Source organism: Castanea sativa, chromosome 1 (assembly GCF_040712315.1).
Source record: "Castanea sativa cultivar Marrone di Chiusa Pesio chromosome 1, ASM4071231v1".
NCBI lineage: Eukaryota > Viridiplantae > Streptophyta > Magnoliopsida > Fagales > Fagaceae > Castanea > Castanea sativa.
The window spans coordinates 31,690,501-31,762,589 of NC_134013.1; the positions used below are offsets into that span (position 1 = coordinate 31,690,501).

Sequence of the window (72,089 nt, forward strand, 5' to 3'; positions counted from 1 at the left end):
CCCCAGAGATGGGAAGCTTCAAATCTGTAGGCATATATGCTCTCTGTGGAGTACAAATCTTCTTCACATGGTTTTATGTGCATCGGCTTTACTCATATTTCCTACTTTTTTTTGGTAGAAGCAGAATTGCCTTACAAATTAAGGAATAAGATAAATTGCTAATTGTTTCCAAAATTTTAATTTATTTAAAATATAAAATTCATACTAACCATTATTCTAAGTTCTAACAAAAAAAAAAAAAAGTTATAGAATACTGTAGTGCAAAAGCAAGATATTTAATTTATTAAATTTCATATTCAGTATCGTATTATTAGGATTAGTGCCCTTAAATCCTATTGTATGATGCTATGTATGTTATTATGTATGACATTATATAGACTTAATGTTGTGATTAATAAAATTGTTTTATTATTATCTAAAATAATGGTAACATGAATTTTGGGACATTATCATATAGTCCATGAGATGCATAGTATGTGATTTATGTGAAAAGTCACCGAAAATATAAATCATAAGTTCTTTGTAAACTCAGAATTGTAGTTTGTAGTCGGTGATGAAATTGGGCATTTTATCTGCGAAGACTATAACATATCAACTAAGATGATTTGTCTTGATCATGAAAATAGAGATTTCTAATTGTTATGTTGATATATTTTAAGAGTTAAGACATATTGAACTGAACCGCTGTGAGTTTTATTATTCTCCTAACGACTGTCAAATGAATAATAAATTCATGACTTATATTTGCATGAACTCTTTAATCTTGAGAGAATAATAGACATGATTATGAAGTGTAGGTTACTTTGATATATCAGGAGTGAGATCTAAAGTTATGGTCAAAACCTCAGTATGTGGTCAAAACCCCAGTATGTTGGGCAACCACATTTAGTGTTGATGGAACATATATTCTCAAAATGGAATTCATAATCTCTTAACGGAGATACAAAATATTCCCTTGAGATAAGTTTAATGAGTTTGGTTATTCAGAGAGTTAGGCCTAACTACTTTAGTAAGGAGTTACTAAAGTATATATTTATGGAATTGGATTTCATAAATATATGATAAATACCTTAAAGAATTAAACCGGGTACTCAAGAAATTAAGATGTAGTAATTTACAAAGTGGCAGTTTACTTTCATGATTTGTATTATTATGAATATTTTATGAAGGGGTTACATGTACAATAAAGTCTTGGGATATAATTTATAAATAAGACCTAGAGTGCAACTATATTTATATAGTGGTATTAAATATAGTTAATGGTAACTCTGGACTTGTCAAGAGTTGATAGAAAAGCCTAAAGCCCATTGTAGCTAGTGTCTTATTGGTCCCTTTTAGTCCCACTCCAAGCCACACACTTAAACCCAATTGGAAAGGCCCAAAAGGCCAGCCCAATTAGATAATCAATTAGATACAAAGGGAGAAACATACTGAATTTTTCTGTAAGGGAATCGTAAGAACACTATTGTGAAGTAGTGTAAGAAGTGTTAGACACTTTGACATTTCTTCCTTAGAAAACTGATTGAGAGACCATACTTTTTGGGCATTAGTAGAATTGGAGTGAAGATTAAAAGTGTTCCCAAGTGCTTCTGATCTTCGGTTTTGAAATTCATCGCTCCAAAGTATACTCTCTTGTTCTTAAATTTTGAAACTTATGTGGTGCATGTTAACATTTATGAATGAAGTAGATTCGTTATTTTTTCGCTGCGTATATTTTGTATACGATACAAACATGTTATTTTCCATCACGTACTACATATGCATGATTGTAGTTATGCATTAATTAACTAATGCATATGCGGGCGTGCCATTCTAATTGCATCAACATTTTTTTGTTTGTTGAGATAGTTACAATATGCTGCTAATCTCGTATTTCAACTCTTTTTCTTTAAACCTTCAAATACTTTGTGTATAGGAATTAATGTATCAATTAAGCTACAATACTCTTGATTATTACATCAACATACTTAATGCATGTGTTTGATTCAACATATAAAGTGAGTCATTAGCAAATATGACAAAATTATTATCATATTTAACTTTATTTTTGCTCATGTCAATATATAAAATAATTATGAGTTTTATAGTTCAACTAGTATCTCTTAATATTTTCAATAGAAACGTTCATAATTTAAATTTCTATGCGTTGTAACATATTATCATACACATAAAAATTTGACCACATTAAAATTTTAACATGATGAAGTTAAAAAAAAAAAAGTACTTAAAAACTGTGAATGTATAATGTCATATTAATAGATTGCTTCATCATTTAAGATTTGAATCATTTTCAAGGTTTTAGTAAAAAATTGAACTTAGAACATGCTTTTTTTTAAATACAATAAGTTTAAGACACAACAAAGTTAACAACATTTTTAACAACAATTCAGAAGATAGATTGTAATTTTTTTTGAGTAAATAGTAATACTTTATTAGAACATATAAACACGAAAGTAATATATATAGTTTTTTAAACAGACTTATAATACGTTACATAACTAGAGTACCACTACAAAAGGGTAATCTTTATAGCAGTAGCTTGGAGATAGATTGTGATTGATATATAATAAATATAAGAGGAAAGATTTTTCCACAATATTTTCATAATAAATTTTAGAGAGGTGCTACGTCCACAACATTTTTATAACAAATCATAGGTGGTTAGTTGTTATTGGTTCAAATTTGAACCTAATACTAAGATTACTTTTTTTGCCTCAACAATAATAACTAATAACAACTTGCAACTTAGAATTTGTTGTAAAAATATTGTGAAAAATGTTGTGGACATATCATTTCTCTAAATTTTAAGTAGCAAGTTATTATTGGTTTTAGTATGTGCTTACTATTGAAATTACTTTTATATCCACCGATAACAATTAATAACAACTTAACACTTAAAATTTTTTGTGAAAATATTGTAGACATAATATTTTTTTATTGTCCTACAAATAATGTTAATAATAGTTCTAATAAGTTAGTAAAAACTAATGCATGTGATGAGGTTTTTTTTTTTAGTGGTCTTATTTTGTAGAAAAAAACTGTATTTAATTATTTTTTATATATATAATTTTTATTTTAAAAATATAATTTATAAGTGAATAAATCAATTTAAAAATTAATAGGAAAGTGGTCCTATTTTTTAGGCAATATTTTAGTGGGAGTTATAGTTGTATTTTTACCGGATTATTCTTTAATTTTGTCTCTACTCAAATATAGGACTGTAGGAGCATTTTTGAACTAAAAAAAAATGAGGAATCCAAATAGGTGAAACCCCTTAAATAGTAATATAGATGATACTACACTAATGGATATTGCTTGTGTTCCGAGTTCTTTTTTTTTTTTTTTGCCCTTACACACTACAATTTGAACACATATCTAGATAGTATTGCAAAAAGACTAGAAGAGAAATTATAAAATCTTTTGGTAGACCATATCACTTGTCCACCACTCTACTAAAAACTCCCACTTGTTTAAAATTGCTAAGTAGATAATTAGTTTCTGTTTTAAAAAAATTTATATTTTAACAATTTTAAACATATAAAAATCATTTAGTAGAATGGTAAAACACGTCACTTCCCTCCCATAAATACCTTATAATTTCTCGAAGGTTTACTGCCCCACACTAATTACATCAATAAATTGTGGAATTAACCGTCTCAACATTATCACGTTACATGCACATATGCAGAGAGATATCGTATGATTAAATGCAAGTTGGTGCGTCTGCGCCGTCCAAAGTCAGCAGGAACGGCGTGGATAATTATGCTACTGACCAGTGTACTCTACTGCTCTGTCTCTCTCGTCCCCTTCGCAGCATTTCGGCTGCGTGCGTCATTTACAAATTCACCCCCCCACTGGTTCCCTCTTACCTCTAGGTTAAAAGTTAATAGGTTAATCCAATAATAATCCGCAAACTGTCAAAACCGAAACATAAACCCTTCAAATTAGTGACACGTAACAACAATTTATACAATTACTCTCTTTGTGAGAATTGTTGTTGTCTTTAAAAACTCAAAAACGGAGGGATAGGCCTCAAAAAGCGGGAACAAACTCCCCCACCACCATTCCCACAATTTACTATCCTCACCCATTAATTACCACCATTTAATTTGTCTCTTTCTCTCAATTCTCAATCTCTCGCTGCACTACTACTTTTCTTTCTCACACTACTTTTCTTTATATATGATATTGATGGCACCGCTTTTCGCTTTCATTACCACTTTCCTTTCCTAGGATCCATTTCTTTCGCTCCCTATAAATACTACAAAAATCTCATTCACACACAAACAGAGAGAGAAAGAAAGGACGTGGTTATTCCTTATTGTCAAAATTCCGTTAGATCTGCTATTGTTGTCCGAAAATATATTTAAGAACCAGTAAAAACAAACTTCAAGTTTTTCTCCAGTATTTTTTTTTTATTTTTTTTATATCAAATTCTTGTACGTAATTTGTTTCAAAGTGATTGATAATTTATGTAGCGGTTAATCAAACAAAATTCAACCTATTGTAGATCCTTTTTCCTTGTTCCATTTCCTAGTGAAAGTACTTTTTCTCTCTCTGTGTGTTTTCCATTTCACTGTAAAGCGGTTAATAGATCCTTTTTTCTTTATTCATTGTTCTATTTCCTAGTGAAAAAAAAAAAAAAAAAAATACTTGTCTCTGTTTTTACGTTTTCCATCTCTACGTGTTTTTCTATTTCACTGTAAAGCGGTAATCAAAAGCAGAAACTCTCAGTATTTTTTATTTTATTTTTTAGAGTCTGTTTGGTTACAAGTTTCTGGTTTTCCTGGAGAGAAAATTGCGGTGTGGAATTGAAAATGGAGCAGAAAAGCATACTGATATCGGCGTTGAGTGTAGGGGTGGGAGTGGGAGTGGGAGTGGGGCTGGGTTTGGCTTCGGGATCACAAACCGTTACCAACTGGACCGGAAACGGTTCTGCCTCTAACGCCGTTACTCTTGACCAGATGGAGAAGGAGTTGCTCAGGCAAATTGTTGACGGCAGAGAAAGCACCGTCACCTTCGACCAGTTTCCCTACTATCTCAGGTCACTTTACCATTTCTCCCTTCTTCTTTTGTCCCGTTCCACTTCCATATATATAATTTCTTTTTTTCTTCTCTAATTTTAATTTATGTTCTCAAAATAAAAATGATAAAATAAAACTTAATTTTTTTTTATAAAAAAAATGAATTAATTTATATTTATTTTAGCCGATGTGGGAACAGGGAAGACAATTAATTTATGCACGCTACTCAGAATTTATTTAATCTATTTAAACGACAAAATTACAAAATATAACGGAGCTGAAGGCTGACATTTAAGTTAATTTGATTTAAAAAATGTAATTAGAAAAAAGAATAAAAAGAAAATTTTACATTAATTGTGCATATATATAATTTGCGATCATTGATTTCGTTAATAAAAATAGAAATGATTCAATTGAGATTTACAGTTTAATATAAAACCACTAATAAACTCTAAATATGTAATTTATTTTTAACGCTAAGAAAATCTTTATAAAGATAAATAAATAATATAATAAACGTTAAGAAAATTATGCTGTATAAATAAATATAATAAAATATTGTGGATATTTTATCCTGCTTGTTTTGTTTGCACTCTCAGACCTCGAGAATGGAAGTTTGTTTTTCAGTGAAATTTAAATTATAGAGGATGGTTTTGTTTCTTTGAATATTCTAATTCTATACAATTTTTAAAAAAATATATATAATTGTTGATACGATATTGATATTGTTGGGCTTTCAGTGATTATAGATAAAATGATTTACTGGGCCTGTTTGGATTGTGTGGGTATGCTTGTAAACACCAAATTTTGTTCGCTTTTAATAAATCTGAAGGAGATTCTGATCCTTTCACGTGTATTGTTGTTTATTGATCTTCGAGTTGAATTTCTTGGTTTTCAATGCCTGCCTCTTATTCTAATATATTATTATTATTATATTATTATATGGGGGTAGTGTACCTTCCCGATATAGCAGTCTACTAGCTGCCAAATTTGTGTGGTGGCTATGAATTATTCTATTTTTAGAAACCATTAATATATTTCTGTTCCATATACGACACTTTAGTTAAAGAAAAGGGTCTGGTTCAATGAATGCCTAGGAAGTCAAGTTAACTTTTATTCTAAAGAAGAAGGGTTAATGGCTTAATTTGAATGGGAGAGCAATGTTAGGGATAAAAGTGGCAAATTATAGACTAAAATACATTGTTTTCAATAAAGATTTGATCCTTTTATGCGTCTGTTTGGCACAATTAATTTTGTCAATTAATTTTATTATTTAACTTATTTTTGTTATTATTTATAGTCTCATTACACTTTTTGATGAAATTTATGTGTTTCACTATATTTTTTTAGTTAACTTTTAACTTTATTTACAATAAAAAGTTTTCAGTTTCAACAAAATAAGCACATCTCAAATAGACCCTCCGTATCAAAATTTTTATTTTGACCCTTTATGTTTGGTTCTCTTTTCCCTAGTACTAGGGATTGTCTTCATTTTGTTTGTAGCATGATGGCTATACCGTGTGCATGAACAAAAATTGTTCTCAAGTCAATTTTTATAATGCTTTATTTACGTAGATTTTACCAGTTAAGTGGAATTAATGACAAATATTAGATGCATCAAAGTAATTTTCTTTGTTTTGATTTACATATTCAAAAATGGCCCCTAAATCGATCACTAAGTTCACTATAACCATATGGTCTTGTATGGTTATATTGAATGTCAATGTTACAAGTTTTAGTTAGTGCTTTAACTGAAGAAGCTTCACAGTGTTGTCTGTGCACTTACCGTTAAGACTATTGTCCTTTAACTGTATTACGCAATTTCTGATGTGCTTGTTTGGCTGGTTGCAATGACAGTGAGCAGACACGGGTATTGCTAACAAGTGCTGCCTATGTCCATTTGAAGCATGCTGATGTTTCCAAGTACACACGAAATCTTGCTCCTGCAAGTCGAGCTATTTTGCTCTCAGGACCTGCAGGTTGGTGGTTATCTGGGCTATAATGTATACCTGATCTGGCATGGATATAGCATGCGATTGCACTCAAATTTTTCAGACAAGTAATAATCACAATAATTTTTGTTTTGAAGAACTTTACCAACAAATGCTTGCCAAGGCTTTAGCCCATTTCTTTGAAGCGAAGTTACTACTGTTAGATGTAACTGACTTTTCACTGAAGGTGAGCATCTGATGTTTCGTGGTTTTCTATGAAATCCTCTTTTGGGTACTAATAATTTGAATGGTTGGGTTTGAACAGATTCAGAGCAAATACGGTAGTGCCAGAGATTCTGTAAGATTTTCCTAATCTATCATGAGCTATTCTTGTGTGGTGTTACTGGTGTATGGATTGTCTTGCTTACGTTCCCAATGCTGTCATGATACTGCGGCATTGAAGTGTCTGACAGCTTTTTTCTGATATGATGAGTTACCTATTGAACTTCCTTCTTTTTTATTTCCTTAAATTTGTGAATTTGTTTTGTAGTATTTCAAAAGGTCCAATTCAGCATCAACACTGGAGCGGTTGTCTGGCTTACTTGGATCATTTTCAATTCTTCAACAGAGGGAGGAACCCAAAGGTATAATGGAAAGATGGCTGTTTTTCATGTTAGTGAACCACATTGATTAGTGGTGACTGCTTATATCATTTGATTTACACATTATGTACTTCAAAGTTTGTTTTACAACCACTGTTGCAGAATCTGGTAAGTCTAGTTTCCAAGTTATAGGAATTTGTTTAGAGTATTTAGGTAGTATAACATGTATATTGATAGGGTCCGGTTAATGAGTCATCTATTTTTTGAAACATTTTATGGGTAATTGAAAAAGTTATAAATTTTTTCAATTTTCGATAAATTTTTTTTCAAAAATGATATACTATTGTGTGCCCCTATGACACACGTTAGTAAAATCCATATTGATATTATCATGCTTGACTAAATTAATATTTTGGTTTCATTTTTTATATGCACATAGCTATTATTCTCATCTGATGCTGTCTCTGACCAAGTTTAGTTTCAGGTGCAATACGGAGGCAAAGCAGTGGAGTGGATATTGGTTCAAGGTATTTTACTGTACATATTCATAATTGAAGACAAGGGAAAGTAGTAGTTTTCCTCTTTCCTCATTTCTATGTTGTCCTATAATCGCAGGCCAACAGAAGGCTCTTCACTTCCTTCTAAGCTTCGCAGGAATGCCTCTGCTTCTGCTAATATCAGTAGCCTCGTTTCGCAAAGCACTTCAACAAATCCAGGTTTTGCCACAATATATATTCCTGATCACTATGTTGTTCTACAAGAATGTACAGGGAATAATGTTGTGTCTCATTTATGATATATAATGTTGTGCTATTGATGCAGTGCATTAACACAAAAGTCATGCTTTGTGATGCATATGTTTACTCCTACAATTTTCAATGTTTAACAAGAAGTTCAAGTTCTTGTCATGCACATTATTGTCAGTATTGTGTTTCTTTAACAACTTTGTGCATCTATTCACCAAGGATCTATGAAGTTAAAGTTGACTGCAATCGTTTTCATGCATTGAAGCTTTAGGAACCTTTTTTGAGGGTGATTCAATTTGGTATGTTTGTGTTACATATGCTTTAGATGGCTTACATGCTATTGAAGTTTCAGCTAACTGATGAAAGGTTGACTCGCTGTATGGTCAATGATATGTTATGAGGGATCAGATGTTAATTAATATGGATTTAAGTGCATATTCCCTTTATGATGTCTTTTCCCAGTCAATCATGCTCATGTGTCAGATTAATTATGAATTTTTGCATTGATCAAATTCAAACGGTTAGGTGTTGAATATATTTGTTGAACGCTTTTAATTTATTTTTATGCTTTCTGCTGCATTTGATTTTTTTTTTTTTTTGGTGTCCTTTAATTTATTAGGTCCTCTCAAGCGCACAAGTAGCTGGTCCTTTGATGAGAGGCTTCTTATACAGTCTCTTTATAAGGTACTGTCTTTTTGTCATGAATTTCAGCGGCAATTCTTTTGTTACCTCCTAGTCCTACAGCTACCATGTATTTGCCCATGAAAATTTGGCTAGGCTTTTGTAGGTTTGCATTTCACTAATAACTTCATTAAGATATTGATAGGTGGGAATCCATGTTGAATTCTTTTGCAGGTTTTGTCTTATGTGTCAAAAACCTTTCCCATTGTGTTGTATCTTAGGGATGTTGATAAGCTCTTGTTTAGATCGCAAAGGATATATAACTTGTTCCAGAAAATGTTGAAGAAACTGTCTGGATCAGTGCTGGTTCTTGGTTCACGAGGTATAGATCCTGATAATGACTATAGAGATGTGGATGAGAGGCTTACTGCTATATTCCCTTATAATATCGAGATCAGGCCTCCAGAAGAGGAATCCCATCTTGTCAACTGGAAGTCTCAACTGGAGGAGGATATGAGGATGATCCAGGTTCAGGACAACAAAAACCATATCATGGAAGTACTTTCGTCAAATGATCTTGATTGTGATGATCTGGATTCAATCTGCATGGGTGACGCAATGGTTCTCAGTAACTACATTGAAGAGATTGTGGTGTCAGCAATTTCTTATCATTTAATGAATAACAGGGATCCTGAATACAGAAATGGAAAACTTGTTATATCATCTAATAGGTAAGATTAACATTTTTAGGAATCTCCCATCACTCACTATTCAGGTTCATTTACTTACAGTGTTTGTCGTGGAACAGTTTGTCCCATGGATTGAGTATATTCCAGGAAGGAAATTCCAGTGGCAAAGATACATTAAAGTTGGAAGCGCGAGCTGAAACATCTGTGGTCTGTTAGACTTATGTTTATACATTAAGTTGAAAACAACAGACGTGCTAAAGTACCAGTGTGAATTTTTTGTGCTACTTTTCTATTGATTGCAGAATGCAGGAGGGGAAGGGGCTGTTGGCATGAAGCCAGAAACAAAAGCTGAAAGCACAGGGGATAATAAAAGTGAAACAGAGACATCAGTTTCAACGCCAAAGGCAGATAGTGATAATTCAGTTCCAGCTTCAAAAGCTCAGGTAAGCCCTTTTTTTAAATATTTTTTTCCCCTTTTTGTAGAAAACCTAAAGGTCCTAAACACCTGCACTAGTGTACGCGTGATAAAGTATCTTTATTTGAACAATATTGCAAATCCCCAAATACTTGTAATAAAAACTAGGGAAATGTTAACCAGTTAACGTTTCCTTTTTTGTGTTTCAATTAAAAAGAGAAAATAAAATTGTCAAAAAAATTGCTAAAAGAGATAATAAAAAAAATTTCCAAAAACTGAAAAATTGTCAAAAGTTAAAGAAAGTACACACAAAATTACCCAAAATGTGTTGTTAATGGGCACCTTTCAGTGCCCGTTAACACAACCCTAAAAACTATAGGTATTTTGAGGTTAAGTCTCATGTTATCATAGTAACATTGCAAGTCTCCAATTTCTCTACTGTAATTTTTTCATTCTTTTTTATTATTATTTATTTTTAAATGTTTCTGAATTTCACTTTATAACAGGAACCTGACAATGAATTTGAGAAACGCATTAGACCAGAGGTTATTCCAGCAAATGAGATCAGTGTAACATTTGCTGATATTGGTGCTTTAGATGAGATCAAGGAGAACCTTCAGGAACTGGTAATGCTCCCTCTTCGAAGACCTGACCTCTTCAAGGGAGGCCTTCTGAAGCCCTGCAGGGGAATATTGCTATTTGGCCCCCCTGGCACTGGAAAGACAATGATGGCCAAGGCCATTGCCAAGGAGGCTGGAGCAAACTTCATAAATGTATCCATGTCTACCATCACTTCTAAATGGTTTGGTGAAGATGAGAAGAATGTTCGAGCTTTATTCACACTGGCAGCTAAGGTCTCTCCAACTATTATATTTGTGGATGAGGTTGATAGCATGCTTGGGCAGCGGACCAGAGTTGGGGAGCATGAAGCCATGCGGAAGATAAAAAATGAGTTCATGACTCACTGGGATGGGCTCTTGACAAAACCGGGTGAGCGCATCCTTGTTCTTGCTGCAACCAATAGGCCATTTGACCTTGATGAAGCGATTATTAGGCGCTTTGAAAGGAGGTATTTCTTTCTGTTCTGCCATTAGACTTGCTGCTTGACATTGGAATGTCTCCTTTTTTGCATTGCCATTCTAAATATTCTGTAGGAATGAAATTTGTCTTTTTCCATGTTTAATCTAATAGACTTCAGTGTTACAGCTCTGTGAGAATGCCATTACTCTGAAGATTGCAGTGTTAAATATAGTATTATGTTTGTAGCATTATGTTATTCTGTTGTTGGCATGAAAGCTAACTGTAAAATCTCCGTATCAGGTTTCCTAAAGAAACTCAAAGTAGTACTATTAGTCTCTTATTCATAGCTTCAACTTATAGTTTTGTATTCCCTACTGCAATCTCTTAGAAAATCATCTGCTTATGGTGATGCCTACTTTGATGAACAGAATTATGGTGGGGTTGCCATCCGTGGAGAACAGGGAAATGATCTTTAGAACACTCTTGTCAAAGGAAAAGGTAGAAGGACTAGACTTTAAGGAGCTAGCAACTATGACAGAAGGATATTCAGGAAGTGATCTCAAGGTTGGCATCTGATACATACTTTTGATTCTGTGATGTGTAATTGGGTTTGGGTGTTATTTGATTTGGTATAATTGTTTAAATACAGAACCTCTGCACTACAGCAGCGTATCGACCAGTTAGAGAGCTTATACAGCAAGAGAGACAAAAAGATTTAGTACGTGTATTATCTATTTTAAGCTGTCACCTGAATACTTCATGGAGCAACTCTAATTTATGTTCTACTTGTAAAAAATTTCTTTGCAGGAGAGAAAGCAGAGAGCTACAGAAGGGAAAGAAGTCCAATCTGTAGTAGGGCAGAATTTAGGAGGTGCTTCCGACACAAAAGAAGGTCAGGAGGAAAGAGTAATTATCCTCAGGCCATTGAATATGGAAGACTTCAGGCTGGCAAAGAGTCAGGTAAATAGCTCTCTTTTTCTCTCTAACATCTGGGTTACTTTGAGGTGTCATTGGTTTTGGAATTTTTGGGATATATAGTGGTCCTGGACTAACAAGGAACAGGATTTAGTTTCGTTAAATATATATATATATATATATATATATATATCCTAGCAACTGAAGTTTTTGTATTATACAAATGCTTGGTCCTTTCCATTCACTATTTGGAATGTAGGTTGCTGCAAGCTTTGCATCTGAGGGATCTATAATGAGTGAGTTAAAGCAGTGGAACGAATTGTATGGAGAAGGGGGTTCAAGGAAGAAGCAGCAGTTAACTTACTTCTTATAATGGAGCTGGTCAGAAGATTGTTGTAAGAATAATACCACGCACATGAATATTTATGAAATGCTGATGGATAAGCCTCAACCTTAGACCACAATGTTCTTCTTCTCCTTGGTAACAAGGAGATAACAATCAACAAAAAGATTGGGAAGAAAACAAATTGGAAGAGAAGTTTATCCACTTGACTAGGCCTTTATCTCTAGTAATTGAAAATATGGAACCATCCCATCATGTAATATTATTACCTTAGTTTTACTTAGGATATGTGTGTATAATGCTTCAGATTGAGTTTGTTTACGTTTTGCTGCTTGATTCTAAAGAATAAGAACAAAAGCCACTTCTAATAATTCTTGTGGCTTTGCCCCCAAACAAAAACTATTCTTTGTTGTTTAAGCAGTATTGTTAGGAAATACTTACGCTTTAGAGAATCTTTATGAAATTGTTTGAGCATTATTTAGCATCTTTAGACAAACTTGGAAAAATCCCATGTCACCTGCTTAAATTCCCATATGTTAAAGCATTAATATTGTTTGTACAATACACTTTGTAACATCCAACTAATACGAGAAAAATTCTCTTACATTATCAAAAAAAAACTTTAATAATTAATGATAGAGGATCACATATAGCAAAAAAACAGACCTACTTCTATTTGGTTTATTTCTGGAATATTGTATGGAAAAATAGCAAAAGTTAGTTCCGAAGGGAACTTTTGTCTTAAAATGGCCTACAAATGCTGCTTCGCAGACTTCGCATCTTTTTGAACTGGTAGCTTCTTTCACCAGGAGCGGAGCAACATATCATTGGCCCCCCTCCCCCAAAAAAAAAATTAAAATTTCTACTATAGCATACATGGCAAAATGATATGAGCAGTAGGCACACTCAAAAATTATAACCACATCCCCATTTGTTCCTCAAAGTTGTACTAGTCTAACAACTTAAAAAAACTTGTCCTCAAATAAATTAATACTTGGCCTCTTCAATTGTCCAAACATTTGTAATTAATCTAATGGTCAATAATATTCTCCAAATAGCATGCATGCCAACCCATTAACTATTTCAAAACATAACTTTACTTTTTTCCCCCTTCATTCTCATGTTAAAGGAAATTACAGCAGGTGCTTTTCCTTGTTTTCCTCTATAGTTAAGGAAACTACACCAATACAAACTTTGATGTTAAGTTATCAACTTATCTCATCCCAATATTCTCAACACAGTCAACAAAACCATCAAAGTTTGTAGTGGTGTTTAAATTTTTAAGAATATGCTTTGTTTATTAAGGATGTTTTTTTTTTTTTTTTTCTAATAGTTATATGATGGTATATTATTATATTAGACTAGCATGTAACTCCATGCAAACGCATGAATGCATTTAAAATTAAACAAAAATTTTATTATAAAAATATAAATAATTAGTCAAATTATTATTATTATTTTAAATGTAACACATGCATTCATACATACGTATAGATACATTTAAAATTACACATAATTTTTATCATAAAATATAAATAATTAGTCAATTTATTTTTTTAAAGTAAATATAATTAGTCACATATTAAAATTCTTATCTAAATTTAATACTACTTATGATCATTTTTTTTTCTAATTTTTAATAAGATAGAACGTGTAGTGATTTTTATTTTTTGAGAAACATTTGATGATTTTTATTGAGTATAGGTAATTGTTTTTTTTTTAAATTTTATAATTCATTAATATTAGGTTCTTAGTATTTTGCACTCATTAACTCACTTGAAACAAAGATTAAAAAACTTAAGTAGACACATGACACATGCTTAAGTGGATAATTACGGTGTAGTCCTTACATAAATTTAGACATTTACAAGATTGGATTATAATTTCAAATTCTAATTCAACTTTCTCTAAGTTTTACCTATTAATATATATATATATATAGATGACTTATAAATTGAATTTTTTTTAGTTATATGATTATTTTTTATGGTTTATTATATTAGACTCCTCGTTTTCTACACTAAATTAACTAATTTAGCACAAAAATTTAAAAATTTAGATTAAATGAGACACGTGACGTAAAATTAAACTCTAATTGAAATTATATTTTTACACGAAATTAACTCACTTAGCACAAAATTCTAAAATTTAAATTAGATGAAAGACGTGGTGCAAAATTAGACTCTAATTGAATTTCAATTTGAAATTTAATTGAATTTTATCTTTGTTTTACCTATTATTATTATTATTATTATTATATATATATTTCTATTCCAGTTAGTATTTTGTCAGTTTTTTTAAGTTTATTTTTTGGATTTGAAATTAAGTGCCAAATAATTCATTTAAAAAAAATTAAAATATAAGAAAATTTTTAATAATATGAATAATGATGAGCTAATAATGCTTAAAATAATAGTGGAATTTTCAATAGATTTATGAATTATAATTATTGTATCAACGCTGTGACAGTCCTAAGCGAACATTCCTAGATATGCCCCTATCTTTCACATTGATTTTGTACATAAAGAACGAGACTTCAAAGATGTTTTGGAATTACTCTAATGCCAATGCGTTCACTCTCAAAAAACATATTATTTGAAGACAGACATGGACAACTTTCACTTTTTTTTTCTACCAAAAAAATATAATAAAAAAAAAGATATGGACAACTTTAACGTTGAGGTTTAATTTACCTCCAATAATTTTTAACTAAAATATATTTTTATTTTAACAAAAAACTCACATAACCCACTAATTAAATAAAAAATGTACATTAAAATTCACTACCATTTTTATTGTTCTTTAAAACAAAATGAGATATTTTTAAAAAAAAAAAAGCAATAAAAGTAAGTTAACGTTGCTTTCGTCCTGAGATGCCTTGCTTTTCCAAGCACAATTCATTCCCTGAAAATCTAGAAAATATTTCACAATTTTTTAAATCTCCCTGAATATTATTTTTTGCCCTGAAAGTCTTGACTCTTGAGTGTCTGACCCGGAATCTAGGCCACCAATCAGTAGAGGGAACACACTTTTTTTAAAATCTCCAATCCGCCAAAAACGATTTGAAATCCGGAACTTACCTTTTGACTTCGCGGCCGCGTTGTATCAATCCTTGAGGAGGCACAAGTCGATCTTCCAAAACCCTTTTTATTTTATTTTAATAAATAAATATACACAAATTTGAAGGAATGTGGCCCAAGTAGTTGCTTTCTTAGGCTGCGTTTGGTTGGATGTAAAATATTTTTCGAGTGTAAAATAATTTCAAGTGAAAATATTTTCGGGAAAAGAAAATATTTTTAGGTGTTTGGTGGCATTTTAAAAAATACTTTGGAAAATATTTTCAAGTGTTTGGTAACATTCTGAAAATGCAAATTTTTTACTGATTTCTCACATTTTCTTAGCCATTTTCTCACATTCCAAACAAATTTTATAATAGAAAATTACAATCCATCAACTTCTAAACAAACAAAAATCAAAACAACACCATGACCAAATCATTCGGTCAAACTAAGAGAGGGAGGTGAGACAGGGAGGAGGAAGAGAGAGATCAATGGGTCACCGATCTCGCCGGCGCGATCATGCCCGTCGATCTCGCCCTGCGCGATCTCGAGCCTCGATCTCGCCCGGCGTGAGCTCGACGGCAGGACTTTGGGTTGAGGACGACAATCTTGGCTTCACCGGCGTGATCTGACCGATTCGGCGATCTCCCTCTAGCTCTCTCTCTCTCTTTTCTGGTGTGGGTCATTGCTCTCTCCCTCTCCTTCTCAGTTTTCCAACGGAAAATTCTATTTGAAGGTAAAATAGAAACAGAAGTGATTTTCAGTCTAGGAAGGGGTATTTTATGGTCAATGGGAAGTGATTTTCAGTTTGACCAAATTTTCAGTTGTTGCCAAACACCCACAACTGCGTAAAATATTTTCTGGAACTCATTTACTGTCCAACCAAACGCAGCCTTAGTGTTTCCTAACTTTCCGTAGATAGCTTTTTTTTTTTTTTTAATTTAGTTATGTCTCTAATTAAAGCTCCGTTTGGATCCAGGTTGCATCTGCTGCATTTGCGTTTTTGCTTTTTTTTTTTCTTCAGCTCAGCGTCACTTGCACTATTTATGTGACATAAATAGTGCAAAAGGCAAATAAACAGTTCTAAACAGTATTGAATAGTAACTAAATTTTTTTTTTATTTTCAGTTTTCAGCAAAATAAGCGGTATCCAAACGCACACTAAGTGTGTGTTTGGCTCTAAATGAAAAAGCCAACTTTTTTTTTGAGAGAGAGTTTCAATCTTTGGCGTTCGCTCCTAATAATAACTTTTTTCATCATACTAAGACGCCAATCAGTTTTTGGTGTAGGTAGGGATTGAATCCTAAATCTCTTATTCAACTATCAAAGACTTTACCGTTGAACTAACTGGAACCCACAAAATCCAACATATTTCACTATTCAGATTATTTTTGCTACTATTCATGGCCCCACTACACTTTTTGGTAGTATTTATAGGTCTCATTGTACTGTTTCAGTTAACTTTTACCTTTATTTAAAGTACTTTTAGTAAAAAGTTTTCAGTTTCAACAAAATAAACAGATCTCAAATAGACCCTAAATAACTCAGTTAACTCTGTCTCTTTCTCTAACGCGTTTAAGTGTTAACTGTATCCCTCCTTCATCTGGTTTTGGTTGGTTTCCAAACAGGGGGTTTTTGTTCATTGTATATGATTGTCCTCTCTCTCTCTATCTCTCTCTCTCTCTCTCTCTCTCTCTCTCTCTCTCTCTCTCTCTCTCTCTCTCTCTCACAAAGTAACAACCTTTATAGCTTGTTTGGTTGGAGGGGAAGTAGAGCGGAGTAGAATAGAGGAAGGGAGAGTAAGTTAAATTAACTTGTTTGGATGTTTTTTAAGGGAGGAATGAGAGGAATTTGGAGGGTATCTAACTATTTTTAACCCCTCATTTTTAATTCCCCCAAATTGAAGAGATTTGGAGATAGAGAGAGAGTAGAGAATAGAAATATTTGACCAAATGAATTGCCAAATTTACTCTTACCATATTAACAAAATTACAAACTATGAAAAAGCTAATTATTCCCCCCTCCCTCTTACTTAATTTTAAAAACATCTAAATAAGGTAGAGGATAACCATTTTTTCTCTACTCTCCTCCTCTCTACTCTCCTCTCCCTCAAAACTTCCAAACATAGCATTAGTTGATGACACAATGCAAGTGAGCCAGCACCCTTCGACCTTTTGAAACCTTGATTTCTTCAAACATTTAAAAGTATAAGAAAGTGAGAAGCCAAAGAGGTGAGAGTTTTGGGATTTTCCTCCGGGTTTTCTAACGCATCCAAGGGAAACAAAAAACAAAAGTAAAAATAAAGAAACAAAGAAAGAGATGGTACATCATTTGCTAAGTTTGGGGTGTTCGAATTTTACACCTTGAAGTTTCAAAATTTAAATTTTAAATCCTGAAATTTGGGGGTGTTTAGATTTTACACCTAGAAGTTTCAGAATTTAGATTTTACCCCGTAGAGTGTTGGAATGGATTTTACCCCTTGAAATTCTATTCTGTTTGCATTAGCAACCTCTCCGTTCATATTTTCCGTTAAATGTCACATAAACTTGACACACGTGTTTAGTTTATCCATTTAAATAATGACACGTCATTTTTATTATGCCATGTCATTTTTAATTATTTTTTTAGGCTACAAAAATAATGTGGCATCATTTTATTGGATAAACTAAATATGTATGGCAATTTATGTGGCACTTGATGGAAAATATGGACGAAGAGGCTACTAATGCAAATGAAATAGAATTTTAGAGTATAAAATCTAAACATCTCCAAACTTTAGAGGGTAAAATCCAAATTTTGAAATTTCGGGATGTAAAATTCAAACCCTTCGAATTTTCAAGAGGTAAAATCCAAACACCTATAGACACCAGATTTTGTACCCTTTATGACGCGGGCCCCTGTTCCCCAATGATGCTAAAATTCAAAGACTCAAGGTTGGTTTAGGGCCCAATCAGATTACAAATTGACTTGGGAGATGTTAAAATGGAAAATATAACTTTTAATGAGTTAAAAATCTATTTTTGGAAGATAAAGGCCAAAAGAAACCCTAAGCCTGCGTACGCAGGCATGACCCTGCATACGCAGCCTAGAAGCCTGCGTATGCAAGCACAAATCTGTGCACACCAGTAGGGTTTTAGAAGAACCAAAAAGGCAAGTTTTTTGCATTAAAGACCGAGGTTTGGAATGAATCTCACATTTTCTGAGAGCCATTCCAAACCCCCATTTTCACAATATAAATAGCTTTACATGGTACATTTTCAAAACATACAGAAATTGAACGGGAAAACACTAAGATTCACTAGAAATAGTGAATCAAAGAGTGATTTTTTTACAAAACATTCTCAAGTCAATATTATTTGATTAGGGCTTTTTTTGGCCTTGATCTTTGAGTTTTGATATTACTAATCACTCTCTTATTGGTTTGTGATAGATTTGACAAATGGGAACGGTAAAAAATCAAGTCTAGGAGCTTTTACTTTGAGGTATTCTCTTTTAAACTCTTCTTTTTCTTTTGCTTTCAATTATGTCTTTATTTTGTTGCTTTGTTTGTTTTATGCCTCATAACATGTTTGCTTAGATTAAGTTTTGTTTTCTTTATGTTTTAAGCATGTTAGGTTGTTAGAATTTATGTTTTGAATCTTACTATGTTTGTTGTGTTCTTAGGGTTTTTGGGCAGAAACTCACGTGTGTATAATCAAGGCTACGTACGCAGGCTTGATTATGTGTACGCAGGGTTGTTCAGCAAGTTCATGTGTACGCATTAACAACCCTACGTATGCATGAACCAGCCCAAAAAACCTTATTTTGTTTTATTTTGTTTCACATGTTTAATTAAATGTTTGCCCTCACATGCTTAGATTAGGGTTTTTTTTCTTTGTTAAATGTCATGCCATTTATTCACATGTTCATGCATAATGCCATAGGTGCTAAGTTGTTGCAAGGTAAGTCATGCATTCACAATGTACATGCATTTATTTGTGATATGACATTGCTTAGGTTTGATGACATGATTGTGTTCTTAATGCTTTGGATGATAATATGATTTTGTTGGTCTTTTTTTTTTTTCCTTGATTTGATGTTCACATGCTGCTACCTTAGACGATGTGATATGATATATTGCTATGCTAGATGAATGTTAGGATGTGCCTTGATATGATATGATGATAGAATTTGTGATGAAGCATGATTAGTTGTATGATTAGGGTTTGCATTGTGATGAATGCTTTGGTGCCATGGTATGTATGCTAGATGAATGCTAGGGTATACCATGATAGATGTATGGTTAGGGATGATTGATACCATGCTGATTGTTAGATGTATGCTAGTGTGTATGAGAGTTAGATACATGCTTGTGTGTATGAGAGTTAGATACAAGTTTTGAGTATGCTTTTAATAGGGTTAAGACATAAAACACAATGATGGGAAGCCAACTTTAGGGTTGGGCGGTTTTGGGTGCTTAACACCTTCCTAAGACCGTACCTTAACTCTGAATCCATATCTCTGGTCATAAGATCTAAAGGTCCTTCTTCGAGAGGATGCTATATATATGGTTCCTAGGCTATTGCAAAAACTAGGTGGTGACTCCCATTGTGTCCATAACACCCCCGAACTTTAGTGGTGTAGTTTGTAATTTATCTTTTTTGTTTTGTTGAGAAACAAACACAAACACATTAGGAAGAGGGAAAAAAGTTTTAATACAAAGGTACACACACCACAAACTCCATATAAGGTATTGTATCTAAATTTAACTCCATATATAGTATTGTATCTATATTTTGCCCTTACGTTAACATCTTATTTCCTTGGGTTCACTATATTGATTCACCTTAAACGGATATTTGCAATATGCATCCTAAATTTCAAGACACCAACATTTAAATAAGCATAAATAAGTAAAAATTAAAATGGAACAATGAATTAGCGTTAGCTATATTTTAATGCACGTGACTTGTAATTGAAAGAGCATTAGTAATAAATTTTTTTACCTCTTTTGAACATAAAAACTCCACTTTTGATACTTTAATCTACTATTCACACCTTACGCATCAAACTTAATACTCTAACACTACTTTATTTAAATATTATTCTTTCTCTCTCCAAATTAATACTTTTTTCCACCTTCTTCGCTTTTCAATACCATATGTTAAGAACTGTTAGGACATATGTGGAACTTGTTATGAATATATGTTATTTAGAATTAGCTAATATTTTAACAAAACACACTTTACTTGTAATTGGGTAAATCTAGGATGGTTTAAGTCTTCAAGCAATATTGTGTTCAAGTCAAAAGTTAAAACCATGCAAATCTATTCAAGAAACAAGTGAAGAAGTGTTGTATTTTAAAGCTCAACAAATAGTTCGACAGGTTGTATCTATCGAGGTTTAAAAGGAGCCTTTAGCTTGATGCTCGACAGTAGCTCGATAGATAGCCTATTTATCGAGGATTACAAAAATCAGATTTCCAGATTTGTTTTTCACGCATATCCAAGCTATTTGTGTAGGGTTTCTTTTCTCATAACCCTAGATATATATATATATATATATATATATATATATATAAGCATTATTTTAATGGTCGTCTAGGGTGATGCAACTTGATGCAACTTGTGAAGAGAGATAGTGAAGAACGAGAGGAAGGACAAAAAAAGAATTGATTTGTTGTAGCAAGCCACCATTCAAAAACTAATTTGTTTTTAGTTTTGGTGAGATTGATGCACAAGTGTATTTTGGAAAAAAATCCGCTATATTTTGGCGAAACAGGCCCTTTGTTCATCTTGCAGTGAATGCTCTAATTAAAGAAACCCTCATTAATATTTGCAATATGCAATTTAGAACTACACTTGCATTTGTGTTCTTTATTGCATTAGATATTGCAAATTATTGCAAGTTATTCTCTATTACCTTACTATGGATGTTTCTAAGGCTCCATTTGTTTTAAAGTAAAATATTTTCAAATGCATGTTTATGATGCGAAGAAAATCAGTAGGCTCGATACTTTGGACTTGAAAGGACTACTTGCTATCTTGATGGCCTGAAAAAGAAAGAAAAGCGATCAAAGGTAACCGGGGTCGCTGGCTAAGAACCCTCCGATGGCAAAGTTAGTTTTCTCTCTACAATTTTGGAGTTCTAACTTTTCAGGAAACATAAAGCGTACCTTTGTTTGGTCTGAATGAGCATTTATATAGTGTCCTAAAGATAGTTATCAAACTCGTAACTTCCCCTAGATTCGAGGAGGTGTGAGGGTTCAAAGATAACTTCCACAACTACTTAGGAGTTACATACTTCTCACATAACTGTCATTGGAAGTTATACATGTAATAAGGTGTTGTAATACATACTTAGAAATTTTCCTAAGTGTGAAGGCCTCGTCCGAGGATCCTCCTATTGAGCGTACCTCACTTAGAAACAAGGTTGTTCCCCCTATGGACGACCTTTGTTCAGGACGAGGTTTGTGGCTCCCCAGGACGAAACGACGTGGTTTTGTCCCTTGACCATGCGAAGCTCGTTCAAGCTTCTTCCTTCATGGACGAGATAGTCATTGACAAGGTTCCTACAATCCTTGCTTCGCTGGCCTTGTCCTAGACGACCTCCATAGACAATGTTGGAGTTAGTACTTTATCATACCCTATCAGTTGCTCCCTTGTCCAAAGGTCGTCTAGAGCTCTTAGTCTTTGGACATGTGTTTCCATCCAAATAATCATGCGTTACTCCAGGTGTCACAATTTTGATGGTCAAATTCCTATGGTCACGGATTGTGCCACACGTCATAACTTTATTGGTTAACTGTCACGTCGGTTCGTGTTTTCGAGGAAATTGTCACGTGGCTCTTCCTGGTTGATCACATTGTTCTAGGTATCATTTTTCAATGCCTATAAATAGTAGATTTCCTCTCATACCCTCTGCCTTTTTCAAATTTTCTGGTTTGACATTCCTCGTCCATCACCTCATTTAGAAGTATTCCAGCGTCCCTAGTTTCCCTTCGTCTAGAGCCAAGTACCTTCTTCATACTCGTCTTTAGGTTTTCCTTAAATTTTCAAAATGTCTGAAGTTGCTGTTTCTTCGTCTAGTAATAGTGTTGATAAAGAGATAGACGAATACCACAACTTAACTAGTTACAGTGGCTCTAGTAGTGATAGTAGTAGTAGTGGGGGAAACACCACAAACGAGTATATTTCTGGGGTTCCCTTGGAAGTCTTTCAAGAGGATTTAAGACGAGAGTAGCGTCTGGGTCTGGGGCTGGTCCCTCCAGCGCTCCCTCGTCCACCCCTCAGGACGAGGTTGAGACCATATATAGTTGTGTTATGGGGGATCCTTCTAAGATGGACGATAAGAAGTTAGCGTCTCTTAGGAGCTGGTACCAAATTCTAAATGAGTTAAACCCTAGGTTGGCTGTTAGTGATAAGTGGTGTTGCCAACCTTGTTTTGGTATAGGAGTTTATGAGGCTTATCTTCTAGGAGGTCTTAAGTTGTCTCTTACTCACTAGATTGGGTTTAGGGTTGTGCCAATTCAACCCCAATGCATGGAGACTCATCATTTCTATGCAAATTTTGTGGAGAGAGGTTTTTGAAGGGGATTGTCCTCTTACTGTGGACGAATTCCTTTTCTACTACAAACCCTCTGAAATTAGCCAATCCTGTGGCTTTTATCAATTTACAGCCAGAAGAAGAGATTGTAGGATAATAAAGTCGTTGGTTACATTAGATAGGAATTGGAAAACGAAGTTTTTCTTCGTCTCTGGTTTTTGGGCAGGACACCCTGTTGAGGTGGGCAGGGATCCATTTGCCCCATATACAGGAGAGTTAGGGAACCTTCGTCCTGAAGGTATGCTTATTACTATTATATTGTTATTTTTATCATATATGTCGTTCTATACTTACTAAACTCCTCGTCCTTTCTGTAGGTGTTAGATGGCCGTCCTTAAATAAGTTTTATCTGGGACATGTTCAAAAAGCTCGTCTTCACCCCGAGTGGGACTTCCATTCCTTGGTTACCCTTCAATGCCTTGCTAATTGGGGACTTGGTCCTGAGCCCTCTCCTGAAGCCACAACCCACGAAATTACAGTCTGTAGACGTAAGTTTTTGCCTTGAAAGATTTCTTTGTCATTTCATTCTTTCTTTTTTTTTGAGTGATGCTAACAACTTTCTTTGTAGGAATGGCTACTATGAAAGAGAACAAGGGCAAGGAAGTTGTGGACGAGGCAAGCAAGCAAGACGTTGAAAATCAACCTCGTCCTGCTGTAGGTGATAAGAGAAGTCTGTCGAAAGGTGTTGATTTTGAGAATCTCCCCAGCCGTCGGAAGGAGAAGAGGGTGAAGCACAGGTCGTCCAGAGCTGGGGTCATCACTCCTGTCGTCCCTATTCCTCCTTTATCTCAGCCGCCGTCCGTCCAGATCTAGGACGTAGAGTCGTTTGAGCCTGCCCACACCCTATCGTCCAAAACCACTGCTTCTACCTTGTCCCAGCCTCCTCTGAAAGTTGCTTCGAACATCTTCGAGAATGAAGACTTGGCCTGGGAGAGGTTTGAGAAGGCCGTGTCTAGTGAGGACGTGGTTGCGTGCTACAACATGTCCTTGAGAGAGTTTGAACACTCAGGTGTCCATGACCTCTTCAAGGTAATTAGTACAAACTTTTCTCCGTTCTTTCTTATTTCGTCCATGTTTTCCCTGTCATATGCTTTATTTATTTGCTTTAAGCAAAAATTCGTGATCACTTGTGTAGGCTATGTCGAAGTTCATAGTTGCGTCCAGATAGGCTACGGAGCTGGACAAGACGAGGATCTTATTGGAGAGAAGGATAAACGAAGTCAGGGACGACTGTAAGGGCTGGGTTGAAATAGCAGCCAAGGCTAAGGAGGAAACTAAGGGGTTGTTGAACCTCATTGAAGAGCTGAAAGCTGATATAGTAGAGAAAGACACTTGTCTTGATCACCTCCAGAAAAAGGTTAACGAGCTAAGCAATTCTCTTGAAAATGCCAAAGAAAATGCCGTAGAGGAGTTCAAAGCCTCAAAGCAATTAACGGACCTGCTGGACGCCAACTATGCAACTGGGTTCGAAGACTTTCGCATGGAGGCAAAGGAAAAGTTTTCTGATGTTGACTTCAGCTCCATTGTGCTTGAACTAGGGGGTGCTGCTAGTTCTTTTCGTCAGACGAGTTCTGAAGATATCAATATAGAAGATGATGTCTCGACCAAGCCAGCCCAGGACAAGTCTAAGACTGGAGAGGATCCTTCAGCCAAAGCATAAAAACCTGACCAGTTGTTATTACTTTTCTTTCTTTTTTGTTTTATGAGGTCCATTGTTTTAGGGCCACTTTTAAAATTTATTTAAGTACATTTTACTTGTCCAGAGTGCTTTGGACGAGTTTATTAACAGTTGCCTTTTAGGGCTTATTTTGTAAGGTTTTTGGACGATGGTCGTCTACCCTTTTTATGCTTTGATGAATGTTTATTTTCACCCATCATTGAGTGTATGGACGAGTCTATCCTTTTTTCATTGTCAATATTATTGGTTTTTAAGTAATCTGCCCATTACAAGTGTTGAAGGGTCGTCCACGTGTTTTTCTTATGGACGACCCAATTTTGCATGGGCGTCATGCTTGCCATTTAAATTTTTCCAAGTATGACTCGTCCCAGAAATGGCAATGATGATCTTGCCAGACCTTTTCCTCGTCCGCTGGGCAATTGGCCTTCATTTTTCGTCAAGACAATTCTAAAGTCTGACTCGTCCTAGAACACTAGGGCGTCTTGATTATATGCTCGTCCATGGACCTTTATATTTTGACATATCCCCTTTTCTAGCGCTTCACTCGTCCAGAACATGAGAGCATCTTAGCTAGATGCTCGTCCGTGGACTTTGCGTCTAGGCTTATAGTTCTTTTTATCCTTTTCTTTGAACAAGTATAAGTTTTCTCGTCTATTTATTAAACGAGTATGTCTTAGCTTTTTTTTTTTTTTTTTTTTTTCTGTTTTATCCTCATTTCAAAGAAAGCTTATGAACGTTACATCCCTGCATCCAGAGATTTTCATTCGTCTTGGGCTTTTTACCCCCCTTGTGGGTATTATTATGGAATTTAGATTTGTGCATTGAATACATTGGAAATCCAAACCATATTATTATATAAACATTATCCACAAATATGGCACATGCTTGTAAGCTAGTGCCTTAGGAAAATAATTACGTATATAACCTCGTCTTTTCACAAACGTGTCAGTAGACGGTGTTTAAGAACTAGTGCACTTTTTATTATTAAAACACACCATAGTAGTAATAAGAACACAACAGTAAATATGAGTAAACACGTAGACCATAACTTATAACTTCGTCCATAGTTGTAACCTCATCCTTGGTAAACTTCGTCCAAGCTCGTTATTGATAGTACCTCCTCAGATGCTCTACGTTCCATGGATGCTCCAATTTTCGTCCATCCAGAGCTTCCAAGTAGTAAGACCCCTGCCTCCTGCAGTTAATTACCCTATAGGGTCCTTCCCACTTGGGTCCCAATTTTCCATGAGCTGGATTCCTCGTTGACAAGGAAACTCTTTTGAGAACGAGGTCCCCAACGTTGAAGCGTCTGAGTTTTACCATGCCATCATGCTGCCTAGCCATAAGATCCTTGTATTTTTCTATCCTTTGCTCCGCATCCATCCTTACCTCATCAATGAGATCGAGGTCAAGACGAAATTGTTCTTCATTTTCTTTCTCCTGATACTTCATCACTCGATGGTTAGCCATATGAACTTCTGCAGGTATGACCGCTTCACTTCCATATGCTAGCTTAAAGAGGGTTTCTCCTGTCAGGGTTCTCACAGTCGTCCTGTAGGCCCAAAAAACACTTGGCAATTCATCTGGCCATATCCCCTTTGCCCGCTTAAGCCGAGTCTTGATGATTTTCAATAGGGTTCAGTTCACTACTTCTGCTTGTCTGTTTGCCTATGAGTGAGAGGGTGAGGAATAGTGATTCTTGATTCCAAACTGTTTACAAAAGTCCCTGAAAGGTGCGTTGTCAAATTGTCGTCCGTTATCAGAAACTAGTACCCTAGGTACTCCGAACCTACATAAAATATTCTTCCAAACAAAGTTCTTAACATTTTGCTGAGTGATTTTTGCAAGAGGTTTGGCCTCCACCCACTTGGTAAAGTAGTAAATCCCTACTACCAAAAATTTCATTTTTCTGGTTCCTATGGGGAAAGGACCCAGGATATCCAGTCCCCATTATGCAAAGGGTCATGGGGCCATCATTGGGGTCTGGTACTCCGACATCTGTCTAAAGACGTTCCTATAGCGTTGACACTGGTCACACACCTTGACATAAGCCTTAACATCTGCTTGAATTTTAGGCCAGTAGTAGCCTGCACGGACGACCTTATGAACTAGCGATCTTGCTCCTGAGTGATTCCCACATGCTTCTTCATGAACCTCCCTCAACATATAGTTTGACTCGTCCGAAGCCAAGCACCTTAGGTAGGGCTGAGAAAAGCCTCGCTTGTATAGCACTTCGTTTATGAGGACGTATTTGGCAGCCCTGACCCTCAGCTTCCTAGCCTTGTCCTTGTCTTCTAAAAGCCTTTCTTCTTTAAGATAGGCTACTATTGGACTCATCCAATTTTCTCCTTCTCATATTTGCTGTATATCTAGGAGGTCTATGCTCGGCATGTATTGGATTATGTAGTACTCGTCCATAACTCCTTCTGCCGAAGTTGCTTTCGCCAAGGCGTTTGCTTCCATATTTTCCTCCCTAGGGAGTTGAATAAAAGTCACTTCCGAAAACTTTTTTGCAAGCTGCTTCACTTTGCTAAGGTAGCTCTTCATCTATCTTCCTTAGCATCACACATTCCATTCACTTGGTTGATGACTAGCTGAGATTCTCCTTTAACTATTATTGACTCCGCCCCTAGGGACTTAGCCAATTCTAGCCCTTTGAGTAGAGCTTCATATTCAGCTTCGTTGTTGGTGGTTTGATACTGCAAACGGGCTGCGTACTCTAACTTGTCACCTTCTGGGGACTTGAGTATTACTTCGATCCCTCCTGCGTATAGTGCGGATGATCCGTCCACATTGATAATCCACCTTCCATCTCCTTTGTCTTTGTTCAGCTCGTCCTAGCTGGGAGTGAACTCCGCAATGAAATCCACCAATGCCTGTGCCTTGATTGTGTTCCTTGGAAGGTATCTGACATCAAAACTCGCTAAGTTCCACCACCCACTAGATTAATCGTTCTGCAGCTTCCAACTTGTTCATTGCCTTCTTTACGGGATGATCCGTCAGGACGTTGATAATATGAGCTTGGAAATAATGCCTCAACTTCCTAGAAACCGTAATCAAGGCAAAGGCTAGCTTCTCCATCATCGGGTATCGTCCTTCCGCTCCTCTCAATGCACGGCTTGTGTAATAAACTGGTTTCTGAATCCTCCCTTCTTCTTTGACCAACGTCGAGCTTACTGCGTGCGGGGATACTGCCAAATACAAATATAGTTCTTCTCCAAGTACAGATGGACTTAGCAATGGTGCTGTCATGAGGTAAGTCTTCAGGTCTTGGAAGGCCTTCTGACACTCGTCCGTCCATTCAAATGTCTTCCTGAGAACTTTAAAGAATGGCAAACATTTGTTAATAGCTTTCGATACAAACCTGTTAAGGGCAACAACTCGTCTGGTAAAAGACTAAACTTCTTTGATATTCTTCTGTGGTTCCATATTTAATATCGCCTGAATCTTTTCTAGATTTTCCTCGATTCCTTTGTGTGAAACCATGAACCCTAAAAACTTCCCCGACGAAACTCCAAAAGCACACTTGCTTGGATTTAGTTTCATGTTGTATTGCAGAAGTGTGTCAAAGGTCTCTTGAAGGTCGTCTAGATGCTTCCACTCGTCCAAACTTTTTACTAGCATATCATCTACATAAACCTCCACATTTCACCCGATTTGAGGACGGAACATGTGGTTCACCATTCTTTGGTAGGTCGCCCTTGTGTTCTTTAAACTAAAGGGCATTACCTTGTAGCAAAATAACCCTTGGCTAGTAATGAATGAGGTCTTTTCTTGATCTGCCTCGTCCATTTTTATTTGGTTGTAGCCTGAGAAGGCGTCCATGAAGCTCAGCAACCTGTGACCTGCTGTCGAGTCCACCAGTTGGTCAATGCATGGCAATGGATAACTGTCCTTAGGGCAAGCCTTGTTTAAGTCAGTAAAGCCCACGCACATTCGCCACTTGCCGTTGGCCTTTTTTACCATGACTACGTTCACCAAATAGTCCGAATAATAAACTTCTTGGATGAACTCCGCAGTGATCAACTTCTGGACCTCTTCTTTGATGACATTGTCTCGCTTAGGAGCAAAAACCCTCTTCTTCTGACGCACTGGTTTGGAGTAGGGACATACATTCAGGCGATGAGTAATGACACTAGGATCAATACTCAGCATGTCCTCATGACTCCATGCAAAGACATCAAGGCTTTTCTTCAAAAATTGGACCAGTGTATTCTTTGCCTCCTCTTCCATGCTCATGCCGATTCTAGTGAATTTCTCGGGTCTGCTCTCGTCCAAAGGGACATCTTCTAACACCTCAGTGAGTTCTACTATAATCCTTCTCTCGTCTATGCCCATTGTATGCACATGCTCATTCGTCACTAACATGGTTAAGTAGCATTCCCTGGCAGCTAACTAATCTCCTTGCACTTGACCCACGCCATGCTCGGTTGGGAATTTGACCGTCAAGGCTTCTCTGTTGAACCGGGTAATAAAGGACCGTAAACTCTCATTCTCCCCTTGCTCAATAGTTAGTAAACTGGAAGAGGAATGCTTGTGGCGTTGTCCTCCAATGAAATTATTGATAAACAACTTACTCAACTCCTCGAACGATCCCACAGAGTTTGGGGGTATTTTGCTGAACCACACCCGCGCTGGTCTCTTAAGAGTGGTAAGGAATGCTCTGCACATAATCTCGTTCGGAACCCCCTGAAGGTGCATAGTGGTCTTTAAAGTAGCGATGTGATCACATGGGTCATGATTTCTATCATACGAATCTAAGGAAGGCATTTTGAATTTCGGGGTAGGGGTGACTATTGATGGAAGCCATAAAAGGGGAGTCCGTTCGGTGAACTAAATCATCCACGAGGTTCGCTCGCCTCATGTTCTCCTTCATTTCATCCATGACTTTTCTCATCTGGTCCATCTCCCTCTCTAGTGTGGCACTCTTCTTAAAGCAATACCCCTTATCTGATTTTTGAACTCAACATTTTCTCCTTCACCTTCTTAACTCTAGGCTCGTCCTTCCGTGTGCCCGTTATGGCGCTGCCTCTTTAGATTGATCTCCCTATTCAACTCTTGATTCTAACGGGTTAATTCCGCCATGGCAGCAGCCATGGACTGTATTTGTTGAACGGAAGGCGGTTGCATGACAGCTAACTGATGATCGCGGAGGGGATTACTAGAAGCATCCCTACTCTCCTAGTGGCCTGGGGTGGTAGCCCTTGATCTTGTTCGAATCATTCAGTCTTTTGTCTAGGAAAGGTTAATCGTTGAAAACAATCAATCAAACGAAAAGAAAACTTTTTCCCACAGACGACGCCAATTGATGATGCGAAAAAAATCAATAGGCTGGATGCTTCAGACTTGAAAGGAATACTTGCTATCTTGATGGCCTGAAAAAGAAAGAAAAGTGATCAAAGGTGACTGGGGTCGCCCGCCAAGAACCCTCCAATGGCAAAGTTAGTTTTCTCTCTATAATTTTGGAATTCTAACTTTTCAGGAAACGTAAAGCGTACCTTTATTTGGTTTGAATGAGCATTTATATAGTGTCCTAAAGACAGTTATCAAACTCGTAACTTCCCCTAGATTCAAGGAGGTGTAAGGGTTCAAAGATAACTTTCACAATTGCTTAGGAGTTACATACTTCTTACATAACGGTCACTGGAAGTTATGCATATAATAAGGAGCTGTAATACATACTCAGGAATTTTCCTAAGCGTGAGGACCTCGTCCGAGGATCCTCCTGTTGAGAGTACCTCGCTTAAAAACAAAGTCATTCCCCCTATGGACGACCTTTGTTCAGGACAAGGTTTGTGGCTCCCCAGGACGAAACGACGTGGTTTTGTCCCTTGATCATGCGAAGCTCGTTCAAGCTTCTTCCTCCATGGACGAGATAGCCATTGACGAGGTTCTTACAATCCTTGCTTCGCTGGCCTTGTCTTGGACGACCTCCATGGACGATGTTGGAGTTGGTACTTTATCATACCCTATCACATGTAAAATATTTTCTTGAAAACTTTTTCATTTTATAGTGTTCGATTGTGTAATTGAAAATAATAAGAAACAATTTTCAAGTATTTGTTTCACGCTAAAATTATTTTTTTTTTTCTTCCCAAATCTCACATCCGAGCAAATCGACAAAACCCAACCCACCACCACTCCACCAACCACCCAAACCACAATTAAATCAGAACAAACCCACCCACCACCATTCCATCGACCACTCAAATCCACATATTGGAGAGTGAAGAAGAAAAGGAAAAAAGAAACAACTTGCCAACCACCCATCACAACCCACAATCTCAGCTATCACCATGTCCCAGCCACCCAACAAAAATCCGTAAACCCCGCCTAAAAATTGAGATTGAATAGCCCACACAGCACTAAAAAAATCCAAATCAGTAAACCCATGCAACAAAAATGAAAATCCTAATCTAAGATCTAGTGGGTGAGCTAATAAAGGTAGAGATAGAGCTAGTGGAGGTGGCAAATAACCACACCAAAAAAAAAAAAAACCTCAAGAAGTTCAAGCTAGCTTGAGAATAGGTGTAGAGCTAGCCACGATGAAGGTGAGGCTGGTTATGGGTGGCATCGATGATCGCATTGGTGGCTAGTGATGAGTGGCTCGATAGTCTATTTGTTAGAGAAAAGATAGTCTATTTGTTAGAGAAAAGGGTTGATGGTGGACTAGGTTGTGGAAGGGAACAGAGAGAGCATTAAAGAGGCAGCAAGACAAAGGTATCAAGACCGAGAGAGGGCAACAAGTGTAAAATGTTTTACTAATATTTCTAGTAAAAAACATTTTACACAAACTTGCTTTGATTGGTTTAGTTTACTAAAATTATTTTACTTTTGACTAAATATTTTAGTGCAAAACAAACGCGATTAAACTGAAAGAATATTATTTTCATTGAAACAAATAAAACATAACTTCTTCTTTTTTGAAGATAAATAAAGCATAACTAATCATCCATTCCCGCAAAGAGAAGTGTTATACATCCACAACATATAAGTAATAATTGATTCTAATTTGAATCAACAACTTAAATTACTTTTTGTCCACTCATAACAACCAATAACAACTCACCACTTAGAATTCATTGTGAAAATATTATAACCAATAACAACCCACCACTTAGAATTCATTGTGAAAATATTATAGACATGATATTTCGCTTACACAAATCATCCAACGCAAAAACAACAAATGAAAACAGAGACAATCTTGTTACTGAAACAGAGAGGAGTCCAATTCGAATTACTTTAAAGGAAAAAAGGTTAGACAGCTCTGTTGGGTGCAAGTAACATATGTCATCTTAGTGAATCCAATAACATTGTTCCCTCTCAACACTACCTAATCATAACCATATTTTTTTTTTTTTTTTTTAATAATTACAACATGCTGCAACTACTCTTTCCCCCTAGACCCCCAAACACTTTGTACATGAAGAGGTGCCAATCCAGTGCCCAATAATAACCATAATTAAGACCATTGGAAACTCTGCAAATCAACCCACATTTAAATAAATACAAAACCAACACATTAAAATGCAGAATTACAACTAAATATACATGGCACTAATCAATCTGCAATATATAGAAGTAACACATTACCAGGTCCATATAAATTAGCCATATATGTAGTAAAAACAAGTACTAAAAAGAAAAGAAAAAAACCCATAATAATCCATGTTATGAGCCTGGAGACAGGAGAAAAAAAAGAAAACAGGGTTCTTGCCAATCATGGATAAAATTTCCCAGACCTTGACAATACACAGCTAACCACATACTGCCAGCTAATTAAGAAGGCAATAATGTTTGACATTTCAGTCCCTCTTCTTATCCTTCAATGGTCCTCTAGGAATCTTGCTCAAAACCTTTGCATCAAAAACTGCATATTGCTTGTTAAACTCAGCATGTGCCTTCTCAGCAAATGAGTCCACTTGGTCCTCATATTTCTCATAGAGCACTGGCAGTGTGTGTAGCAAAACAAATGCTGCAACGAAGTCAAGAGATGATGTGTTAAGAGCTAATACTTTCAAGATAAAACTAATTCATGCATATGGCAACTCATTAGCCATTACCTATGTAGAACAAGGTCAGGAAGTTGCACCAGTTCCCCACAATAGACAAAACCCACAAGCCAGCAATTGCCTAATTTATCACATCATTCAAATATAACAAGACAATATAAACCATTGATGAGAAATTATGATAGCTCAAAAATATGATTCTAGCCAAGATTGCTATATATGGAACTTAAGAGCCATATGCTTGAACAAAACAAATATAAGTGCAATTCTACAAGGAACTCTCAGGTTGTCCAAGAGATAATTAATAATGCAAACTATCAATAAGTATATGAAATTTGGGAATGAACATACAGAGAGGAACTTCTTTAGGTCTCTTCCGGATGCTATATCCCGCAGAAAAGAAAAAGCATTGTTGATCTCAATCCTCAATGCAGCGGCAACCTGAAGAACAGGCTCCTCTGGGATATGGAATTCTGGAATGTGTGGACGACTCCTAAATGAACAAATGGAATAAATGAGAACCGACTAAAAATTTAAAAAAAAAAAATGCAAAAATAGATATTATTAAACGCGCAAAGACAGCAGCCTCACTTGTTGATAAATGTGGAAGCATTGGACCACAAGAACAGAACTGCAAGAGACAGAATCAAGATGTGGCAAACGAGAGTTAACAGGTGGTATTCAAGCAATTCAAACAGAACCCACATAGCAGTTGCACTGCCCAGCACTCCCGCTGAGATCTTCTTGTTCCTCCACAAGAAAACATCAGCAGCTGCAGCATAAAAATCATCACAAGCACATACCCATTAGAAACATCGCTACGCCTTAAAATGAAATTACTAATTCTTAACTCACATAGCAGCAGTTAGAAACATATTATTATTTTATATAATAACCCACAAAAAAGTTTAAGAACCTTATTCACAACATAGAGTAATCAAAACCGTAAGATTTAATCCGAGACAAAACCAGATCTAGATCCAAAGTGATCGAAGCAAGATCTACAAAGAAAAATTATGCAATTTCTTACACCGATTTAGGAATACTTCAGATTTGGCTGTCTGAAACAGACAAATTGAGATCTGATATAACCGTTCACAGCCTAATCTGTTCCGAGATTCCACTACTACTACCACTGCACTTTCTCAGCAACCAAACAAATCTAAATCGAAAATGATATACATATATATATATATATATATATATAAAATTTAAAATAAAAATAAAAAAGATCGCATTTTAAGCAGTCTCATCCAAATTTCTTCCCCAGAAAAGAACTTTAAATCAACAAAATAAACAAACAAATACGATTCAAATTCAAGCACAATTTCGAGAAATGAACCTACGTTTGCCACCACCGAAAACCTTGTGAACCGGCTGTTCCCTCCCAAAGAGCCTGTAAATCTTGTCCTTCATCGACGATGACGATTGTGGTGGCGAGCTAATATTCATCTTTTCCTTCTCTCGCTCTCGCTCTCGCTCTCTCTCTCTCTCTTTCTCTTTCTCTCTCTCTTTCTCTCTCTCTTTCTCCTTCTTCTTCTCGTCCTCCGAATCCGAAGACGAATCGTGGCCATGGATCGTCCCCGTTATCTTCTCCAACAGCGACTCCCTCTCCTCCACCTTCACTTCCTCCTCATGGTGTTGACGATGCTCCTCCGCCATAGCTTTTTCTCTCTCTCACTCACCCAAACCCTACCGTTTCTTTTTCAAAACCCTAACTTTTTCTCGTTTCGAAACGTCTCGAAACTGAAGAGAACGAAAATATAAAGTACAAAGCTACGAAAATTCTCTCTGTGAGAATTTCTCTCTCTCTCTCTCTCTCTATCTGCGTCTTGGCTCTATAAAGTAGGAAAAGACGTTACTGATGATTTAATCTGGGCCGTCGATAGGTCCGGATCCGAACCTGGAGGCTTTGCTATATATTTTCCTATTTTTTTTCTTTTCTTTTCTATTTTTTCCTAACTGAGAAAGATAGATATGAATGGTAGTAACATTTTTATAGGACCGAGGCTAACGGCGGTTAGATTTGACGGATCCTCAGAGGAAACACGTGGCGAGAGCACAATCAGCGGTGTGTTTTCAAATCAGGGTGAGAGAGGATAAGAGGAGAAGGTCACATGTAGTACAGCGGTGTACAAATGACATAATAGAGTCTTGGATCTTTCGACACGTGGTGCAACTGGGCCCGGACGATTATGCTTTATATACTTAGAGATTAAGCAAATACTAATAAATTATAATATAAATTTATTTTTTTGATGAACTATAATATTTTTTATTGAGCAATCGAAATATTTTACCGTGTGCGTTATACAAAGTTTGAAGTTTGGATTAGTGTACGTAAACCTGTTTAATTAACAAATAATGAGACGAGTTTTGCTTTTATGAGCTAGCTAGCCTAACTAGACTCATGCACACACGAAGAGCATGTCATAAGATTAGTAATATAATATTATTATAAATTTATAATAAATACTAAAAAAATTTATCACACCGAAAATATATGACTAAGAATTACTATGGATAAAAGGGGTAAAAATAAATTTCAAATAAACTAAAAAAGAAAATGTTCAACACACAAAATTTTCATTTTTGTTTTACTCGTTGAAATAATAAATTGTGATCAATATAATATGGATCCATCATTGATACTGATTTTATGAATATTAATAATTGTGAAAAAAATTATGAATATTGTTTTGGGAAAAAAGAAAATCAAGATATTCGCTATGGCAAATTTCAGTATCTACACAAACTTTTAGTGCACCAATAGAATCTGGAGATTCTGGGCCGACATAGCTCCTATATTGCTTGGTTGAAATTTCATCTGGGCTATCATATCAGCTGATGCCTGGTACCATAATTTAAAATAGGTCCCGCTTGATCTTGATCTTGATGTTGATGTTGATAGTGAGCTATTACGGATTTACAGGTCTTACAGTAGGGAGGATCCAATCAGAGCAAGTAAAACAATATAAAAAGAATAAGCTCCTAAAGTTGGGTTAGTTACCTAAAAGAAGAAAATGAGCTGGGTCATTCCTGAAAGTCCAATATGATTAGGAAAGAGATTAAGATGGGTTGTGTATAATTAATAATTTGGACCAAAATATCAATGAGTTTTCTCTTTATTCTAACATTGGCAAAGGCGGCAATAGAGATCCTATGTACGCAGAGAAAGTCGGCAATTTAAATTGTCTCAAAACATTTTTATTGCACATTGATCTATTCCTCCTTATTGGTAGAATGCAAAAATAGTTTACTTTATCTTCACCACACAACTTTATCATGGACCTCCTAACTAGTACTTTTCTTTTACAGCTGTAAGAACCAACACTGCAACACATTGTTCATATGAGACACATGATTTTGAATAAATTATAGTGATTAGTGATCATCATGCTTGCTCAAAGAATTAGACACAGGCATCACTCTTTAACGAAATGTGCCAATCACCCAATTGTGACAGCCTAAAAGGCCTTAGGGACTTGGCCTCATCTCTATAGACTACATGCACATGGAAGCACAAAAGATGTGAACCCTATCCATACCTATTAGGTGAATTCTAATTGCATAGTCCAGAAGAGGTTTCTTCTCATGGGCCAGCAAAGACATCAAATTTCTTTTAGTTCTAAACATAAACCTCCAAAATGGGCAAGGAGGGACAACAACTTTAAGATAAAAGGCATCAAAGTTCCTAACCTCAAAAGCTTTAAATAAGTAGACCCGCAAAAAGTCATGGATATTACAATGTTTAAACTAAATTCAAAACAAGATTCAGAAACATTGACAGATTTAAATGGACCTACATCCTGCTTTGTGACAAAAGAACTCATCTAAAAGCATACGCATACATTTGCGTACAACCACAACATTTACACATTAGCCCATAGTAGGATAAAAGGGAACAACAAAAGTACAAAACAACTACTTTTAACAACCCAGAATTTGAGATCTGCAATACTTAAAGGGATAGTAAATGCAGAGCAAACTGTAAAGAACTAACTTATGCTAAATTATTCTGAAACTATCTTTTACTAAGTTACTCTCTGATTGGATGCCAGCAAATGAAATTCAAGAATAGGAAGAAACTACACTTTAAAAGAAAAGGGAAATATTGACCAACTTTTGTTCTCAGAACAAGAAAGATTGGTCCATTAATTTTGAAGTTAGTCTGCAGATTGTTAACACGATCATACGATTGGGGGACAATTTGCTCTTACAGGCAAAGTTGTATCCTCATCTTGCCCCTATGCCGCAAATCATGAGATCGGATCCCTCCATAACTTACCACCTTGCATCTCACCAGTAGATGCTTCAACTAGAAGGCAGAGTAAAGTAGTTGAGAAGGTGAAGAAAATGGATGAGAAGAAGTTAGGAGAAGTTAAGCATGATGGAAAAAATGACAGATGAAGGTCAAGGCTAAATGGAAGCACTTGAGATCATTTTCTCTATTAAATGAAATAATATATATTTTTATTGGTTGGCATGTCAGTTTTCCATTTCATCAACTCAACCACCATGACAATGCCAAGAGAGAAGGCCTCACTGATGGCATTGCCAGTGGTTTCTTAGAAGTGAAGTGCAAGGAATCAAATTTTGAAAATTTGCCTTGAGACCTTTTACAACAAATAAAGTTACATGCTGTTTTGTTTTATAGTCCTCATGTGTCACATTAACTAAAAATAGGTAGCATAAAAGTAGCATATGTTGCACAATGCTGGCTGGTGTATGTTAGGATAATCTATTGGTTCTTGGCAACTACTGGAAAAATCTTATTAGTCTAGGACCAAAACTTGAAATGGTTCAAAGGTTTAAATCAGTGCTAGAAATTGAATATGAAAAAAAGGAAAAGATAAGATGTTGATATGCAATAGCTAACAAGATCTTGTGATAACCTGTCAATGGCAACTACCATTTCAACTATGGTTCCCTTTTGTAAAGCATTTTTCTCTGGAAAGCACATGAAGTTGAAATCACGCAAAATGAGAAAGAAAACTAGCAAAGCTAATGGAGTCTCAAAATGATGGGACAACTTGTTTTGTATTTGTACCGATAAAGTGGCGATGTCCTAAAATCATTTAAAACCATCATTTCTCAAAACCTCAAGTAGGTTAGGGATATAAACTATTTTAAAATCCTATCATTCACATAACTTCTCGAGTCATTAGCATTTCAATATGCATGCTGAAGATAAAACTTCAAACAAGTTTTAAGAACAGAAATAGTTTCTTGTATATTCCATACAAGAGCACTATTTGGAAATGACATTACAGCCCTTTTTTTTGGGATAAATGAGCAATCTTATCCAACAACACCAAGTAACACCAAAAGGCTTACAGGGAACCAAAACAACAAAGAGAACCAAAAACAACCAGCCAGCAACAGAGCTAAGCTAAAACAGTTACAGGCAGTCTCCACAACCAACAGAGAGTTTCATTCATAACAGAATTCTTAAATCGCATGCAAACTAGCAAGCTAACAATCTAGATCTAATGCCAAAGGTGATAGCCTTGAGAATTTCAACCTTTGTTCTAATTTTTCCGTGGTGCACCCTCAAATCCTTGTCAAACCACACCTGGAAAAATAAAGCTGCCCAGGGTAGCCTGCAAATCGTTTTTAGGAGAATCTTCGCAGCTGATTTATAACAGCCCAACTTTCTTCTAACCAATCTTCCACTGGCCTATATGTAAGACATCTAAGAATTTCCTTCCAAAACCTTCTAGTGATAGAGCACTAAAAAATAAATGGTTCTGAGACTCAAGTCAACCCTACTCCTGCAGTAAACACAATGAAGATTGTCTTGGTAACCCCACTGAGCCAGCTTTTCTTTAGTGGTCAGTCTATTTCTCACTGCAAGCCAACTTATGAAAGCATGCTTAGGAGCAAAATGAGAACCCCCTACAAATTCCACCAGCTTTGATAAATACTAATTGTCCAAAAAAACTTAAGCTATTAAGAAATGGTGAATTTAATCAATCAACCATTATTCTAACACTCTCCCTCACATGTCATGATAAATTACCGCTTGTTCCAATTAGGATATGGTGAATTTAATCATTTAACCATTATTTTAGCACGCCTTATCCCTATTTTCTCTAATGTCTTCCCATGTCTATTTGCAATTATACTTATGAGAGTTTGTAGGTTTCCATATCACTTCAACCACTTTACCAAGATGCGCTTCACATAATCTGGATTGAATAAGGACAGAAGCCTCTGACGACTTACTTTACCACGTTGGTACGTACCTAACAAGGCTAAGACCTCACTCCTCAGCCAGGTAAAAAACAACTATCAAAGGTCTGCAGCAGCATTTATGGCTATGCAGAGAGATTGTGCCTTGATGAATAAAATGAACAAGGAATAAAGAAAAATATACTAAAAAGATCTTACCCAATGAATAAAACTCTCACTTTTGACATCCAAATGCTAATGTGTACTTTTCAATGTTTTTCATGCCTCCCTCATTCCTAAATATCCATCTTCAGCTGCATCATTGTTGCAACTCTGTGTAGTTAAATTTCAGCATTAAACAAATCCTTCTTCTTCAGTAGGAGTTGCCCTTGTGTAAGGGAACAATGCAAATTCTTGTTTTACAGTGCATTTACTTGTTTGAATTGATTTTATCATATTGTTAAATGGCCAAACCAAAGAGCTAAGAGCCTTATGGTTCAGCGACACTGCTTGGTCTCATCCTGGTTGAACCTGAGTTCAAATCCTACCTCGCAAACTTATAAGCAAAAGACAAGAGGGGGCAGAGGGTTGTTCCCAACCAAACATATCATACACAACTTTTAAGGCCCCCCAATAAATTTCTTATGGGGATTCTTTGAACCATTCACAAGGGAATAACTTGTTAACTGATCTAGTCTAATATATATCTACATACACGCCAAGTACAAATTCCATCTTGATGAAAGAAATTCATAGAATCTTCAGACTAATTGACATTTTAGTAACATAATAAAAATCTTGCCCCTTATTAATCATACAGCATGAAAGCAATTTTGAGATTTTTATATAAACCAAAAGTACAGAAAACCAAAAAAAAAAAGAAAAAAAAAAGAAAAAGGCAAGCACAGTTTCTTGTGTATTGTCTCTTAGAACAAAATGTACATAAAATCATCAAGTACGAATTTAAACAAAGGAAGACAAACAAATAAAACGTGAAATACACAGCAATCAAAAAGAGCACAAGGCAAAGAAACAACTGTGCAAAAAGAATCAAATACAAGAAACCAAATTGCTATAAAGATGAAAAGAAATTTGATGGGACTGAGTTAGAATACCTTATTGGAGCTCAAAAGAGAAGCATGGAAATAGGCCATAGAGATCCTCTTCTAAGACTTGTGCATTAACTTCACGCTTTCAACTTTCAACTTTCAACTTTCAACTTTCAACGACTACAACAACACAAGGACGAGGATCAAAGCGTCTTAGATCGTTTTATTGACAACTATAACCATGTTGAATTGTTACCCTTCCGAAGCTTTGAACTGTCTGTTTTTATTTTAATAAGGGCTCTTAAGTCATTCAACTTATGGCGGCTATTCCTGAGCTAAATGCCAGTTTGGTAAAACAGAACATTTGGTCGAATATGCTTTGGGTAGGTACTATGGGCCGAGCCATTAATATGCTATTAATATTTTGTGTACTTGAAAAAATATGGGCAAAACCTGATTTAGGACCAAAAAGAAAAGGCCTGGACCTGAGACTAAGTTATGACATAATAATAATACTAAATACTAAGTTAAGAGACATTTGGATTGGGTCTTGTGGGACACATAAGGAAACTAATACAGAAGGAGTGGGCTTTTTCTGATTTGAGACTAGATGTGATTGGGATTTGGGAGTTGGGAGTTGGGACAATCCCATTTAATTGAAGGTGATACATTGAGTAGTAATGGTTGTTGGGCCCAATTTAGGATTCAGAGGTTGGTTTGTCATTTTCTTGGGTCCCCTAAGATAGTTTACTAAATGTGTCTCATTTATGGTTTGGTTTGGTTTGTGACGATTTAATCATCATTAGAACCGGAAAAACTTCTATACCAGTCACCATAATTGTACTCAGATTCAAAAATTAAAATTATATTGCCCTCCACTTCCAAATCCAATTGTAAACCTCCCAATCGTTGAAGTTTCCGTCTATAATACATTGAAGTACTGGATACAAAACAAATCTTAAGAATGACACTAACCAATCACTTCATTTACTTGAGGGATTGGTAGAGTCCAAGACATGACTCCACAATATTTATATGGCTCACTCACTTGGTCCAAATTGTTATAGGCTAGCCAATAAGTGACAACTAGGGGGGCCAACAGAGCAACCACCTAATAAAAGGTACTAAAAAAGAATTCCATAGCCGCATTTCCGACCCAAGCATCACAAATATCATTGCATACCAAACTGAAAACAAAGAAATTGGATAAAAAGACTCTCGTTGTCAACAACAAAAAATCAAAAAGAAAGAGAAAAAGAAAATGATGGGCCAACCATTACCCTCAAAAAGTAAGAGAGTGGCATCAAATATTCCAAAGTTGTGATTGCCACATGATTTTCTTAGTAGTTTTATAAGATGAAACACAATTCTTTTATACAAGATCTATGATTCTATATGAGTGTATCGTTTCGTTGCACATTATTTTAAGTAGGGTTTGGACCAAACATGCATCCACTTTGTCTAAGCAAGACAAACAATTCCGGAGTCATAATATCTTAGCAATTATGAAGAAAAATGGTTATTTGTCACTTAGAAAATGTGGCATTATTGTTCCTTAAAAAAAAAGAGTGGCATTATTGGCACTACGTTTGGGCATTTCGACCTAGGACCGATGGTTAGCTGTGGCAGCTAACACTCAACCAATCATCTTGTACTCTTGGCTTTACTTTTGCTGCATACCTACTCCCTCTGACCTCATAATTAAACTTAGTGCAAGAATGAAGAACACCGAGTGAGAGTGAATGCATGAATACCTAAATTCCTAATATGGTCATGATAGCTACATGTTGAGTGTTGATGTCCACTTTTGACAAAAGGCCCAGTAGCGAAAGAAAGCCCAACAATATGAAAAGGATGGGAAGAGAAAATGGTAAAATAAAGATTAGCAAGCCGGAATGGTAATGGTAGGAATAATGGGAAACATGCCCACAAAAAAATAATTAGTGGTAAAAAAGAAGCAAATGAGCTGAGGAAGTCCAAAGAATGAAGTAGCAAACTCATGAGAATAATAAGAGATAAAGAAGAAGTAAATAGGCCGGGGAAACCCAAAAAATGAGTTAATAAATCCATGGGGTTGGCATAAAGGCCAATAAGCCCAAGAGGTAATAAGAGGTAAGGATGTGGTAATTGGGCCAAGGAAGTCCAAAGGATTTAGCCAAAGCCCATAGGAGTAAAAGAGATAAAGAAGAGGAAAATAGACCGAGAAAGCCTAAGGAATGAAATGGGTCAAGGAAGCCCAAAGAATGAAATGGGCTAGCATAGTAGGAATGTGGCCCCAATAGAGCCCAAAAGAGGTAAGAATGTAAAAAGTGGGCTAGCCCAGCAGGAATGTTGGCCAGTAAAGTCCAAAAGAGGGATGTAAAAAATGGACTGGCAAGAGCCTCAGCCCATAAGCCTAAGGGTATCAATGAAATAAAAAGTGATGTCACAGCATGAGCAGTGTAGTGGCATGGCAAGATCGTCAGCCAAGAAGACCACGAATATAGAAAGAAGAGGACATGGGCTAGGAGAAGGCCTACACCTAAGCAATGCTTAGTCCAAAGAGGAGATGAAAAGTAGAGAACGTAAGCCCAAAGGCCCATGTATCTTTCACACCACAAGAGTTAAAAAGTCACCAGAACGTACAACAGAATCAAACAAACGCAGAGGCAATGGCAAATGCGTGAAGACCAGAAAAGTAATAGATTCAGATGGCCCAGACACCACCTACTTGTACCCAGCCAATACAGGAGAGGTGGGCCACAAGTCAAGGGTATAAGAGGGTGTGGTCTGGCAGTAGGGAAAAAGGGGAAGCCTATTTTGGAGTTCTCACTCAAACTTCTTTGGAGAAAAATGTCCTGCTGAGAAGACATTTCATCCAAAAGAAGTAAATATGAGCTGGAACCACTAAATGCATGTCATAGAGGCAAATAAAAGAGAGGTTTAACCCTTATCTAGATGAAAGTATTTATATTAATACTTTAATAGTTGAGGGTGGAGGGACCTGAACCTTAGATGGTGCCCATTGAGCTATAAAGGGCATTTTAAATACTTTGATCACATGAAAAGAGTGTTTAAAGTAGATTGTTTTCTATGAGTGATGGAACTCATAATAACTCACTTTTATGTGCATGCAACATAAAAGTGAGTTATTAAAATTAAAAAAAAATTAAGTGTGTGAAAGGGAACTTCTCTCCACTCACATACAAAATAATAGTTGAGGTGTTCATTTTTTTTTTTTTGTGCTAGCTTCATCATTCTCCTAACTATATCAGCGATTAGCAAATGCATAACATCATTAGACAACACCCATGCTTCAAATTGGGATGAAGGTAAAATTTTCACATTAAACCCAAAAAAAAAAAAACTTTGATCATGTGCTACATTGCTTGCAATTAGGCTAGTATTGATAATACAAATAGAATGAAGCAATTATGTACGTAGTAACAATACAAAGAGATTTCTCTTAGCATATTCTTGCTAAGATAGTTTTAGGTATCTAATCAATAATTAGAGTAAATTAAATTTTTTTAAGCTAATGTAAATTAAGTTTAGATTAGATAATTAATGAATCTATAGATAAAGTCATGTGCTAGTCTCACCCACATAAATTTACTCGCATGATTTTATTTTACTGGTAAATAGAGTGACAAGAAATCAATAATGGCATCTCTGTCAGTGTTTATTTGCCCTTCATATTTGTTGTTCTAGTGACGAGAATGTATAAAGCATTAAAACACGGTCACCAATTAAAGAGATTGATTACAAAGTTACAATCAAATCAACGAGGATAAATTAAAGTACTACACAAGAATTTCTTTAAAAACTATTTGTTGTGCGCTCAAAGAATTAATAAGCACAGTATTTAGTTTGCGAGGCTTTGCAACCATTGAATGAAAGGAAGTAATGTTTATTACTATATCCTTCTTGCTTATTCAGATTCCATATTTGGTTGGTATATTGTTTTCATATCCAAACATTAATATTAACCTACTATATGTGATTTGTTGTAAAAATATAGTAAATTTGCCTCTCTATTTTTTTTGTTCTCATTTTTGTTTTCAATGCATAAAAAATTTGAGAATAAAAACAGATTATGAAAGCAAAAATAAGTTTAGTGGCATTTTCATTAAAAAAAAAACTGAAAATTGCGGGAAAAGATTATGAGCATATCGGTGAAAAAAGTAGCTTTTTTTTTTTTCATATGCAAGAATCAAGTGTCAATTAGGGTACCCACTGTTTTATGCTCTCAAATTCAAAAAATAGATTAAAAAAATGAAAACAAAATATGAATTATTGGAGAGGAACCAACAGGAATATTCCAAATAGTATTGCAATTAGTCCTCTGAACTAAAAACAACACCAACAACAGCATTAACAATATTAGTTTAACATAAAATTAAGCACAAATTTTCTATTACAAAACAAAGAAGGAACTTTAACGTAAACTTTATAGTTGCAATCCTAGACGACAGCAATTGCCACTTGAGCTGAAGTTCAGGCACCCTCTCCAACTGTAGGGCCTTTGACTAACTTTTGAAACTTGAAAGATTACTGCCCTTTGGAAAAGTTGGCGTAAATCCCTCTCAACTTTTGTACATCTCGGCGCAATGAAGCTTTATCTACATATTTATAATGATTTTTCTTAGTATCTTTTTCGTTTCACAACAGAATGAAATACATATTTTATATAATTAATATTCACATCTTTTTACATATTTTAGTGTATTTTCTCGGTACAACATCTTTCTCCAAGTAGGGCTATGGAGTAAAGGCTAGGTTAGCATATTTCTTGTGGTAGGAAAACTATACACGACCTATAAAATCCAAATTTGAGATTCCATCCCCATTATTAAGCCTTCAAGTTCCAGACATGACAAGATTTTCATGGCTTTATATATATATAAGGATGGCCAGATCTGTTCAACTCACCAAGTTCAGTTCGGATCGAGGAGGACCCTTCAACGCTTTGTGCTTTACTAATTTTGGGTTTGTGCATGCACAAGAGACAGTGTACCCACGCCAGAAAAATGAATCCCAAATGTGACTAGTGAATAGTGTTGACTATTGAGTAAGAAGTAAAGGGTATACCGTCAATAAATTTAGGGACACACCTAATTTTGCATTATGTTAAAGTGATCAATTTTAAATAGTTGACATTTTTTGCTTATTATTTTTTACATGGATTCTATCACTTTTTGTCTATTATTCATAATTGACAACTTCAAAATATTTTGACATTGAGTATGTTGGTATACAATTTTTTTTTTTTTTTTGGGTGTAGAATAGGAAATGCATTAATAGACATTACTAAAAAAACAACATATTACAACATAAAATCACTAGATTGATTGGCATTCATTCTAGCTAACCCATCAGCACATCTATTAGTTTTATGAAATCCACGACGAATGTAAACTTAGGGGGAAGTTGGAAAACCAAATATTTGCAGTCATCTATAGTAGATAGATAAAACATCAATGTTAGATTAATTAGGATTAGCTATCAAATCAATAATAGCTTTGCATTTAATTCTATCTCTATAACCATTAAATGAAGATTTTGATGCATGAAAAATCCATTATGCAACTAAAAAACTAATAGTTATACTCATTTTTCAATAAAATCCACTAATCCAGACAACAGAATCTTGATCACAGATAATGCCGCAGCCCCTAGCCAACCCCCCCGGATTGTTGGTATAAAATTACAATCTCCACTTAAAACCTTCCATTTTTTTTTTTTTTTTTTTTTTGAGAATCAATTCCTTTCAATCTAAGAGCTACGTTCATATTTATTAATAAGGCCAAAGAACACATGGACTAAGAGGTACGCACAGATGGTTAGGCCCATTAAAGATTTTGGAGTTAGTTTGTCAGTTTCCTAGCTAGGGGACCCTTTTTAAAGTACTTAGCAAAGATATAATAATATCACTCATCACAAGGAAGGTCCACATATCAGACGGTTGCAATCAATTATCATATTAACTCCAACGAGGAAAGTTGCTCTAACTTCAAAGTTATTATTATCAGTCCTTATCCCTCATGTATAAAACTTTTCTTTTGTTCATGGGGGTGAAAACAGCTTAAGATCTAACGGCTGAGAGTTCACCAAAATCGAGTTGAATACTGATAAGAGGTCAAAGCTTTACAACTAAAGTGAGACACGTCCAAAATGGGCTTGGGTCCCCCTTTTTTTCTTTTCTTTTTTTTATTATCTGATAGTAACTAGTCCTTTTCTTCAGTGAAGGTAATTAGAGTGAACCCAGAGGCCTCTACTGTAGTCTACAGTATACAGACACAGAATACACCCAAACCTCGGCTTCAAAATTTAAGAGCTTGCATGCTTTCTTTGTCTCTTTTTTTTTTTTTTTTTTTTTTTTGAAAATCAAGAGCTTGGATGCTTTTTGTGCTCTTTAAAATCTTTAATGCACGGTTTAGTCCAACTTTTTTATTTTTTACTTTTAGCCCCCCTTCCAGGAAATTTCCTAGACTCCCTGTGATGATGTGATCTCCTTGGTCCAGTTACAGCTTATAACCATAGAACTATAGTGAAATCTAAAGCTTTTTTTTGAGAAGCAAAAAAAATCAAACATGACAACAAAAATTAAAACATCAAAAGATACAATTAATATCAAATTATCAATCAACTAGCTTTTTTTTTTTGGTAAGGTCAATCAACTGCTAATATATATTTTATATTTTTATAAAATTGGAATATAAACGTACAGAGAATGTTCAAATTCGTATATAAAATTTGAATATGTATTTCATACTTATATAATTTTGTATATAGGTTCGTCTTATTTTCAGTACTTTTTTAACTGAAATCTATTTTTGTTTTAATGAAAAATTGTTACATCACCCACTAACTAAATAAAATGTGAAAATTAAAATTTATTACCACTTACCATTGTATATTTATAACAAAATGAGACCTTCAGCTATAAAGTATTAGACTTAAGCCAAACCCTATATATAAATATAATCATAATAAATATTTATTAATAATTATCTTAATTTTAAATTTTCATATTTAAACAAAAAATAAATTAAAGTTTTGAAATAATTATTAAATTAAATATTCTAATGCATTGAATGAATTATTGACTAGTATATATATATAAACAAGCTCGGTTGCGTGAGCTTGTTATCATTGAGCTAATAGAGTTTCACTGGCTCAAACAATTGGTCAGAATGAGAAAATCCAAAATCTACCGTACAAAGTGTTTTTTTTTTTTTTTTTTAGTACAGAGTGTTTGTTTGAGCTTACAATAACTACTTATGTATATTTTTCTTAAGACTCAACTATTGTTTTATTGAGCTTATTTTCATTTTCTTAGTTTATTTATTAAAAAAATAAATAGTATTTAGAGAAAAATAAAGTTGTTTTTATTTTTTTTCTTTTTTTTATAAAAAAAAAAACCTCTACAGCATAAAATAAGATGGAGGTTCTTTATTTATTTAGTTTAGCTGATTTTTATCCTATAAGAAAATGTAAAATTGTTTGAAGTCTTGCCTTTTTCAAGGTATATTGCCCAACTTATTTCCCCATCAGAATGTGGGAAACAAATGGAATAAAATTGATCTCTAAGAGATATTTCATATATTCTTTCTGAAGTTCAGTAAAGGAAATGGAATGGTTGGAAGAGAATGCTCATTCCATTTGTGGGGAGTAAAAGGGCCAAGGTGGGCACATGGGCCTTTGGACTGTAGCATGGAGGGCCGACCTGCTCCAGAATTAAATTCTACAAATTGGCCTATACGCCGAGGGTCTGAGGATATAGCCAAGGATAAGCTTCTCCTCGGACAGGCCCAAGAGAGCTCAAAGCTTCATTATGAAGGTCAAAGCACAACTCTGGAAAGACCAATGGTTAAAGGGGGAAACCCTGAACCTTCTCGATGCACCAGTGTTAAGGAAAATATCAAGAGCAAAGGCTGCCACCTCCGCATTAAAGACTCTGCATCTACCTTCCTGGCCGCATTAATGGGGAAGTGACTCCTGAACAGTAGGGCTGAGACTTCTAGTCACTGGCCAAAAGGCATCAAGGAAGGAAGTATTTAAAGGGGGTGAAGGCCAAAGAGAAAGGGGAAAGGAACTAAAAAAAGAGAATTAAGAACTGTAACCTTGAAAGAAGAAAGAGAATTAATACAAAAATAGTCATCGGCTCACGTCCGAGGAGATCTATTTGCAATTATCGTTTATTGTCTATAAGTATTTGAAACTTCTAGTCTATTATCAAATTCTCAGTACTTCTAACCTAGGTTCGAAACTCACACTCTACAAATCTCATTGTTTAAGGCTCATTGGGTCTGAGCCCGTAGTTGTCTTTGGGTCCAGGTGCAATTGTGCACTTACACCATTCTCTATCAATCTGTTCCCTTCTAAAAAATTTTTAATAAAAAACAAGAGAAGCGCTTGTTCAGTTACAACTTGTTTAGGAAGGATAAGAGGTAGAAATGAATGGAATGATAAAAAAAATTATATATATAAAATAAACCTTTTTAGGTATATTCATTCTTCATTCCCTTATTTTTCATGCCCTTTTATGTTTTACAAACGGGTCATGTTAATAAATGTCCTTAAGGCAATTATTAATAAACCATAATAGAAAAGTTTTAATACTACTTTCATAAAAAAATATAAAAAATTGTTAACAACAATTATTATTTTATCATTTTTTCAATAAAAATATTTCTAAAAATTGTTCCTACACCATTGCCCCAAAGGCATTGATTAACATTTCCCTTTACAAATTTCATGTGATTCACCTCTCTTAAAATTGTCTTGCTTTATCCATTTCAAATATATGCTCTCTCACATCTAGGTATCTCTTATTCTAATAACAACAACAGCAACAATAACATGCCCAAAGTTTATATTATATTTCAGGTTGGATCCCAAGTTTTTAATTTTGATAATTAAAGTCTCAAATTTATGATGTTGTTTAATTCTAAGTCATTTGTCTTTGTTATTCATGGCTATAACATGGTATAAAAGCATGAAGCCTGTGGGAGGGGGAGCCTGAAGAAATAGGATTGTCAAATGGATTCAACCCAAGAAGCAACTGAGTTCGACTATTCTTCAGATCAGGCCTAGCACAATCAGGATAGTCCAGTCAGTGAAACCGAGGACATAAGGTTGAAAGCTAAGGAAGGAAGTAGTGGCATGCAAGCAAGGGAATGAGGAAGCTTCCAGATAAAGCATCCATCACATACCCATTTAATGCACTATACTAACTCAGCCCGCCACATTAATGACATAATGACCCTTGAACAATGCCCCCACAGCCTACAGTTTACTCTACCACCACCAGCAAAGCAGCAATAGGACAAGTATCTAAGGAGGGATCAACAATCATCCAAGTGTAAGACTGGGATGTAATCCAAGCAACTATAAATAGGAAGGAAGATCCTCTTGGAAGGGGGATCAGAAAAACTAAGAGGGAAGAAAGAGAAAAATTGAGAGAAAGAAATTAAGAACTGTGAAATCGAGAAGTATATATCCTAACAGTTGTTGCTCCTCGACCAGCCAAGGGAAGGACTTGAATAGGAATCTCTATCTCCTTGTTATTATTCTCTACTAAAATTGTTGTCTTGGCCAATTTTTCTTACTTTAAATTACCAAACCAAAGCTACCAAGGCTTGAAGGGTTGACCTTGACAATCCACCTCTACAAATTAGTTTTATCGGGCCTCCATTCTAGCCCATTCTTATCTAGATTGGGTTGGATTGTTTGTTTCGGCCCCTACAAAGCCATTTATTAAACTTTGTGTTTTACTTAATTTTATTTATAAATCGATTTGGCAACTACTGAATAATAATGGTAGAGAGAAAAAATTTGGCTTAGAGTAAAGTGAGAAACAGATTGCCAAAAAATTACAATTGATTAGTCGGGTGAAGCACAAAATTCTTATAAACACTTTCCCCTTTTTCTCTACTCCACTATTTCCTAGAATAATATGCATAAATAAAAAATGGGGATGAATATGGGATTGAAATTGAAACAGTTTCATAACTTTACGACTTTAATTACTTAACAAAATTAAAAACCTAGAATATAATATGAAATGTGATAGAACTTTTGCCCCTTTAATAATAATATTACTAATAACAACAATAACAATAACTAGGTGCATTCTATAAATAAGGTATTAAGAGTAATATTGCTATAAAATGATTTATTTATTTTCCTTCTAAAACCTCAAACAAAGTCAATTATTTTTCATTCCTTTCAATTCATTATTTTTTAAATATTCAAATAAGATAGATTAGTTTTGTGGGAGGGAAAACCCAACTTGAAAACAAATGGTCCCATGTCCAAAAGGGCTCACTAAGGTAAGAATAAGAGATAAGGCCTAAACCAAACAAAGTGGGCCTAGAAAGAACATACCCTGAACCACATTCCTAAAGATCAAGACAAAAAGAACAAGTATGAGTCGCCACTCCCAATTTCGATAATAACTGCCTGAGGACCATCCATTCCTCAGGAAATATCCGAGGAGCATGCCATCCTTGGTAACATATTCAACACCCATCAAAATCCCCTAAATATCAGTAGGCGACCGTCTAGGTCAGGGAATAGTTAAACCTAAGGTCAGGAAGAGGAAGGCTTCTTAAGGAAGTAACCATCTCCTTCACATTAACTTTTTTCACATACCAGCAGTATTGCATTTATGGATGAATGACACACCAGAATATTGTCAAACAGCCTGCCTTCCACCCGTATTTACCTTAAAAGAATGGGGTAATGAGAGATGGAACACGTATATTCACCTAATCCACATCCTTACTATAGGAAAATTAATTAAATAAGACAAGATATGATAACTTAGGAAAACCAATGAACAAACTAGTTTCACAGTAAAAAACCTGGGGGGAGACCTTCTCGAAAAGTAATTCACTATAATAAAGAGAAGTTTCAGATTTAGTACAAAACTTTTCTCCCTAAACTCTACAATCCTCATAGATGAACTCATAGCAGAAGCCTTCAACTGCTTTAGAACTTCTAAACTCTTCAATATATGAACACCACCCTTTTGATGCACGAATCTCAGTACGTAACTAACTCCTTTGCACAAATCTCAGTTCGTGACTCATTTACCAACTTGAGAAAAAAGAATGTTGGCTGCAAAATTTTTCACTTCATCAACAATGAAGATCAAGAAATACACACCTTTGTAAGGGAGAGTTGTGTTTCATCTTGTTAGGGGGAGTGTTTACCTCATTGTTCTTGTGCACCGGTTTTGTGACCTTGTTTACATATATTGTGCTTACCTTTGATATATATATGATGTTGTTTCTTTTCTATCTTTATATACATGTTTCTTATTTATTGTATGTAATCTTTTATTTTTGTTTCATACTAAGATGCTTTAATGAATTTTGTTTAAAGTGTTTCAGAAATATAGGTTGTCAAAGTCTTTCTTGCCATGAACTCTCTTCTTGCAAACTTTTTCAAATTTTGTGTTAGGATAGATTTTATTGTATTCAACAAGTGAGTATGAGTTGAGTGATTTATAACTTCTCTCATATGTTCATTTGTTTGTTGTGGTTTTGTCACGGATTGCCAAAGAGGGAGATTGTTAGGACATATGTGAATGATGTTAGGAACATATGTCAATATAGAATTCGTTAATCCTTTGACAAAACGCACTTTACTTGTATTTTGGTAGATCTAGAGTGTTTAATACTTCAAGAAATAATGTTTCAAGTTCAAGTGTTAAAACCATGCATGTTTGTCCAAGAATCAAGTGAAGAGGTACTGATTCATTAAAGCTCAACAACTCTCGACAGATTGCTATCTATTGAGGCTCGACAGCTGCTTGACAGATACTATCTATCGAGAATTATGAAATTCAGATTTCCAAATCTGATTTTCGACCCATGCTGACATGTATGTGTAGGGTTTCTTTTTTCATAACCCTAAACATATATAAAACCTATTTTAAAGGCTGTCATATAAGAGAATACAAGAAGAACACATGCAAAAAGTGATCGATGCCCTTATTCTCTCTGAAAGAAGCTACTGCGTCTTTACGCCTTAGGGTTTTGTAACCAAGTGCTTCTTGATCTTCATTGTTGATGAAGTGAAGAATTTTGCAACCAATATTCTTCTTCCTCTATACCCTCAAGAGCCAAGTTTCTACTTTTTTCACCTTTTCCCATTAAACCTAATCCCATCTCATAGGTTTGAAGGTTTCCTACAAGCTCAGTCAAAGGAATGTGATCAATGTCATTTACTTCTTCAATGACAGTGATCTTGGCATGAAATCTTTCAGGTAAGGACTTATGGATTTTCCTAATAATTTTGGATTCTGCTATAGATTCTCCAAGGTTGAAGGCAGATTTCATAATATCCTTGAGCTTAGTATAAAACTCATCATATGTCTCATCCTTCTCCATCCTTATTTCTTCAAAACTACTAGTGAGTTTTTGAAGTTTCACAGTTTTTACTGCCTTGGTACTTTCAAAGATGGTCTTAAGAATGGTCTATGCTTCCTTGGCAACTTCTGTGGATGAATTTTTCTTAAATTCTTCATTGGTCACCTCACAAAGCATTCAAGGCCCTACTGTTGAAATTTGCCACTATGATTGTTGCTTCATCCCAAGCCACTAACGCTTCCTTTGGCTTAATCCAGCCAACTTCAACAGCTTTTCATACTTGTTCACCTAGAGCCCGCAAAAAAACTTTCATACGAACTTTCTAGTACACATAATTAGTGTCATCAAAGAAAGGAGGAATCAAAAGAGATTGTCCACGATCCATGACAACAGGGGTCAAGGATCACACTTAAGAAATTAATCCAATCAAACCGTACCCGTTTTGATACCATTTGTTGAAAAATTTAGACCCCAGTTAATAGAATTAATGAGTTTTAAACCTAAGTTGTTAATTAGATTTATTATGTATAAAACTTGTTAAAACAAACAAACATCAATATTATGCACAATGAAAAATTAAATAAGATAATATATGATGACTCAGGAAAACTAATGAAACAAACTAGTTTCACAGTAAAAAACCTAGGGAGAAACTTTCCCAAAAAGCAATTCACTATAGTAAAAATAATTTTAGATTTAGTACAAAACCTTTGTCCCTAGACTCTACAATCCCCGTAGATGAACTTAAAGTAGAAACTTTCTATCACTTTAGAACTTTAGAACTTTTTAATATATGAATGCCACCCTTTTAATGCACAAATCCCAATACGTGACTAACTCTTTTGTACGAATCTCAGTATGTGACTAACTCACCAATTTGAGGAAGAAGAATGTTGGCTGCAAAATTCTTCACTTCATCAATAATAAAGATTAAAAAGCACTTGGTTACAAAACCCTAAGGTGCAAAAATGCAGTAACTTCTTTTAGAGAGAATAAGCCATCGATCACTTTTTGCATGTATTCTCCTTGTATTATCTTATGTGATAACTTTTAAAATAAGCCTTATATATATCTAGGGTTGTGAGAAAAGAAAACCTACACATACATGTCAGCATGGTTCGAAAATCAGATCTAGAAATCTGAATTTCGTAATTCTTGATAAATAGTATTTGTCGAGCAATTGTCGAGCCTCGATAAATAGCTATCTGTCGAGAGCTGTTGAGTTTTAATGAATCAATACTTCTTCACTTGATTCTTGGACAAACTCGTTGACTTTAACACTTGAACTTGAAATCTTATTTCTTGAAGTATTGAACACATTCTAGATCTACTCAAATACAAGTAAAGTACGTTTTGTCAAATAATTAACCAATTCTATATTGACATATGTTCCTAACATCATTCACATGTTCTAACATCTTTGATTGTGAATTAATCTACATGCATGGTTAATTTTGATTTTTGATTGGTTGATGTTTGTATTTTTTACTGGTGTGACATGATATTTGTGTTGACTTAATTTGCTCAAGGCTTATAGTGTTAGTTAATATAATTGAAAATTAAATCATACAAATCTATGAATCAGATCATACTACCATTATTTTCACTTATTCGGCTCATGGTCTCCTCTCTCTTGGTTAAGCTAATCGAATTGAATCGATCTAAATCTTAATTTCATTCCATTCCATTCTATTATATTTCATTTATTTGTGATTTACTTAATTGTATTGCACTGTTACTTTAAAAGTAAATTCTCACACATATTAGAAAAAAAAATTTAACAAATAAAATGAGAAAAAAAAGAAAGTAAAACGGTAAATAAGCAATATGGCGTAGAGTAAAGAGTGAATATACTGAAATACACTGTGTATTCTTCCCTCTCTTATTACTCTGACTATCTCTGCCTCTATATCTGACGCCACGACCGGTCTCACATGACCGCGCTGCAACCACTTCTCTAAAATCGACAAAAATAAAAGCAATAACCAAACCCCCTATACCCTACTCTTCTCTCTCTCTCTCTCTCTCTCCGTGCTAAAAAGCTTACCCTCTGTTTACAATGTCACCCTAATTTCAGTACTACCAGTACTGCAAACCCACCTCCTTTTTCTCACCTTCACTTTCACTGTTCCTCTCTCTCAATCCCTTTTCAAAAAGCAGCCTCTGATAATATTCCATTTCCCATTTCTGTATACTGGCTCTCCCAACAATGGAAGCTTTCAGCTTACTCAAGTACTGGCGAGGCAGTGGTGGTGGTGTTAACGTTACCGGCGTTGGAGACTCCGGTGTCAACGCACGCACCGCCGGAACCACGACAATCGTCACCGCCGTTTCTCAAACTGACGACGAGAACGAAGACAACGACGATGACGGACCCTTCTTCGACTTGGAGTTCACTGTTCCTGACGAAGAAGAGGAGGAAAACCAAGGCAAAGAGAACGAGAACGAGAACGAGAACGAGAGCGAATTAGAAGTGCTTGAAGAAGAAGAAGATGAAGATGAAGATGATGAAGAAGAAGACGACGAGTTTGACGATGGTGGTGGGGATGAGAGAGAGTTTAAATTCACGCTCTCATCTGGGTCTGGTTCTGGGTCCAGCAATGTTGACCGCGCGGACCCAAACTTGTCCCTTTCTCCTTCTGATGATCTTTTCTTCAAGGGTAGACTCGTGCCCATTGAGCCATCTACGCTTGTCTTCAACCCCTCCGAATCCGAACCCAATTCGAAACCTCAATTCCCTGTCAAGCTTTTGAAATCAGCTACCAAGTTCCGTGTCTTCATGTTGGGTCTCAAAAAGTCTAAACCAAACCCAACTTCACCCAAACAAGACAAAAAAGAACCCGAGCAACAGCAACAGCAACAGCAACAGCAACAGCAACAACAACAACAACAACAACAACAACACCAAAAGCAAGAGCCAAAGCAGAGTACTAAGAATAAGTCTTTTACTGTGAAATTTAAGGTGGAGGAAGTTCCAATAATGTCTTTGTTTACTAGAGACAGTTCGAAAAGCGCTTCTGTTAACAAAACACAGAAACAGAACACGGAAGAGTTGGGCTCTTCTTCTTCTTCTTCTACAGTTTCTGAGGAGAAGAAGTTTTCAAAAGAGGTAATGCAAAAGTACTTAAAGAAGGTTAAGCCTCTTTACGTTCGGGTTTCTCGAAGGTACGGTGAGAAGCTGAGATTTTCTGGGCAGTTAAGCCTAGGTGGCGCCGCTGCCGGACCTAAGCCGATTTTGCAGAAAACGGCGGCTCCGGCAGCTGAGAAGAGCCAAGCGGCTGAGCCGGAGGGTTCTGAGAGTTCAGCTAACAATAATAACAACAATGTGAAGGCTCATCAGAAGCTGGGGAATATTCCAACTGGGCTAAGAGTTGTGTGTAAGCATTTGGGGAAGAGCCGGTCGGCTTCTTCGGCTGTGGCGGCGGCGCCTATTGGAACTGCGGCGGCTTCAAAGAGAAGAGATGACTCGCTGTTGCAGCAGCAAGATGGAATCCAAAGTGCCATTCTGCATTGCAAGCGTTCTTTCAATGCCTCTAGAGGTAATTTTATCAAATCCCCTCATGAAAATTTTTAAATTATTTTACAATATTCGGAGTCTAATTTTTTTATTTAAATTTTTTTTAAAAAATTAAAATTTTTTAGTCTTTTTTGTTTAATAGATTCGGAGTCTTCTCTGCTGTCACGATCTGTGAGCGACCCATTGTATGAGAAATCATCAGAATTGGCAAGAAAGTCTTCGAAGGAAGGGAAAGATGGTCGTATTTGAATCAAGGGTTATGATGATTTTGATCTTTGAAATCATTAGGAAGGACTAGGAAATTAGTGTTATAAAATTATATAATATCACTTATATCAGTGATGTGTTCGCTTTGTATTTTGTAAATGTTTTAAGATGGAAAAAAAAAAAAAATAGGGGCAGGTAAAAAAGAGTTGTCACACTCTCATGTTTAGTGAAGATGACCGGTGAGTATATGAGTAAAGCTCATCTTTCCTTGAAAGTGAAAGTAGAATGAAATCTTTGTATTTATTTATATATATAAAACTTTGTAATCAGTAGAACAAGTTGGACCATTTCCGTGGGAACACTAGTAATCACATCACTGTGAAATGGGTTTTTGTTTATTGTTATTAAGAATATAATATTTGTGGGTTAAATGCTTAATAGTTAATCCATTACTTGACCATGCCCTGTAGACACCACTAATCACCTAAAATGTGAATAGGGTTCAGAATTTTTATCATTAGGATTATGAATATAATAATGTGGGTTAATGCTTAATCCATTAATGCATGATGGAGTGGATGATTTATTTTTTTGTTGTTGTTGTTGAGGTTGATGTATTAATCATGGGTATGCGGGTCTAAGGGATAAATCACATAATAAATGGTGCCTTTAGTGGTCAGAGAAGTGGTAAAAGTAGGGACCTAAACAGTAAAAAAGAAAAATCTTTTTTGTTAAAGGAAGAGAGAGAGAGCAGAGTAAAAGAGTGGTCAGATCAGAGTGGAGCGGAATCTCTATCAATTTCCCTGTCTATCTCACGGCAAAAATAACTCACTTTCTCTTACTACTTGAATACACACAATCTCTTTTCTCTCTCTCTCATATTCATTGGGAATCACGAAGTCATTGATGTCGATGTACCCAATTTCTGTGTAATGAAATAACGTCGGAGATTCAATCTGTCTCGTTGTGGCATTGCTTAGGACCCACAAAAGCGCTGCCTACTTTGTTAAATCCTTTGGCATGCCATACAATTACTGAAATTAAATCCTTATTTTAATATATTATTATTCTTCTCTCTTTTTTGACTGTCGATTTTTAATAATATTTTTTTGATGTAGTGTCTGTTTACAGTGTGTAAAATGTTTTTGTCGTTTTGGGCAGTTATGGGATTCCCATTTGTTTTTCATAACTTTGTCCCATTTCATTTTCAGCAGTCCCAGCGCTCAAAGCCCAGCCCATTCTCTTTTTCTTAACCTTCGAGCTGAACGTAGCAGATTTCTCTCTCTTCTTTTATTTATTTATATTTTTTACAGCACAACACCCCCTCAATAATTTGTTAAATCAACTTTCCTAGTTTGAATAACTTTATGTCAACGTAATTCATTTCGAAATTAAAGCCTCTTATTTTCATTAAATAAAACATAATTCATTTTGAAATTAAGGATGGTAAGGTGTTAAGAGATGGTTTATATTTTTATTTTTAATTTTAATAAATTCGACGGGCAGAATATAATATGGTTAAGGAGAAATTATTAGCAAGGAGGATTGTTGATACGGTTCTTCATGATATTTCAACCAATAAAATGTTGTTATTTATACAAATGTGATATCATTTGGTAATTTTTATTTTTTATTTCTTGTGCTAATTAGAAAGCTCACACTTAAATTTGTATAAATGACATCGCCTCTGTAAAGTTGTGATTTACAACTATTTTATTTTGGCTTTAATTCTATACCAAATTTGATTGTATTTTCATTCAATCTTTTGTACCTTGTATTTTATATAAGATTTTATTGTAAGAGTTGTGTGATAGAGAGAGAGTGTGTGAAGACTCAAGCATTTGAAGACAAAAGAGTTTTCGTGGGTAGCTCGCGACTAAGCATCCTGTGAAGTGATGCATGTGCTTTGCACATTACTAGAATGTGAAGAGTCATGACAGATGCAGACAATTGGTTTTTGCGAGTGTCTCGCGGGTAAGGCCTTCTCGCGAGATACTCGCGAAACAATCTGTTTTGCTATTTTGTCATATTTGCTCCACTACATCCTCATACATACTATATATACCATCATTACTCACATATTGAGTAGAGAACTTTTCAGAAGAGAAAACCCTAACCTCAAACCCTTGAGAGTGTGAGATTGTCATACCCACAATTCTACACACCATCCATTGTGGTTTTCCTCTACTCCTACCTCTCCATTTCTAAATCCTTGAGAGGTTGATAGCCCAAACACTTACCACACCCATACGGAGTGTTCAGTGAGTTTTTGGTACTGTTGGGAAGTATTGGAAAAAGCCAAGTTTTGACGGATGCAATCAGGCACATTGCGGGATCTGAAAAGCTAGACAAGACACGGTTTCGAGAAGTCTTGTTGGAGTAGGAGCTTGGAGGGCTTAGGTGCATTAGGTAGACTAGGCTTGGAGGGTCTTTTGTTATTCGTGTATCCCAACTTATTGTCTAGTGAATTGATTTACCGCTTGTAGGGCGGTGGAGAGGTTTTTCGACGAGTTCTTCGGTTTCCTCTTTGATAACACATCGGCGTATTATCTTGTGTTTGCATCTCTCTTCCATACTCTTTTAGTTTTCATTTTACTGCTGTGTTTTATTGAATATGACTTAGAGTAGTTGTATTGTTTGTTCGCTCGCATTTACTCTATTTCGCACTTAGTTTAAGTTAGAGTAAAATCAACTGAGCCGTAATCTTTTAATTTTGGGTCTAAACAGCTCTTGTGTTTTTAACACAAATCCGAGCTTTCAATCTCATTGGTTAGGAAGGGTCACATCAGCAATCCTCCTGGTGTAAATAATAAAATCCAAACACTCTCAAATTTTAGGAGGATAAAATCTAAACACCTCTAAAATTTAGGTGGTTAAATTCAAATTCTGAAATTTTAAGGTATAAAATCCAAACATCTCCAAATTTCATGAGATAAAACCTAAATTCTGAAATTTTAAAGTGTAAAATCCAAACACTCCTAAATTTTAGGGGTGTAATTTGTAATTTATCATTATTATTATGAAAAATATTAGTGGTGAGCTTATGGATGTAAACATGGTGTGAAACTTAACTATATAAAGAACACCGTGTGAAACTACATAAATTCTTTACTCCTTGTTTTCCCTCCATTTTCTCATTATTTTTTACTGAATTGCATTAAAGGACAATCTTTTTGGTTTTTATCACCGGGTGAGTTTGGTCGAATAGTACCTCCTTATGGGAGCATAGTTTGAGACGGAAAATTATTGTGTACTCTTAGAGTATCATAAATACGTATTTTTTCCTCTCACATAAACTGTGAGTGCCACTAATTAAATTTATGGTGTGACTTACCATTCATATGAGAGGAGAAAGTATGCATTTATGGTATTTCGAAAGTATCTAATAATTTTCCGTTTGAGTCAGTGGGAGATATTTATTTAGTAGCATTTTTAACCTGTTGAAAAAGAAAAAAAGAAAAAAAAAAAAAACTGTTTTTGAGACAATATTTGCATGGAAGGGCAACCTAGTTTTTTACAATGTTTGGTTTGGGTTTTGCTGATTAAGCTCACAAGTTGTAAAAAATAGTCGGTTTCTAGTAAGGCCATTGGAGACGTTACATCCGACATTGTAACAGTAAAGTCAGTAAAGGCTAACTGCAAATGGGGTGCACACTAATTAAGCTCGTTGAAAATTTTAACCAAAGAGAGTTAGGAAAAGAAACATAATCCAAGAAAGGGTTTGGACGTTTGGCAACCCATTAATTTCTTGGAACCACTCGATCTCAATTAGTGAAATTAGGTAAAAACGTATACGAGATGAACAAATTACAAAAGTCAAACGCACTGATTTCTCTCGTTGACACTCAATATTAAGTGGATTAAAGTCCACCATTGATTTTTTGAGCTCATAATGATCAGTATAAAAACTAGCGATTCCTCCATGATCCAAATAATTCAATTTTCTAGTGTTAACACCACCGCACACCTTTGATGCGATGATCATTCTACAAGCACTTGTGGAGTGTGGGGGGGGGCAAGGGCCGGAGTTCAAGTCTCCAAGAGGGAGCTTCATATACATATACACTTAGATTAGGCTAGAGTAGAATTCTATCTTGCATCAATTTTTTTTTCTTGCATTAACAATTTGTGTAAAACATAATTAAAAAAATTGTGTAATTAATATATAAAGGAAATATTAATGAATGCGGCCTAAGAGTATTTGTTTGTGATCTATTTTAAGAAAGTTTTTATGGGAAGAAAAAACAATTAATGTTTTGATAATTTTTTCTATTTTTCATAAAAATTGTGTAAAAACTTTTTAAAAATAGTTTGTTAACAATTGCGCTAAGGATACTATTAATATAACCTATATATAATATTGATAGAATTTCAAATAGTGACCAGCCTTAAACTCTCCAAATCTCCATAGCATATTGACCTCAAGTTCTAATTTATAATTTGACTGTAGAGAAGATAAGGTATGATCCATCCCACGGCCTTTAAGGATATTAATTTCTTGTGGACCACGATGTGTCTTTGTGGCAGTCTCGTAATCACGGACATAAGGACATCTTTCAGAAACTATTCTCCATTTTTTCCGGCATGTGAAACGGTTGTTTAGAACTATTTTTTATATATACAACTCTATGCATGCATGTGCAACTACCGCGTGTCAATTAGTTTAATTTCTGTCTATGAGTTCACCCCAAAAACTCATTTCTTTATTCAGTAAAAATGGGTTTAATTTCTAGCGCTGCCCATCGCCTATCACAATATCGTTGTTCATCTTTCTAAGTTAACCATCTATAAAGTGCTCCTTTTTTTACTCTCTGTTTTTTTTTTTTTTGAGAAAGTATAAATTGCTTATTTGATACATGGTTCTGATAGGTGGAATTGTGTGTGTATATATATATATGTGTGTGGTTTACTATATAAGAGTGGGTCCAAAGAACCCTATCTTAATGAAATTCCACGTCATATAAAAAAAAGAGTTATTTATCTGTAAAATATGATAAAATGTCTACTTTTTGTGGGAGGATTGGTTTGTGAAACCGGCAATTTTTGTATACCCGAAACATTTACAACCTTGTGAAAGATTCATTATGCATTCATACAACAAAAATTATTCATGATGAGATGCATTGTGCCTCCATCTCACATAAGAGCAAACTCTATGTATGATTTATTGATATTCACCGATGAAACTAGCTTTTGTGGGAGAGTAGGATGTTAGGTGAACTGAATAATTTTAAGTAGAATTCAGAACAAAAAAGAAGAAAAGAAAAGAAAAGAAAAGATCAACTATTTTTTGTGCCTCCATCTCACATAAGACTGAGTGAACTCTATGTAAGAGATTCACTGATGAAGTCCGCTTTTGTGGGAGAGTAGACTGTTAGCTAGGTGCACTTACATATAATTAAGCGCAAAAGTGAAAACCGACTATAGTAAAAAATTAATAATGTAATTGATGATACTTTTTCGTTGAAAAGTTTTTATTTTTTATTTTTCTTGGTTCATTATTTAGTTTCACATTGCAAATTCCATCATGTGATTAAACTAGGGTAAATTTCCTTCTTCTGTTTGATCATATATATACTCAACATGTTAATGATTCCAATTAGCAAAAGGCACTATCACACTCGTGACTAATCGGAAACATCAACAGAAAAGGTTTGTCCTTATGTTTTCGGAAATACTATAAAATTGTTCTAATGAGGACAGGGGCATCGTGAGTAATAATTTTTCTTTTCCACATTACCCGTTCATCTTCCCTTTGGTGAATGTCTCAAGAAAGACATTTACTTGCTAAAATGAGTCCACACTAATTTTAAAATTAGACTTAAAAGCTGTCTTTTTAAAATGTAAAAAAAAAAAAAAAAATTAGGATCAATTTTAGAATAGTTCTGTGTGCGCGCTTTTAAAATTTTTTTTAATTATTTTTTGATGAAAATAATTAAATTTTTATTTGATTCAAGAGATAAACAATGAGTGATATTCCCATAAAAAAAAAGTTAGGTTTATCTTTTAAGGATAGACAAATAATATTGGATGGAGGGGGTGATACGATAAGCAATTAGTTTACCCATAAGATCACACTAAAAAATAATAATATTAGTGATAGTTTATAAAAATAAAAAGGATAAATAATAGACTTATGTAAAATTAATATTGCACTAAATTAAATTAACACATTACCAAAACAACAAAAGGACACGTCAAGAAATCAAAAATACAAATCCTTTGTATCAATTTTTTTTAAAATTTTTTTTACATACATAAAATTCAGTTAATTTATATAAAAAGTAAAGAAATAGATATGAGGTTTTGATTGGTGAAGTATAAAGTATACCGCACAAATTGGTGTAAAGAATTTGTATTCACCAATGAGTTACTTCTGCAGCTTAGTCGTCCTAGCTAGGGGACGAGCATTCACAAATCACAATTGCTTTGGTGAAATTTTTAGCTGGATGAGTAGAAACTAGAGGCTGAATTTCCTGTATTTAGAACCTGAAATCGCTTTAATGAGTGTGATTGTCGGACCCAAAAATAGCATTTTATATACTACTTCAAAGCCATGCATTAAGCAATAAGCATTAAACCAAAGTACCCAAATTGAATTCACGAATGAAGACTATCTTTGCCCTTTAAAAGTTCCAAGGGATCTTGTTAGGGAGCATGTTTGAGACAATCATGGCTATTGTGACTACCTTGAGAGACAAATATCCCATCAAAAGACTGCATGCTGGGGGTAAAAACCGGCACAATTTATTTACCATGGGATAGACAGTCAAATCTCCGTGAAAGATTAGAACATAATTGGTCATGGTAAAAAAAAAAAAAAAAGCACAAAAAAAGGTTAAGATTTTGGGATTTGAATATGACAAATTATACATACAAGGAATCTGAAAGTTCAAAAATTGGATTATATGACAATTGGTCTTCAAGAATTAGATTATGTATATATGTATAAACAGCGTTGGAATCATGATTTCAGTTTAGAATGGACAAAATTTAGAGACAAATTTAGAAACAAAATTTAATTAAAAAAAAATAGCAGATATTAATAAAAATATATTTTTTAAAAATATAATATAAATGTGTGGCAAAAATGTAATATAAATGTAAACTATAATTTACTTTTCATAAATAATTTACTTAGTTGCTCTCAACGATTTTTTATATTTTGTAGCCATTTCATGATTTTAAAATAATAAATATTCAATAGTCTTAAATATTTCTTTCTCTATGTATCTTACTAAGCAACAATCATCCAATGATCTCCCAATGTTTGAAATTGTGAAAAAGTCAAGACATTGAGGAAAAAGATTAACGGAATGATGGAGGCATTAGGGATTTAAAATTTCATGAGAAAATAAGACATAATTTTAAAATATGGACATGTTACTTGGAGTTGGGTTGCTATGAGTAGGGATGGCAATGGGGCGGGGCGGGGCCGAAGGATGGGATCTTTGCCCCCGCCCTGTATAGATTTTTCTTGCCCCATCCCCGCCCCGCCCCGCATGATGGGGAAAATTTCTTGCCCCATCCCCGCCCCTTAAGGCCCCGTGAAGACCCGCGAAGCCCCGCCCTATACCGTAAAACTTTATTTCTTGTTAATTTTCCCTATAACTATTACCATTTTTTCAAATAAAATGACATGTTTCAATATTAAAAATATACTTGAAATTATAAATAAATTTATCCTATCAAATCAAACTAATTTTTAGCAAAAACTAAATAATATTATTTAAATGTTTAACAAGACAATGTCACAACAAAAATCTCATAGTATGACACAAAAATCTCATATTATATTAATGATGAACAATAAGTTGAGAAAGACATTTGAATCATGAATGAAAAGACAAAAAAAAAGAGTTAAAATCGGTACCTTATTTCCAACTTTGCTTGAGAGAAAAGAGAGGTAAAACCACGTCAGGTAGAATAAAATAAGTTGATGATATTTTTGTTTAAATAGTAGGATTTTAGAGTATGAAAAAATTATAACTTAATCCTTATTAACGCGGGGTGGGCGGGGCGGGTCTAAAAAGTGTAAACCCATCCCCGCCCCGCCCCGTGGTGCGGGTCTAAAATCTCGCCCCATCCCCACCCCATCACCTTTGCGGGGCGGGGAAAACCCGCACGGGGCGAAGCGGGGAGGGGCGGGTCAAGCGGGGCGGGGAAAAATTGCCATCCCTAGCTATGAGAAATTTTAAACTAAGTTTGGTATATGATTTTGATTTGAACTTAAAAACTGCAGTGATAAGCCAAAATTGAATTTTAATTGTTATAAGAGATCAAGAAATTAATGCGTCTCTCATTAAAAAAAGTGTCTCTGTCAAATTTCATATTATCTCTTTGTTTATATATATAAAATTAATATGTTATGTACTTATCTCTATCTTTGGCATTAAAGTTGTATTATTTGTGTTGTTATTGAAGTTGTAGGTTTTAAAAGTGCTGATTGCTGAACTACTAATGGTTGTAATGGAAAATTTCTCCAAGAATTTACTAGGGCGAGACAATGTAATATAAGAATTGTCTTCGTCAAAGAGTTTCCTCGTTAAAAAAGTTCTCAATGAAATTGCTTAGGGGTTTTCTAACCTATGCTTCGCCCGTAGTAGTCTTATTTCCTTTCTTCATGAGAAAGACATGTGTGCTCCCTATAGTAACACTATTACTAGTAGGGCTAGGGTTTCAGACTTTTGTGGGGTGGGGAGACAGTTTTAGTATAGGTATGGAAGACCTTACTCGCAGATGTGATAACCTTTCTCTGTCTGCGAGGGAGGATAAGATGGTGGTTTTGTCAAAGAAGCGTCAGGTTTCGGAGTTTGTCTTGGCAGCAAAGTTCTACACAAAGAGAGCTCTGAATATGGAGGCGGTGGCTCGTACCTTCCGGCCTATGTGGCATAGAAAGGAGAGTTTTCACATTACAAACTTTGGAAATAATCTTTTGTTATTCAACTTTGATTTAGAGGTTGATGTGGAAAAGGTCCTCCTTGGCGAGCCATGGTCGTACGACAGGCACTTGGTAATATTCCAACGTTTTGATGAGAGCAGGGCTCTGAAGGAACTTGGATCCAAATCCGTGATATTCCTTTCAAGTTCATGACACTGGAGACGGTAATGGAGACTAGGGAGACTATTGGGCCTGTTAGTAAGCCACGAGAGGCCTCTAAGCTAATGGGTGGAACTTTCTTGCGTGTGAGAGTGAAGATTGGTGCTACCGCCCCCTTTGCTATGGAAGGAGAGTAACCTTTGAAGAAGGGCTGGAATGGTGGGTATCCTTTCAATATGAAAGGCTTCCCAATATTTGCTTTTGATGTGGGCTACTTTTCCATGATGAGAAGGAGTGCGAAATTTGGATTAAGAGTAAAGGTACTCTTTTGGTGGAACATCAACAGTTTGAGCTCTGGATCAGAGCCTCTCCATTTGGCCTGAGCTGGCGACAGATAATTGAAGTAAAGGGTTTCGATCCCTTCGTGGCATCAAACCCCTCTCAAAGGATAGACCCAGCAAAGGGAGACCTACAACAGAGGGAGTGCTCGCCTCGACCTCCATTATTAGTGTATGAAAAGGTGGGGGATGGAGGAGAGGAGGAAAACCAATTGGAGGTGGAACTGGCATGAGAAGTAGGCCAAGCTTAGAGGGGTTCTATCTTGAATCAAGCTGTGATTAGTGGAAGTTCAAATGGAAGCAAAAATCCTGTAGATTTCGAGGTTGTTATTAAGGGTATTGATAAAGATCTAGTGGACATGCAACAGATTTCAAACCCTATAGTTACTAATATAGATCGGTCTTCCCGCTTAATTAGTACAAGATTCCCGTCCTCGCTTCTTCCGTGGGTGCCTAGCTAATTTCTCGGAGAGTTTAGTGGGGCAATCTGAGGGGCAGAGATCTCTGGATTATGGCAGCCATGGTATGGAGAATGGGAAGGTGAGTTTTGTGGTGGGATGGGCTAAAAATAAGGAGAAAAAGAAGGGCGCAAAAATTGGGAAAGAAAAGCTTTCAAAAGGGGCGGCTGTAAAATACAAAAGTGTTGAGGGGCCCTCTTTAAACAAGCAACAAAAAAGGGCCAATGGACCAAACTTACCAATCAGCCCAACAAAGACATGATGGTTGATGGTTGGTGGTTCAGAGCAAGTGGAAGGCCCAAAATGTAAAACCATGGAGGTGGGCTTTCAGGGGGATGTATGCATGGACAAAGGGGGGAAAAAAAAACTGAAGGTTGATGAGGAAACAAAAAAGTTAAGTGTTCTCTTTTGATAGGCCAAAATGTATTAACCCTTCGTGATGAATTAATTGAGTAATTAACCGAATTAATTGATTAATCAAATTAACATGCAATGTACGTGACAACATAAACAAATTATCAGCTAAAATAAAATGTAGCGGAAAATAAATTTGACAAGGTGATTTGTTATCGAATGGGGAAAATCTCCAAGACAAAAACCCCACCGGGTGATTTTAAGGTTACTACTCTCGAGAATTCGCTTTTATCTCAAAAAGCAGTTACAAGTAAAAGAATCCCGGTATCTTATACCAACCTACAGTTGAACCCTTACCCCAATACCCAATTGGACTTGTTCTATAGTGACAATCTTTCCTTTTAATGCACGGCTCCCAGTACATGACTAACCAATAGATGTGCGGATCCTAGTACGTGACTTGATCACCAACTTGAGAAGAATGTTAGCTGCAAAGTTCTTCAGTTCATCACACGATGAAGATCACGAAATTACTTGGTCATAAAACCCTATGGTGTACAAACACAGCAGCTTCGTCAAGAGAATGATGAACTAGGGCAAACTAGGTTTCCGGTCACAATTTGCATGAACAACACTTTGCTTCACACTTGTGTAATTTTGCTCTCTGTGACAGCCCTTAAAATAATTCTTATATATGTTTACGGTTGTGAGAAAAGAAAGTTCAAATACATCCTCACGGATTGGAATGAAATCAGTGCTAAAAATCTGATTTTCATAATTCTCGACGGATACCCTATCTGTTAAGCAGCTATCGAGCTTTGTTTAGACAGCTTTTTAAATCTCGATAGATACTAGCTGTCGAGCTTTAAAAACTAGCACTTCATTACTTGATTCTTGGACAGACTTGCATGGCTTTAACACTTGAACTTGAAACCTTGTTTCTTGAAACATTTAACACATCCTAGATCTACCAAATTATAAGTAAAGTACGTTTTGTCAAAAGATTAGCCAATACATGATGACATATGTTCCTAACATGAATTACATATGTCTTAACAACTCTTTGCTACAAACTTGGGATCGGCGAAGGTTGCAGAGTAACCTCGCTGGGTCCAATGAGTCTCTTAAGCTGGAACTGTCGAGGGCTTAGAAACCCTTAGGTAGTTAATGCCTTAAAAAAGGTGCTTAAGTTAGAAGATCCCACCATTGTTTTTTTGATGGACATGAAGTCAGATGTAGATTGGATGACTATGGTTCGCAATCTATGTGGTTTTAAATAGAGCTTTATTGTTCCTAGTGATGGTCTTAGTGGTGGCTTAGTGTGATGTTAAAATTGAGGTCTAGAAATCTTCCTTGTCTTATATTGATGCGGTTGTTGGAAGTGGAGACAGATTTAGTCAGTGGCACTTGATCGGGTTTTACGAAAATCCAGATACATCTCTATGGGTTGAATCACAGAATTTATTGAAGGAGCTTAGTGGGCTTTCTCCATTACCATGACTAGTAATTGGAGACTTTAATGAGATTACATGTTCTATGGAGAAGGAAGGGGGTACTCTTAGGCCCAATTACCAGATGACCCATTTCAAAAATGCTATTGATTTCTGCAAGTTAAGAGAGGTGGGCTTTGTTAGGCCGAAATACACATGGTTGTACTAGAAACAGGATGGAACCCAAATTAGGGAGAGATTAGATAGGGCATTGACTACCTAAGATTGGTTTATTTTGTTTCCAGTATCAAGATTGTTCCACAAATCCTCATTTGTATCTAATCATAGTCCTTTGCTATTATCCTTCCTACATAAACTGAAAAAGAAGAAACAAGAGAAGCTCTTTCGGTTTGAATCCATGTGGTTGAATGATGCCCGATGTGAACAGGTAGTCTTAGAAGTGTGGAATGAGGGGTTGACCTCTAGCTCCAATTTTCCAATGGTGCGTTGCTTAGAGGAATGTAGATCGAAATTGGAAGCTTGGAATCAATATGTTTTTGGGCATGTAGGAAAGAAAATTTCCCCATTGCAAAAGCAATTGGAGTGGCTAGAGTTACAACCTTCATCCCCAAACACAAACAGAAGTCTTAGAGAAACAAGAGTGGAGCTTAATTGTTGGCTAGACAAAGAGAATGCGATGTGGAAGCAACGGTCTAGATTGAACTAGTTTCAGACTGGAGATCGAAACATTGGGTTTTTTCATGCCGAAGCTTCATCTCGATTTCAAAAGCATCTGATTGAAGGTGTCTTTAACGGCAATGAGGTTTGGCAGGAAGATAGTTTGGAAATTGAGAGGGTGTTTGTGGACTACTATTCGGATTTGTTCACCTTATCGAACCCATCGAATTTCTCTGAAATGGTGGATGAAGTTCAACCCAAAGTTTCTAAGGCAATGAATTCTTAGCTAATCAGGGAATTTTAAGCAGAGGAGGTATACAGGGCCTTGAAGCAAATGTACCCATTGAAAGCTCCAGGAGTTGACGGTGTGCCACCTCTATTCTTTCAACATTTTTGGCCTATGGTGGGTAAGATAGTCACAAAAATAATATTGGATTTCTCAAATTTAGGGATTATTCCTCCAAAATTTAACGAAACTCATATTGTCTTGATTCCAAAAACAAAGAACCCTAAGAAAGCGACTGAATATAGACCAATTAGTTTATGTAATGTGGTCTATAAATTGGCATAAAAAACTTTGGCAAATAGGCTCAAGAAGATTGCGCCTTTTATCATTAGTGATTCTTAGAGTGCTTTTGTTAATGGAAGGTTAATTACTGACAATGTTCTGGTGGCGTTTGAGATAATGCACCACATTAATCAGAGAAAAGAAGGGGTCAAAGGTGAGATGGCTTTGAAGCTTGACATAAGTAAAGCTTATCATAGGGTGGAATGGATATGCTTAAACAAGATCATGGGGAAGTTAGGTTTTCATCAATGATGGAGAAGCATTATGTCATAGTGTATTTATACGTCTCCTATTCTATTAGAATCAATGGTAAGCCGAGTGATCAAATTACTCCTTCCCGTGGCCTCCGTTAAGGTGACCCTCTCTCTCCTTATCTTTTTTTTTTTATAATTTTTTTATTGTGAGTCTATAGGAAGTATGGAAGGCATCTTCGTATGTCGAGGTGGTCCTAGTATCTCTTACCTTTTTTTTTTTGTGCAGATGATAGTATTATTTTTAGTAAAGCTACCATTGAGGAATGCGACTCCTTACAACATGTCTTGAATGTGTATGAACACTCATCGGGCCAGTAACTGAATCGAGCCAAGACCTCATTGTTTTTCAGCCCCAATACAGCAGAAGAGATCCAAAATGAGATCAAGTCGAGATTTGGGGCACAGGTGATAAAATAGCATGAGAAGTATTTGGGTCTTCCCTCACTAGTTGAGAGAAATAAAAAGAACTCTTTCAGAGAAATAAAGGAGAAATTGGCAAAATAGTTGGCTGGTTGAAAAGAAAATCTACTTTCAAAAGTCGGGAAGGAAGTGTTGATAAAGGCAGTAGCATAAGCCATACCTATATATGCCATGAGTTGCTTCAAAATCCTTGATTCTCTCTATGATGAGATGACAAGTCTAATCAGGAGCTTTTGGTGGGGTTAGCGCAAGGAGGAGCTTAAAATGGCTTGGATTAGTTGGGAAAAATGTGTGCTGCGAAGAGTTGTGGGGGTACAGGGTTCAAACAACTAAAGCAGTTCAACTTGGCACTGTTGGCTAAACAAGGGTGGAGGTTACAATTGGGTCGAGACTCTCTACTATACAGAGTTTTCAAGGCAAGATATTTCTCTAATTATGACTTTGTCCATGCTGGGATGGGGTGCAATCCCTCGTATGCTTGGAGAAGCCTTATGGTTGCTCGAGAAGTTGTGAAGAAGGGTGGCAGATGGTAGGTGGGAAATGGATGCTGTATACAGATTTGGAATGATAAATGGTTGCCAACTCCATCTACTTATAGGGTAACATCTTCGCCCTCAAGCCTACCTCCAAATGCCATGGTTGATACACTTATAGATGCAGTGGAGGGGACATGGAAAAAAGAGCTAACTCAATATTTATTCCTTCTCAATGAAGTGGATGTAATATAGGAATTGCTTTGAGTACCAAGCTTCTAGAGGCCAGGTAGGTGTGGGCACCAACTGTGAATGGTATGTTCACTGTGAGAAGCGCATACAAGATTGCTATAGAGATGCACTTAGGTTTTGTTTTAGGGATAGTATTGGATGACAGCAACTTAAGGAAATTTTGGAAGTACATATGGTAGGTGAATGTTCCTTACAAAGTTTGCCATTTTACTTGGAAAGCATGTAAAAATATTTTGCCCAAAAAAGAGAATCTGGTGAGAAGGAAGGTTTTGGTGGAGAGTTGCTGTGTTGAGTGCCAGGCGGAAGTGGAGTCATCTAGTAACTTGTTTTGGGACTATCCAAGGGCTCGAGAGATCTAGTCTTTGTCAAATGTTCTCCGTGTGAAGAAGGAATTCCATTTTCACTATTTTATGGACTTCTTATGGCATGCGGTTATGGTGGCTAAATGAGATCAAGAGATAGTTGAGAAGATAATTATGATTTCATGGAAGTTGTGGACAAATAGAAATGAGGTCAGGAATGGTGGGATAAAAAAGAATGGGCTGTCAATAATTAATGGGGCCCTAGACTACTTGGGAAAGTACCAATCTAGTGCTACAATCACGTTTATGTAGAAATAAAAGTGCTCTGTTGCTTGGACTCCTCTCCCCCCCCCCCCCCCAACTCGTATAAAATTAATGTGGATGGTGTTGTTTTTGCAACTCACAGATCAGCTGGGGTGGGTGTTCTCATATGGGATGATCGTGGTAGAGTGGTTAGGGCTTGCAGTAAGAAGTTACTGGCTCCCCTTAGTGTGGTTGAGGTCGAAGCAAAAGCTATAGAGTTTAGAATGCAGTTTGCAAAAAGACTTGGTTATCTAGGATTTTGTTCTTGAATTAGATTCACTGATCTTGGTTAATGCTTTGAAGGAGGTATCGCCTCCCCTTACTGCTGTTGCTGTGCTAGTGTATATCTCCCTTGCTACATCACATGAGTTTCGCTATGTAGAGGTATCTCATGTAGGTAGGCAAGGCAATAGGCCTACACATTTACTAGCAAAACATGCCCTTAGCATTGAAGATTTCTTTGTACTAGAGTGAAGTTTCAATGATCAATTTAATCAAGTCATACACAACTAGTACTAAGTCAACTGGACTATTTCAATTATAGAAATGAACATATATGATCTCCCACAAAAATGATTACATAACTTTGAAGCTTTTCATTTAACTTCTTTACACATCATAACATTTGATCATTTTGAACAAAATACATCTCATTTTGAGATCGATGCTTGAAATTTTTATATTTCAACTTTGTGAGTAAGTCTTTGGCTTTTTGAGGCACCATACATTTCAATACAAGTCGCTTTCCCTTTTTCCTAGTCAAATACTAGTATGTGTGACGGCTTTTACAGCTCAATATCTTTTTTTGAGATTTGACATTTGATGATCTCTTTAAGCAAAAACATAAAAGCATGGGAAAAGATATAGGCACAAGTCTATGCATGTATCAAGACCAACAAGACTATTGACTAATCATTCATGACAAGCTTGAAGATCGATTTACAACAATCACACATAAATTTCAAGATATGTCCCACAAAGATAGATGTGCATACAAAACAAGCTAAGCTCGTAAATGCACTACGCCATTAGTACAAAAATACTAGGCCAAATTCACATGTGAAATGTGCTCAAACATACACGATCAAACTTTTTAAAATTTTCACTTTTTATGTGTTTTTTGATTTTTACACACAAAAACAAAAGTATAAAAGTAAGATCAAATGCAAAAATAACAAAAACAATGCATATAAAGAGATGAATGATGCACAAATGCATGTATGAGAGACCGTGCCCTCGGCCCTCGTTTTTATAATCTGTTGGGCCAAG

At 35.6% G+C, this 72,089-nt stretch overlaps 3 protein-coding genes and 1 long non-coding RNA gene across 5 annotated transcripts; 2 read left to right on the forward strand and 2 right to left on the reverse strand.

Moving 5' to 3' along the window:
- Positions 1-4,407: 4,407 nt before the first annotated feature.
- On the forward strand, positions 4,408-12,792 carry LOC142616824 (uncharacterized). The gene is made up of 16 exons (XM_075789593.1): positions 4,408-5,044; positions 6,882-7,003; positions 7,114-7,202; positions 7,281-7,313; positions 7,506-7,599; positions 8,042-8,084; positions 8,173-8,273; positions 8,923-8,987; positions 9,159-9,655; positions 9,733-9,820; positions 9,916-10,056; positions 10,535-11,097; positions 11,477-11,612; positions 11,698-11,766; positions 11,856-12,008; positions 12,223-12,792. Exons 1-16 carry the CDS (start codon positions 4,818-4,820, stop codon positions 12,334-12,336), a joined length of 2,535 nt encoding a protein of 844 aa, XP_075645708.1. The 5' UTR covers positions 4,408-4,817; the 3' UTR covers positions 12,337-12,792.
- Positions 12,793-32,177: 19,385 nt separating this feature from the next.
- LOC142623953 (reticulon-like protein B3) lies at positions 32,178-34,754 on the reverse strand. Its single transcript, XM_075797449.1, has 5 exons — positions 33,988-34,754; positions 33,233-33,413; positions 32,993-33,134; positions 32,693-32,762; positions 32,178-32,604 (listed from the first exon to the last, which is right to left on the reverse strand). Exons 1-5 carry the CDS (start codon positions 34,301-34,303, stop codon positions 32,435-32,437), a joined length of 879 nt encoding a protein of 292 aa, XP_075653564.1. The 5' UTR covers positions 34,304-34,754; the 3' UTR covers positions 32,178-32,434.
- Positions 34,755-35,208: 454 nt separating this feature from the next.
- Positions 35,209-40,048, reverse strand: LOC142623963 (uncharacterized). Its single transcript, XR_012842256.1, has 3 exons — positions 39,931-40,048; positions 35,652-35,680; positions 35,209-35,556 (listed from the first exon to the last, which is right to left on the reverse strand). It is a non-coding gene; the product is annotated as an uncharacterized LOC142623963 (long non-coding RNA).
- A 14,122-nt stretch (positions 40,049-54,170) lies between these two features.
- On the forward strand, positions 54,171-56,297 carry LOC142622736 (putative membrane-associated kinase regulator 2). Of its 2 annotated transcripts, none has more exons than XM_075796264.1 (2): positions 54,171-55,765; positions 55,869-55,967. In XM_075796264.1, exons 1-2 carry the CDS (start codon positions 54,436-54,438, stop codon positions 55,880-55,882), a joined length of 1,344 nt encoding a protein of 447 aa, XP_075652379.1. In that variant the 5' UTR covers positions 54,171-54,435; the 3' UTR covers positions 55,883-55,967. The 2 variants fall into 2 exon arrangements, with proteins under 2 accessions (XP_075652379.1, XP_075652378.1); XM_075796263.1 differs by having other exon boundaries at positions 54,172-55,765; positions 55,886-56,297.
- Positions 56,298-72,089: the final 15,792 nt, after the last annotated feature.

Bases quoted from the DNA above. Each gene is read 5' to 3' on its own strand.
- LOC142616824 (XM_075789593.1), top strand. From the start codon at position 4,818: ATGGAGCAGAAAAGCATACTGATATCGGCGTTGAGTGTAGGGGTGGGA. The intron at 10,057-10,534 runs GTAAGCCCTTTT...ACTTTATAACAG, and splicing joins TTCCAGCTTCAAAAGCTCAG to GAACCTGACAATGAATTTGA. The intron at 11,098-11,476 runs GTATTTCTTTCT...TTTGATGAACAG, and splicing joins ATTAGGCGCTTTGAAAGGAG to AATTATGGTGGGGTTGCCAT.
- LOC142623953 (XM_075797449.1), bottom strand. From the start codon at position 34,303: ATGGCGGAGGAGCATCGTCAACACCATGAGGAGGAAGTGAAGGTGGAG. The intron at 32,763-32,992 runs GTATGTTCATTC...GTGATAAATTAG, and splicing joins ACCTAAAGAAGTTCCTCTCT to GCAATTGCTGGCTTGTGGGT. The intron at 32,605-32,692 runs GTAATGGCTAAT...ACTTCGTTGCAG, and splicing joins CCTGACCTTGTTCTACATAG to CATTTGTTTTGCTACACACA.
- LOC142622736 (XM_075796263.1), top strand. From the start codon at position 54,436: ATGGAAGCTTTCAGCTTACTCAAGTACTGGCGAGGCAGTGGTGGTGGT. The intron at 55,766-55,885 runs GTAATTTTATCA...TTTGTTTAATAG, and splicing joins TTCTTTCAATGCCTCTAGAG to ATTCGGAGTCTTCTCTGCTG.